The 72,089-nt window shown below is 36.8% G+C and overlaps 1 long non-coding RNA gene across 1 annotated transcript; it reads right to left on the bottom strand.

Annotated features, from left to right (window-relative positions):
* Window positions 1-6,672: 6,672 nt before the first annotated feature.
* On the bottom strand, window positions 6,673-53,873 carry LOC134739051 (uncharacterized). The gene is made up of 2 exons (XR_010125490.1): window positions 53,625-53,873; window positions 6,673-10,110 (listed from the first exon to the last, which is right to left on the bottom strand). It is a non-coding gene; the product is annotated as an uncharacterized LOC134739051 (long non-coding RNA).
* Between the last annotated feature and the right edge of the window lie 18,216 nt (window positions 53,874-72,089).

Genomic DNA, 72,089 nt, shown 5'->3' on the forward strand with positions numbered 1-72,089 from the left:
GACTCCGTCTCAAAAAAAAAAAAAAAAGATATATTCAACTACCCCCATTAAAGTGAAAGTAAACCTGCTTAGGATTTACCCAATATCAGACAATACCCATTATTCCTTGTATCAGCCCATATAATATTCTGACCCTTTCCATAGGAAGCTGAACAGGAAGGGCTGGCATTTTCTGTAAGATTTGAGAGCTATCTGCAACGCTGTGGTCCCAAGACATCCGATGGTACAAAACCCCCATATTCTTTTGGCAGCAGTCCCTCCTGAAAGTGAGAAATTTACTGTGGCTGATTTATGCAGTTTTTTTTTTTTTTAAAGCATTCCAGTAGAGCCAGAGAGTCAATATTTATTCGCCTTTACTTATGACAACTGCCAGTATTCCCAGACCATTATGCCCCAAGATTATACTGAAAGCCCTACCAACTTTTCTCAGTGATTGAAATCTGACATGGCTAATGTATATTTCTCAGAGGGATCTATGCTTGTCCAATATGTGGATAATATTTTCCTTTGTTCTCCAAATGTGCAAACTTCTAAGGATGATAGCATAAATTTCTTAAAATAATTGGCATCTAAGGGACATAAAGTTTCTAAAAAGCAACTCCAATTTTGCCAGACACAGGTAAAATACTTAGGATATTTTATTTCTAAGGAAGGATTGTTCATAAACCCAGATAGGATTAAAGGCGTCCTACTTTTCTCTAAGCCCTCAACAAAGATGCAACTTTGAGGATTTCTGGGATTGGCTAGATACTGTTAAAATTAAATACATATTTTTTCTTTAATAGCTCACTCTTTATATACCCTCCTGGAAATGGATCAACCTGATCTTTGTGTTTGGACTTCAGAGAGACTAAAAGCCACATAAGTCATCAATGAACATCTTATAACTAGCACCTGTCTTAGGTCATCCTATTGACAGCTTTTTCTTTTCCCTGTTCATTCATGAAGACAAGGCAGATGCTCTGGGAGTACTAACTCAGAAACATGGGGATTATAATGCAGCCGGTGGATATTACAGCTGGCAACTTGATGCAGTTGCTAGGATGCCACCTTGCTTAAGAGCAATCTCTGCTACTGCTACCCTCTTTAGATATGGGATCGTCTTTCACCATGTACTTAACTCATTCAGCGGAAACTCTTCTGAACTTCTTTCATGCCCAACATTACTCTGTTTATATAATAGAGCTGTTTCTTATGCAGGTCTTCTTCAGCCCTCACCTAAGGTTACCATTTCCTGTTGTTATAATATTAACCCAGCCACTCTTCTGCTTTTTCCTACTGACAAGACACCACACTACTCTATCACCCTGACCAACCAAATTCTTACACTTCAACAGGACCTACAAGAAACAGTTATAAATAAAGCTGATGTAATTTGGTTCACTGATAATTCTCATTTGAAAGATAAATCTGGAACTTACAGGAATGTTTATGCCATTGTGTCTCTAACTGGGATTATAGAGAATAATCATCTTCCAGATGGGGGAGAATAATCCTCTTCCAGATTATTAAATCAGCTCAGCAGGCAGAATTGACTGCCCCAACTCATGCTTGTCAATTGGTTAACATTTATACTGACCCCAGATATGCACTTGAAGTAGCCCGTGGTTGTGGAATGCTTTGGAAGCAACGTGGATATCTGATCTCATCAAGTCAACCCATCAAAAATGGTCAACAAGTCTCCGACCTCTTGGAAGCAATCCCCAAACCCAAATCATTGGCCATCATCAAAATCTCTGGTTATTCGACATTAGAAACTCCAGAGAGCAAGCACAACCATTTCACTAACACTTTAGGTAAGCATGCAGCCCTGAAGGTTATATCAGGCATGTCTTGAAATGACCTTACAAACTTACTACCCATTTACAATTTTACAAGCACAAATGGGAGCTCCTAAGGAGATAGAGCTCTGGAAAGATAAAGACGGCAAGTTGTCCCCAGAAATGGGCTTATGTTATCGACTTGATGATAGACTGATCTTTCCCTTAAGGCTTCAATTACATGTCTTACAGTATGTTCTTGAGCTCACTCATTGAAATCTAGACAAAATGATAGAACGAGGAAAAAAATATTAAAAACTATCTCCTACTATTGCACAAACAATGTATTCTCACTGTACTGTTTGTCCCAAACATAATCCTGAAAATCCCCTTCATGGGTCACAGGGGCATTTTCCTTCACCTTTGGATCCTTTGAGATATTGTAATTGGACTTTATCCAGCTGCCTCTATCTCAGGGTTACCAGTGTGTTCTGGTATTAATTTGCGTTTCTGTCATTGGGGGTTGAAACATTTCCATGCTGACAAGTCATGGCCAAAGTAATAGGGAAAGTGTTATTAGAAAAGGTTTTTTTTTGTTTGTTTGTTTTTGTTTGTTTTTCCATAGGGAGTTCAATCTGAGCTCCATGGCGACTGAGGAACACACTTCACTGGTCAGGTAATTTTATCCATTTGTAACATTTGGCCTATATTCCATCATTTCTGTTATGCCCATCACCCCCAATCCTCTGAACTGGTGAAATGAACACATGATATTAAAAAGCTCAATGCAAAGCTAACAGAAATTTTTAACTTTCTCTAGCCAACATTTCTCCCATTAGTTCTGCTCAACCTACAATCCACCCCACTCATAAAACATCAACTCTCTCTCTTTGAAATAATAACAAGAAGGCCTATGTGGCTAGATAAAAGAGCTTATGAACCTGTACTTCTTAAAGGTGATATCCTCCATTATTGCCAAGGTCTCACAAAACTTCTTACTATAAATTCCAAATTAATAAAGGATTCCTTTCACAATGAGCTCCAGTGAGATAAAGATAACAGAGACCATGGCCTACAACCTGGAGATTTTGTTAACTGAAAACAACATCAAATAAAAGATTCCCTGCAACCCCACTGGAAGGGATCATATCAGGTATTGACCAATTCTTGTGCTGCCAAAGTTAAGGGTGTTGACTCAAGGATTCATGTTTCTCATTTTATAAAAGTGGCTCTACCAAAGTGGACATTTTCTATCACCAGACATGCTCAATTAAAGCTGACCTGCTATCTTCCTGATCAGCACCGCAAGTAACTGACATTTGTTGTAGTCTGCTTCTGCTTAAGACACTGGTTCAGGCCTGTATAACCAGTTACTCATGATTCCAATGATTACCGTGCCTGAAATTTTCATTTCCTTTTTCTGTTGACTGGAATATTATGTTTTTAGGCTGCCTTCATATTGTAGGAATCCTCTCTTGGTGGTTTTGGTAAAATAATCATCAGATATATGTGTGTATATATATATATACACACACACATATACACACACACATATATACACATTTATACACACACACATATATACACATTTATACACACACACACATATATATATTATCTTAAGATATAGCATACTAGTCTTATTGTTAATATATGTACTTTAGCAACATGCCCATGATCAAGCTTCAGTTTTTACTGTCCCTAATTAATTGAATTACAGCATGGAGAAATAGTTCTCTGGTCCAAATCTCACAAACTGCTATTACATTTGGAAATCTAACAAGATGCTGGGTTTGCCACTCTAAACCATCAACAACTTTTGACTACAGTGACCCATTGCTACATTCTGTCCTAAATGCCACCAGTATTTCTAATTGTACTCATAACCCAACTCAGGGGTCACATAAAGCAAAACCAAATAGGTCTGCCTGATTCATTCTAACCTGCCATGTTTCAATTTAACCCATCAGAATCTCACAGTCAAAACAACCGCTGCCTCACTCTGAAATGACAGTGGTAAAAACCATGATGCTGCTAGAATGTTAAAAGAAACACAATCCCTGCTAATATCAGGATCCAGTCTTGTCTCTTGATCTAACATTTCTGACCCATGGTTTAAAAATGTCCCAAAACTGATATATTGAAATTATAGTACACTCACCTCTACTCCACTAGGATTTACTTTTGTCTGTGAAGGAGATCACAGACATTTACTTTTGTCTGTGAAGGAGATTTTATATCCATGGATATAAAAATGTCTAAGGGTATAGAATGAGGAATAGTAGTGTCTTTTAAAATATTTGGTTATATATATGTATATATATATATATATATATGGCTCAGAAGAAATCCAATATTGGACTAGTTCCTTCAAACTTTTCTCTAAGCATGACTAATGATCTATTTGAAATAAAGATTCTATTTGAGGGGAACCTGTTAATTATCTGATGGACCATCAAGAAGTTAGTTCCATGCATGCTTTTGGGAGAGTGTTTTTGCCTTGGCGGGTTGTTGCTTCCCATTAACACATGATTAGAAGTCTTTCTATAACCTTAGGAAAGATTGCTAATGAAACTGCTACTTCTTCAGCAAATCAAAAAAACCTACTAATTCACTAGCTAAGGCTGTACTAGAAAATCACATTGCTTTATATATTAGCTGAACAGGGATGTATATGTGTGGTGGCAAATATTCTTTGTTGTGTATACATAAACACTTCCTATGAAGTAGAAACTCATCTATGGAAAATTAGAAAAGAAGCCACTTAACTATAGCAAATCTCTAAAGAAGAACCACGATTTAATTTTCTTCCTGATGTTTTTAGTTTGCTCCATGAGGAAATAGTTTCCCTTTTTCTATTTGGCATATAAATTTTCTTGCTGATTATAATTCTTATGTACATTTTTATTATCCAAATTATTAATGTTAAGTATTTCTCATTTCTTTTCATTTTCTGAGAAAACTACATTCATGGTTCTCCAAAGAATAGAGATTATTCAGCAAGTGACACCACCTGTAGATCAGTGACTTGACAGGTCTCATTTTTTGCCACTCTGTGATACCATCCCAAATTGGCTTTTGGGTGCTTTTCAAAATTCCTTGCTGAGATGTCTCTTTTCCTTCCCTCTACCTAGCATGGAATGAGATTGCCAGGGAATGTGCTTTCCCAATGATGAGGGACATCTTCACACTGGGACTTTGAAAGAACTATCCAGGAATGAGCTTTTCCAGCAATGAAGGACATCTTGACACACAGATTTTGATCATTAATGTTTTCAGGAAGAAAGACTTTTTATCAAAAAAGGGAAACGAGTAAAGAAAAGAACTTCTATCTGAAGAATGTGAGCCCTTTCAAATTATCAGGCCCGGAAAGGCATTCAAATGAAATAACAATCACATGCTACTTCCCACCATTTGGAGCTATGTATTTATCTATAAAAACTGCAAACTCTTGCCACCAGTAGCTACAAATTAATCTAATAATGCTACACTGGACACAATATCCAATACCCTATACCATAAAAATATATAGCTAATCAATAATCAACATAATTTCTGTAAACCAGTGAAAATTCCTGACAAACAACTTTGTGACAGCCCACTGCCTGTCCTTTTTTGCCTTGAAAAAACCTGCTTGTAACAAAGGCCAAATGGAGCTCATATCCAAGGTTACTTGGGTCTGAGTCTTCCAGGCAGCTTTCCTTACTTTGGCTCAGGTTAACTCTTTCAATCATATTTTGTGCTTCAGCCTCTTCTTTTGGGATTGACACCAGGCAGATGTATCTGAGACACAGAAACAATGTCTCATAGAATCTCATATCTCTGAAGGTTTGTTCCATTTTTTACTTATTTCAGTAAAATTTTCAGAAAGCTTTTGGAGGAAATAATTGAGGAGTTTCACTGGAAAACAATGCTTTCCCCAGAGAGCACAAAATAACATCCAGCAACATCTGGCAGTTTTGGCTATATCTCAATGAGCTTTGCTTTGGCATGGCCTCAAGGAAAAACAAATAAAAAGCATTGCTGAGACAACTGCTTAAGGTCAGAGCATTCCAAATGGCAGAGGAAGCCATGATCTGGCCGCTGTGGAATGATGTATGACGGGAAGAGAGTGATGTGTGTGAGCTCAAGGTGGACTGTCAGTATAATGGCATAGATACACTATCAAGCAAAGTGTGCCAAAGATCCATTCCAATAAAAGCATTCACTATTGCCTCAATACACCTCAATGCAAACATCCATGCCTCTTTGTATCAGTAGCAGAGGCAGAATTTCCTTTCTATTTTTCACACTTTCATTTAAGACACAGTAATTCCATGTCTTTAGGCCTGAATTTGATTCCTTCCTCTTCTTCAACTCTCATATCCAATAAAGTATATTGGAAATCTCTGATTTAAAATACTTTGACTTGTGCTCCCTCTCTTGTGGCCAAAATTCCACTTAGATTGCCTAATAACTGTGCTGATGTTAACACTGAAGCCCAGATAACTCCTTACTCCATCAGTTGCAATCACTGACAAGCCTGTCTGCAACTACAGTGATTTAGCTAACTACTATAGAAATGGGAGAGCAAGAGATCAGGAAAGAAGACATTGTCTTGGAAACTGCCTCTATCCAAATATGTGTATATGTATAAAATTGCAAATAACAATTCAAGCAGAAATCCCTAGTTTTGAATTCAGTCCAAAGATTCTTGAACAATGAATTGCTCCCAGGCATTGTCATTCCCAATTTCACTGGATTCATATTTAAGTATCCTCAGTTGATATAGCTCATACAGAATATTTATCTGAAAGAAACATAAGCAGCTTTTTTACACTAATTTATTTTATGTATTTAATAATCATCTGTAAATGAATATAGATGTTTTATTTAATTTTCATTTCTTTTTATTATCAATTTTGATATTTCATTGTATTAAGTGGGTTTCTAGGAATTTTATGTCAAAATATTACTTCGTCCTTCGGGAAATAAGCATCTGAGTTAAGGACTGACTTGAAATCATTGTCAAAGAAATAACTGAGGCTTAAATTAGGAGACGTCTCTAGTGTAAAGAAGCCTGGAATGAGCCAGGAGATCTGGATTCCAGTTCCTTTTGTGAAGCTAAAAAACTGTGTGATCCTGGCCATGTCCCTTAACAGTTTTGGGCCTCAATTTTTCTAAGCATAAAATGAGCATTTTGACAGTATTATTTTTAGAGTTCAGGTGGAGTTTTTCTCTTTTCTACATTCCTCAGTACTTATTTATTACATGCATTAGCATTCAATTTATCGCTGTCTCTAAGTGCTTAAACTTCCTAACTAGAATATAAATTCCTTGAGGCAGAAGATCTGTACTTCCAGAACACCCTCAGTGTTTAGCAGTATTGGACATATAGTATGTATGGCATACAATCACCCAAGATAAGTGAAATTTAACTGGGTTGGCTTAACTACACAACTACTGCTTCTCTAGTTTTGTCCTCAGCTTTCCACTGTAAAAAAAAAAAAAAAAAAACTTTTTGTGTTTTAGTTCAAGCTATTGTGATCAAACTCCAAATGTATTCATGTATACCCTATCCACAAAGCTAATTTACCAACTAGAATCTCAGTTTATTCTTTTAACATGACCATTGTAAGTTCCAAGGGAAAATTTTTTGCTAATTACAGCATACAAAGGAATGCTTCCTAAAAACGGTTGGCACAACAGAATACCTGAATATCAGAGAGCAGCACTAAGCAACAGGGGCTGCTAGAGCAACAGGAAAGAACTTAACAAAAATTATTTTGCTGAGAGAAGGTAGTTATCAGAGAACATATAAAAATTATTTTTCCTCTATGGAAATCAAAGAAATGTAAGATGAAAGAAGAATAGTATATCCTGTTTTAGCTGGTTTTGCTAAGTATAGATCAAGACATACACAGCAGAATTCAGTAGAACTTAGACTCTTTGACAGTTGAGAACAACAATGAATTTGACAATGTTTTCTAGACCAAGCATATATTTTTGTACTGATGAAGAAATTTTCTAAATCATATTATGCAATAATTTAAAAACAACTGCCCTGATTATTTGCAAACATGGTCATATTCACCTTGGCACATGCCCATTTGAGGGATATTCCCTAATTTAAAAAGAGAAAAAAGCCAAACAAATGTAATTTGAATTGACTATAAAAATATCTAGCGAGAAACAGCAGCTACATTAATATTAATTCTAAATTTAAAACAAACTAAACATTCAATCCAGATTTCATTAGTGGTGAGTGGCTTTTAATCTGAGTATTACTTTTGGGTATCTATATCATAAATGTCTTCAGGAACATTTAATCAATGCCTCAATTCCAAAAAGATCAAGCTTCTTTCTATTTTTTTATGAAAAAAAGGCATTACAAAACAGTTTATTATATTAGCAGTTAATAGAAAATTTGGTATAGTTGCCAATAGCTTGAAAGACTTTAAAGATAAAACTAAGGGGACAAGGAGGCTTTTAAAAACAGCATCAACCATTCTGGAGAGTCAAGAAAAAAAGGTAGTATTTTTTATGTATGCAAGACAAAGGTAAGAAAAGAACCTTTTCAAAACAGCAGGACCTTACGTGGGAGCAAAGGAAAGCATATAATATTAGATAGGAACTTTTGCTCATGCTAACACTTTTCAGTCGGTATCTGTGGGGGCACAGAAGCTTTCTTCTTCCATTTGCCTGTCTCTACAGTCTCTTTCCAATACAACTCATTTTCTAGCAAATTTCAGCTGAATTTTCTTCCATACCTGAAATAATTAAAGACACTGATATTGTAACTTAATATATGGTAACTAAAGACATGGATATTGACATTGGCAAATCCTGCAATGATTCTGCTCTAAGTTGATTTAAGCAATAAATCGTGGCTCCCATAATGACCTTCATTACTCCATCATGTTATTCCATAAGATCCATGTAACTCAGAATGATGGAATGAAGAGAAGAAAGGATAGGAAAAAATACATTGCAATACTAGGTATTTTTGCTTTGTTTGCCATTAGCCTTAGTGCTGTCACTAGGCTTTAATTAAGAGTAATAAGGGAAACGTTCTTAAGTCTGCATTACTCTCACTTAGTAAGAGTGCTTACAATAATAACCTAAAAAGTTTACTCTGTAAAAGATGTTATGCTACTACATTGGTCTCTTCTCAACAATATTTTATTTCTGCCTCATGAAATACTACCAAGGATGTATGGTCAAATTTCATCTTGTTTAATGGGAATCTTCCTCATATCATCTGATTCCTTTATAAAGCCTCTTTAAGGTGCATATGCTTCCATTACATATCAGGAAAAAGCTGCCAATTCTAGCTCAAAGGAATCCATTTAGAGTTATGTGAAAACAAACTGTATGAAGATTAACTTTCCTCTGTATTAAATCTTGAGTGAACAAAAGCAAATACACTCTAATTTGCTAACACTCGCCATCCCTAAGTTCCAGACTCCCAAAAAAGAGATAGAGAATTTCAGAAGGAAACACACCAACACACACTTTTAATCCTAAATGTTGGCACAGTAGGTAGAGAACAAGGAGAATGTGTATCCAGAACCTCTAGCCCCTGGGTCATCTTTTTCCCTGCATGAGAGGGCAAGGGCCCCCACAGCTGGAGTACAGCAGTCACACACCACTGCAATCAGGACACAAGGCTCTGTTAAAGTGACTGCCCCAATTTTAACTGAAGCACAGTGGCAGCTTACATTTTATCATTTAGGAAGAGACGTGGATCCAGAGAAGCAGGGAGCCAACCACTTTTACATATTTTCAGTGCTCATGCTAACAGTAAATCCAAGTACTTTAAAACATCCCTATTTTACCTACAGGCAAGCATGCCTAACATCTGCTGTTACTGGGTAATCTGAAAAAAAGCTTCTTAGCAAAAATTGGCACTCTATATGTATATTTAACTCTTACCAATACACAATTACATATAAATTTTAAACATTTCATTAACAATTATAATGATCAGGCCTTCTAAAATGACCTCAAGAAATTAGTCACAGGGGAAAACAAAACAACAGTTTTAGACAGGGGCAAACTATCCTTTTTAAGAGATGATGTTTCCTAGTGCCCAGAGAGACAGTAAACAATGTTTTCTATAAAATATCAATCTCTTCCAATTTCAACTGCAAGTATTTTCTGATAACTCAGGGATATATTGCTTATTCCTACAAGTCAACCAATGAAATATTTTTATTCAATTTACTGAGCCTGAGATATGATATATGGAGACTGTGCCAATACAATCTCAAAGGGACAGTTGGAGCCTCAGACAGAAAGTGAACAAACCACAGGAGGATCCAGTTGGCTTATTGAAAGCAGGATGTCTTCAACATCTCCTTCAGCTGCCCTGGAAAGACAAATTAGAGCAGGGAGAAAATGTAGGGAGCCCAAGTTTAAAACATTTTATGTCTTATAACTTCAGTCAGTGATATTTGCATATGATATTTGCATAAGGTAAGAAAACATAGTCAAATTTTCTATGCTTCTAAACAATAAAACCTCATTAATTCAGAGTCTAGTAGGAAATCAGCTTAGGAATAATTAATTAGAGTTTACCTTTTCTATTCTGAAAGTGTACACAGAGTATTATATAAAATTGAGTTCCTTGGGCTCTAGGCTTTATTTTACTGTGTTATATTGAGAAAGTCTTAGGAAAAGAGGAAGTCAAATTGTCCCTGTTTGCAGATGACATGATTGTATATCTAGAGAACCCCATCGTCTCAGCCCAAAATCTCCTTAAGCTGATAAGCAACTTCAGCAAAGTCTCAGGATACAAAATCAATGTGCAAAAATCACAAGCATTCTTATACATCAATAACAGACAAACAGAGAGCCAAATCATGAGTGAACTCACATTTACAATTGCTTCAAAGAGAATAAAATACCTAGGAATACAACTTACAAGAGATGTGAAGGACTTCTTCAAGGAGAACTACAAACCACTGCTCAATGAAATCAAAGAGGATATAAAGAAATGGAAGACATTCCATGCTCATGGGTAGGAAGCAATATCGTGAAAATGGCCATACTGCCCAAGGTAATTTATACATTCAATGCCATCCCCATCAAGCTACCAATGACTTTCTTCACAGAATTGGAAAAAACTACTTTAAAGTTCGTATGGAACCAAAAAAGAGCCCACATTGCCAAGTCAATCCTAAGCCAAAAGAACAAAGCTGGAGGCATCACGCTAACTGACTTCAAACTATACTACAAGGCTACAGTAACCAAAACAGCATGGTACTGGTACCAAAACAGAGATATAGATCAATGGAACAGAACAGAGCCCTCAGAAATAATGCCACATATCTACAACTATCTGATCTTTGACAAACCTGACAAAAACAAGAAATGGGGAAAGGATTCCCTATTTAATAAACGGTGCGGGGAAAACAGGCTAGCCATATGTAGAAAGCTGAAACTGGATCCCTTCCTTACACCTTATACAAAAATTCATTCAAGATGGATTAAAGACTTACATGTTAGACCTAAAACCATAAAAACCCTAGAAGAAAACCTAGGCAATACCATTCAGGACGTAGGCATGGGCAAGGACTTCATGTCTAAAACACCAAAAGCAATGGCAACAAAAGCCAAAATTGACAAATGGGATCTAATTAAACTCAAGAGCTTCTGCACAGCAAAAGAAACTACCATCAGAGTGAACAGGAAACCTACAAAATGGAAGAAAAGTTTTGCAATCTACTCATCTGACAAAGGGCTAATATCCAGAATCTACAATGAACTCAAACAAATTTACAAGAAAAAAACAACCCCATCAACAAGTGGGCAAAGGATATGAACAGATACTTCTCAAAAGAAGACATTTATGCAGCCAAAAGACATGAAAAAATGCTCACCATCACTGGCCATCAGAGAAATGCCAATCAAAACCACAATGAGATACCATCCCACACCAGTTAGAATGGCGATCATTAAAAAGTCAGGAAACAACAGATGCTGGAGTGGATGTGGATAGGAACATTTTTACACTGTTGGTGGGACTGTAAACTAGTTCAACCATTGTGGAAGTCAGTGTGGCGATTCTTCAGGGATCTAGAACTAGAAATCCCATTTGACCCAGCCATCCCATTACTGGGTATATACCCAAAGGATTATAAATCATGCTACTATAAAAACACATGCACAAGTATGTTTATTGCGGCACTATTCCCAATAGCAAAGACTTGGAATCAACCGAAATGTCCAACAATGATAGACTGGATTAGGAAAATGTGGCACATATACACCATGGAATACCATGCAGCCATAAAAAAGGATGAGTTCATGTCCTTTGTAGGGACATGGATGAAGCTGGAAACCATCATTCTCAGCAAACTATCGCGAGGACGAAAAACCAAATACCGCATGTTCTCACTCATAGGTGGGAATTGAATAATGAGAACACATGGACACAGGAAGGGGAACATCATACACTGGGGCCTGTTGTGGGGTGGGGGTAGGGGGAAGGGATAGCATTAGGAGATATACCTAATGTTAAATGACGAGTTAATGGGTGCAGCACACCAACATGGCACGTATATATATGTAACACACCTGCATGTTGTGCACATGTACCCTAAAACTTAAAGTATAATTTAAAAAAATAATAACTACTGTTAAAAAAAAAAAGAGAAAGTCACTTAGCTTCTCTGGTCATATTTTTTCACATCCGCAAAATTAGTAGAGTAAAATTAGATAGTAATTTTATGGGACTTCGAAGTTTTAATAATCTGTGACGCTCAGACCAGTTTTTCCTAGACCAAATCACAAGAATGCTCATAAAAGCCTTTGGTTGCCTGGAGTTTTGTTGGTAGGCCAGGCTATAATTTAAAAGTTTAATCTACTTAATAATTTAAGCAATTAAAGTGCATGAACATGTAGTGCTTGGAGCAGGAACACCTGCACTCTCTAACACTCACAACTCTGCGACCATAGCTGAGAAACGGAAATTAAATGACAAAGAAAACCTCTGTGAAACCAAATAGCTCCAGCGTTAAGACCCACAAAGTGTACTCAAAAGAGAGTTCTTAGACTAGTCATAAAAACTGGAGTTAATCACGCTTAACAACTTCTACTAATTAGGTAATAGCTGCCTGAAACACAGAGCTGTGTTAAGAAGAAATTTTGAGATCTTAAGTCGACTCTATGAGAATAGAAACTATGATCAATTGTCATTGTTTGCCATGGACAAGAGCAGACCTATGGTAGCAAATGTGCTCTATATCTTTACATGGAACTTAGTCTTAATTCACACATTATTCTAGCAAGTTTAATGATTTAATCTGTTAGCATGTAGCAGAATAGAAAACATAATTTAGAAAGTTGGGAGAGGGGTTGCTAAAGTGGGCTCACTAAAAGCTGTGAAAGGCTGCAGCACAAAGCAAGGACACAAACATGATAATTTGTTTTTTCCTTTAAGTTCTAGGATACATGTGCAGAATGTGCAGGTTTGTTACATAGGTTATGTGTGTCATGGTGGTTTGCTGCACTTATCAACCCATCATCTAGGCTTTAAGCCCTGCATGCATTAGCTATTTGTCCTAATGGTCTCCCTCCCCTCAGCCACCACCCTCCTTACAGGCCCCAGTGTGTGTTGTTCCCCTCCTTGTGTCCATGTGTTCTCATTGTTCAACTTTCACTTATGAGTGAGAACATGAGGTGTTTGTTTTTTTGTTCCTGTGTTAGTTTGCTGAGGGTGATGGCTTTCAGCTTCATCCATGTTCCTGCAAAGGACATGATCTCATTCCTTTTTATGGCTGCATAGTATTCAATGGTGTATATGTACCACATTTTCTTTATCCAGTCTGTCATTGATGAGCATTTGGATTGGTTCCATGTATTTGCTATTGTAAATAGTGCTGCAATAAACATACATGTGCAAAACATAGTAATTATTATAGTCATAGATCAAAGTCACAGAATTGTAACAAATTAGGGAGCATCATGTAAGATATGTTGGTCCTACAAACCACAGTAAGCTAGGCCTAAAAATGTCAGTCTATTACAATTCAGTTTGATAAGTGATACATATACTGGCGACCCAATGCATATATCAGGACAAAGGTACAGCTATTTTCACTATGTCCTGATAAATAAAATCCAAACTCCTGAACCTGATATATTAGGCCTAATTCATCCTCTTCTCCAGATGCCTGTAATCTAAAATCCAGCTATATAAATGCCTTGTTGTTTACAAAATATGGCATTCTTTCTCTCAACTAAGGGCTTTTCAAATATTATTTCTTCTGCCTGTGACATCCTCATTTTAGTTACTAAATCTTAGCTATCCTTCATAACCCAGCTCCAATGGTTGACACCTCTAAGATACATTTCCTGGCACTATTCTGTCGCTTCACCACACCCCAGGATACCACACTTCGTCCAAGTGTAAGATTATACCTCTTGCCCTCTGCTTCTCTGGCAACCTGTTCAAACCTCAATTGTAGCACCTATAACCTGGTACTGGATGTCTGCTCTTTCTTTCTACATTATTAGCTTATTCAGATTACTCATATTTCTCTTCAGTGCCTAGCCAGCCCAAGATGCTGTATTTTTTAGATGAATTAAAATTTAAAATATCCACAAGGCTTAGAGATTTTCAAGATTTTCTAATATTTAGAAATTTGCCAATATATAAATGACTTGCTACTCAGAGCTTAGCCTGCTGGCCTGTTCAGCATGGCTCAATGAAACTTCCACTAGGTAGTATTTTGCTAAATTTTTTTTCCAATCACTCAAGACTGTTAAAACTTTCTGTACTAAAAAGCATTATAAGATGCACTTGTACTAATCTGAGCATTTCACAATTGTTCTAAATTGCTGAATTATAATTTAAAGGCAAAATGCATAAATACTTTTTCATTTGTTCAGTCCAAAAATACTTACTGAGTATCTGTCATGAGTCAGATACTATGCTTGGCCCTAAAGATAGAGTGATCAGAAAGATGGTCATCCATCCTGTCTTCATAAAGATTACCAAGTATTTGCTTTCTCTGTGTATTGAAAAGAATTAACAAAATAATTCTTTCAATATAAAATAGCAAAAAAAAAAAAAAACCCCTCCAAATACAGTAATGGCACTATTCTGAATTTAAATAGATCATTGCCTTCGATAGAATACTACAAATACCAAAAGAACAATACTATCAGGTGAGTATTACTGGTCCAATTCTGTAGACAATGAAATTGAGGTTATGAAATGTTAAATAACCTGGCAAACATCATAAAGCTGGAAGATGGTGGAGAGTGGACTCAAACCCAGAATTATGTGGGTTCAAGGCCTATTCACATTCCCAATCCTCATGGCCCATTAATAGTTACGTAGAAAAAACACTGGGCCATGTATATGTATAACGTAACATAATATTTGTAAAGGTGTTTTAAACTTTTTAATTTCCTATTGATACATAATATTTGTACATATTTATGAGGTACATGTGATTTTTTTTATATGTATATAATGTGTAATGATCAAGTCAAGGTGTTTGAGGTATCCATCACCTCAAGTATTTATTATCTATATGTATTGGGAAAATTTCCAGTCCTGTCTCCTAGCTATTTTGAAATATACATTGTTGTTAACTATAGTCACAGTATTTTACTAAATTGATCTCAAGGAGGTAGAGATTAGAATGATAGATACCAAAGGCTAGGAAGTATGTATGGGTGAGGGGACAGTGAAGAGATGTAGAAATATACAGTTAGATCTTTGTAAAGATTTTTATGTAGTTGATAATTTCCTTAGCACTTGGTTTAATCTTTACTAATTTACAGGTAAAAGATTATAAATAATTAATTTGGTAGAGATACATATTTGCTAAGGCATACAGCTGTTCATACAATTTTTATAAATACATATCTAACAACAGAAAAGGCGGCGGCACAAAATGGCAAAATAAAAGGCTCCACTGATCATCCCTGCTGCAAGGACACCAACTTAACAACAATCTACACACACACACACACACACAAACACCTTCATAGAAAACAAAATTCAGGTGAGTACTCAGAGTACCTGGTGTTAACTTCATATTGCTGAAGGATGCACTGAAGAGATAGAAAAAACAGCCCTGAATCACCGATGCCCACCCTCCCCTACCCCCCAGCAGCAGCTGCATGGTGCAGAGAGCTTCTTGGGGTCGGGGAGAAAGAACACAGCAATTTTGAGGCATTGAACTCAGTGCTGTCCTTTAGAGCAGAAAGGAAAATTGGAACAAACTCAGCTGATGCCCGCACATGCAGGGAGCATTTAAACCAGCCCCAGCCAAAGGGAAATCACCAATCCTAGTGATCAGAACTTGAGTTCCCACAAACCTCGCCACCAAGGCCTACAGCGCTCTGTGTCTCCAAGTAAACTTGAAGGGCATTCTAGGCCATAAGGACTGAAACTCTTAGGAGAGAGCTATTGCTGAACTTGGCCCAAAGACAGTGGATTGGAGTAGCTCATGAAATACTGAGACACCAGCTGGGGCAGCCAATGGAGTGCTGGCATCACTCCTTCCCTACCCCAGGCTGCACAGCTCATGGCTCCAAAAAAGACCCTTTCCTCCTGCTTGAGGAGAGGAGAGGGATGAGTAGGAAGGGCTTTGTTTTGCATCTTGGGCACCAGCTCAGCCACAGCAGGGTAGGGTACCAATAAGAGTAGGGAGTCCCCCGTTCCAGGCTGTAGCTCCCAGATGACATTTCTAGACATTTCTGGGCCAGAAGGGATCCTGCTGTCTTGAAGGAAAACACTCAGTTCTGGCACCGTTCATCACCTGCCAACTGAAGGGCCCTTGGGCCCTAAATAATCAGCAGTGATACCTAGGTACTATGTTGAGGACCTCGGTGAGCCTCTGAGACTTGCTGGCTTTGGGAGGGACTCAGCACATAACCAGCTGTGGTGGCTATGGGGCAAAATCCCTTCTGCTAGAGAAAAGCAGAGAGAAAAAGGGACTTATTCTTGCACCTAGCTACCAGCATAGCCACAGGGGTTTAGAGCACCAAGTGAGTTCCTGGGGTCCCTGATTTGAGAACATTGCCCCTGGACAGCATTTATGGATCTGCCCTGGGCCAGAGGGGAGCCCACTGCTCTGAATGGTGAGTCCCAGGCCAGGTAGCAATCACAACAAGCTAACTTAAGAGATCTTGAGCCTTAAGGGAAGATCAGAGGTATTCTGGCAGTACTCCTTGTGGCCTAAGAATGATAGCTACCAAGTGAGGCTCCTCTGCCTTTGGAAAGAGAAAGAGAGTGGGAAGTACTGCATCTTGTGGTTTGAGTCCCAGCTCAGCCTCAGTACTACAGAGCATCAGGTAGACTTTGAAGGTTTTTGGCTCTGGTCACTGACTCCCAGATGGCACCTCTGGACCTACCCGAGGCCTGGGAGACCCTGCTTCCCTGAAGGAAAGGAAACATAAAGTTGGAAGATGGCGGAGACTGGACTCAAACCCAGAATTATGTCTGCCTGGCTGGCTTTGCCACCCACTGACTATAGAACCCCAGGGCCTTGAAAGAACATAGCCAGTAGCCAGGGAGTGGTTATAGCAGGCTTTGGGTGACATCCAGTGCTGTGCTGGCTTGAGGTCTGAGTCAGCACAGTCATGGTGGTGGTGGCAACAGGGGTGCTTGTGTCACATCAGCCCCAGCTTTAGGTGGCTAAGAATGAAGAGATTATCTGTATGTTTGGGAGAAAGTAGAAGAAGGGGACAAGAATCTCTGCCTGGTAATCCAGAGAATTCTCCCAAGTCTTGTCCAAAACCATCAAGGCAGTATCTCTACAAGTCTGCAAGAACTACAGAAGACTGGGCTTTGGATGCCTACTATAGCAGAAACAGCTTACATCACAGTACCCAAGTTTTTTTCAAATATCTGGAAAGCCTTCCCAAGAAGGATGGCTACAGATAAATCCAGACAGTGAAGACTACAACAAATACCTGACTCTTCAACACCTAGACAATGAAGAACATCTAGTAGTATTAACAACATCTAGGAAAACATGACTTCACCAAGTAAACTAAATAAAGCACCAGGTATGTTCTTTATTTATATTTATATTCTTTATTTATATTATTTTTTTATTTATTTATATTCTCCAATGCTGGAGAAACAGAGATATGTGACCTTTTAGACAAAGAAATCAAAATAGCTGTGTTGAAGAAACTCAAAGAAATTCAAGACAACACAAAGAAGAAATTCAGAATTCTATCATATATACTTAACAAAGAGAATGAAATAATTAAAAAGAATCAAGCAAAAATTCTGGAGCTGAAAAATGCAATTGGCATACTGAAGACTGCATCAGAGTCCTTTAATAGCAGAATGGATCAAGGAGAAGAAAGAATTAGGGAGGTTGAAGACAGGCTATTTGAAAATACACAGAGGAGAAACAAGAAAAAGAATAAAAAACAATAAAGCACGCATACAGAATCCAGAATACAGCCTCAAAAGGGCACACGTAAGAGTTATTGGCCTTAAAGAGAAGGTAGAGAAAGCGCGGAGGGTATAAATAGTATTCAAAGGGATAACAAGAAGAAACTTCAAAAACCTAGGGAAAGATAGCAATATTCAAGTGCAAGAAAGTTATAGAACATAAAGCAGATTTAACCCAAAATAGACTACCTCAAGGTATTTAATAATCCAACTCCCAAATGCCAAGGATGAAGAAAGGATCCTAAAAGCAGCAAGGGAAAAGAGAAAAAAAAAAACATACAATGAAGCTCCAATACATCAGGCAACAGACCTTTCAGTGGAAAATTTATAGGCCAGAAGACAGTGGAATGACATATTTAAAATGCTGAAGAAAAAATCTTTTACCCCAGAACAGTATATCTGGCAAAAATATCCTTCAAACATAAAGAAGAAATAAAGACTTTCCCAGACAAACAAAAGTTGAGGGATTTCATCAACACCAGTCCTTTCCTACAATAAATGCTAAAGGGAGTACTTCAATCAGAAGGAAAAAAACATTAAATGAGCAAACAGAAATCACCTGATGGTGTAAAACTCACTGGTAATAGTAAGTACACAGAAAAATACAGAATACTATAACACTGTAACTGGTATGTAAGCTACTCATCCTAAGTAGAAAGACTAAACAATGAACCAATCAAAAATAGTTAAGTACAATAACTTTTCCAAACATAGTGAGTACAATAAGAAATAAATAGAAACAATAAAAAGTTTAAAAAGCAAGGGAATGGGATTAAAGTGTAGAGTTTTTATTAGCTCCTTTTCTGTTTGCTTGTTTGCTTATTTATGCAAATACTGTTAAGTAGTTATCAGGTTAAAATAACGGGTTATAAGATAGTATTTGCAAGCTTCATGGTAACGTCAAACCAAAAATTCTACAGTGGAGACACAAAAAATAAACAGCAAGAAAACTAAATCATATCACCAGAGAAAATCACCTTCACTAAAGAAAGACAGGAAGGAAAGAAAGAGGGAAGAAGACCACAAAACAACAAGAAATAACAACAAAATGACATGAGTAGGTCCTTATTTATCAATAATAACATTGTACAGGAATGGTCTAAACCCGCCAATCAAAAGACGTAAATTGGCTGAATGGGTAAAAAAAAAGACCCATTATTCTGTTGCCCATAAAAAACAAACTTCACATATAAATACACAAATAAACTGAAAATAAAAAGATAGAAATAGATATTCCATGCCGATGGAAACCAAAACAGAGCAGGAGTCACTATACTTATATCAGACAAAAGAGATTTCAAGACAAACCTACAGGAAGAGACAAAGAAGGTCACTATATAATGATAAAGGGGTCAATTCAGCAAGAGGAAATTACAATTTTAAATATATATGCACCCAACACTGGAGTACCCAAATATATAAAGCAAATGTTATTAGAGCTAAAGAGATAGGCCCCAATACAAAAACAGCTGGAGACATCAACACCCTACTTTCAGCATTGTACAGATATTCCAGACATAAAAATCAACAAAGAAACATTGGACTTAATCTGTACTATAGACCAAATGGATCTAACACATATTTATAGAACATTTCATCTAAGAGCTGCAGAATATACATAGATCATTCAAAAACACAAACCATATGATAGGTCAAAAAACAAGTTCTAAAACATTAAAAAAAGATTGATATAATATCAAGCATCTTTTCTGAAAACAATGGAATAAAACTACAAATTAATAACAAGGGATTTTGGAAATGATACAAATACATGGAAGCTAAACAATATGTTCCTGAATGACCAGTGAATCAATGAAGAAATTAAAAGGAAATTGAAAAATTTCTTCAAACAAAAGACAATGGAAACACAACATATCAAAACCTCTGGGATACAGCAGCAAAAACAGTACTCAGAGTGAATTTTATAGCTATTAAGTGCCTATATCAAAAAAGAGGAAAAATTTCAAGTAAACAATCTAACAATGCATCTTAAAAAACCAGAAAAGCAAGAGGAAACAAGCCCAAAATTAGTAGAATAAAAGAACTAATAAAGACTAGAGCAAAAAATAAATAAATAAAATTGAAATAAAAAAAATCAATGTGGCTGGGTGTGGTGGCTCACACCTGTAATGCCAGCACTTTGGGAGGCTGAGGTGGGCGGATCACCTGAGGTCAGGAGTTCAAGACCAAGCTGACCAACATGGAGAAACCCCGTCTCTACTAAAAATATGAAATTAGCTGGGCGTGGTGGTGCATGCTTGTAATCCTAGCAACTCAGGAGGCTGAGACAGAAGAATTGCTTGAACCCAGGAGGCAGAGGTTGCAGTAAGCCGAGATCGCACCATTCCACTCCAGCCTGGGCAACAAGAGTAAAACTCTGTCTCAAAAAAAAAGAAAGAAAGAAAGAAAGAAAATCAATGAAAAAAAAAGAAACCCTGGTTTCTTGAAAAGTTAAAAAAAAATAAAAAAACTTTATCTAGACTAATAAAAAGAGAAATATTCATATAAATAAAATCAAAAATGACAAAGGAGACACTGCATCTGATACTGCAGGAACTCAAAGGATCATTAGTGGCCACTATGAGCAACTATTGGAAAATCTAGAATAAATAAAAAAATTCCTAGACTCATACAACCTACCAAGATTGAACCAAGAAATCTAATACCTGAACAAACCAGTAACAGTTAACGAGATCAAAGCCATAATAAAAATTCTTCCAGTAAACAAAAGCCCAGGACCTGACGGCTTCACTGCTGAATCCAATCAAACTTTTAAAGAAGAACTAATACCAATCCTACTCAAACTATTATGAAAGATAGAGGAGGAGGGAATACTTGCAAACTCATTGTATGAAGCTAGTATTATTCTGATACCAAGACCATACAAAGACACATAAAGAAAAAACCAACACAGGCCAATATCTTTGATGAATATTGAGGTGAAAATCCTTAACAAAATACTAGCAAACCGAATTCAACAATATATTAAAAAGATCATTTATCATGACCAAGTGAGATTTATCCCTTGGATGCAAGGATAGTTCAACATACACAAATGAATCAATGTAATATAAACAGAATGAAGGATAAAAACCATGTGATCATTTCAATTGATGCTGAAAAGTCATTTGATAAGATTCAACATCCCTTCGTGATAGAAACCCTCAAAAAACTGGGAATAGAAACATACCTCAACATAATAAAACTGCATGATCTCACTCATAGGTGAGAATTGAACAATGAGAACACTTGGACACAGGAAGGGGAACATCACACACCGGGGTGTCATGGGGTGGGGGGAATGGGGAGGGATAGCATTAGGAGATATACGTAATGTAAATGACGAGTTAATGGGTGCAGCACACCAACATGGCACACATGTATACATATGTAACAAACCTGCACGTTGTGCACATGCACCCTAGAACTTAAAGTGTAATTTAAAAAAAAGGAAAAAAAAAGTCATATACAAGAGACCCACAGCTAGTGTCATTACTGAATAAGGAAAAAACTGAAAGCCATTCCTCTGAGATCTGCAATGCAATAAGGATGCTCACTGTCACAATTCAACACAATACTGAAAGTCCTAAGTAAGGCAATGAGACCAGATAAATATATAAAGACATCCAAGTTGGCAATGAAGAAATACAATTATCCTTGTTTGCAGATATGATCTTATATTTGGAAAAACCTAAAGACACCAGAAAAAAAAAAACTATTAGAACTGATAAATTCAAGAAGGTTGCTGGACACAAGATCACCATACAAGAATCAGATGCATTTGTATATGCCAACGGTGAACAACGTAAAACAGAAATTTAAAAAGTAATCCCACTTACAACAGACACATAAAATTAAAATAACCAAATGAGTGAGAGATATCTATGATAAAAATTATATAAAACACTGATGAAAGAAATTGAAGAGGGCACTAAAAAATGAGAAAATATTCCAACTTTACAGACTGGGAGAATCAATATTGTTAAAATGTTCATACTACCCAAAGCAATCTCACATTCAATGCAATCCCTATCAAAATACCAATGACATTATTCACAGAAATAGAAAAAGCAATACTAAAATTTAAACGGAACCACAAAAAACCTAGAATACCCAAAGCTTTCCTAAGCAAAAAGAACAAAACTGGAGGAATCACATTACAGTACCTGACATCAAATTATACTCCAGAGCCATAGTAACAAAAACAACATGGTACTGGCATAAAAACAAACACATAGACCAATGGGACAGAATAGATAACCCAGTTACAAATCCACATACCTACAGTGAACACATTTTTGACAAAGGTACCAAGAACATACACTGGGGAAAAGACAGTCTCTTCAATAAATGGTGCTGGGAAAACTGGATATCCTTATGCAGAAGAATGAAACTAGACCCCTATATCTCACCAAATAAAAAGTCAAATCAAAATGTGTTAAAGACTTAAATCTAAGACCTCAATCCATGAAACTGCTGCAAGAAAACATTGGAGAAAAACACCAGGACATTGGTCTGGGCAAAAAAAATTTATTGAGCACTACTCACAAGCACAGGCAAACAAACAAAAAACGGACAAATGAGATCACAATGAGTTTAAAAGCTTCTCCATAACAAAGGATACAATAAACAAAATGAAGAGATAACCTACAAAATAGGAGAAAATAACTGCAAACTACTATCTGACAAAGGATTAATAACCAGAGCAAGGAGCTCAAACAATTCTATAGGAAAAAAATCTAATAAAATCTGATTAAAAAATGGGCAAAAGATTCAAACAGACATTTCTCAAAAGAAGACCTACAAATGGCAAACAGCGATATGAAAACATTCTCAACATCATTGATCATCAGAGAAATGCAAATAAAAATTTAATGAAATATTATTTCACCCCAGTTAAAATGACTTATAGTCAAACAAAAGGCAAGAACAAATGCTAGTGAGGATGTGCAGAAAAGGGAAGCCTCGACACTGTTGGTGGGAATGAAAATTAGTAAAACCACTGTGGAGAACAGTTGAGAGTTTCCTCAAAAAACTAAAAATACAGCTACCATATGATCCAGCAAGCCCACTGCTGGGTATATACCCCAAAGAAAGGAAATCAATACATCAAAGAAATATTTGCATTTTTATGTTTGTTGAAGCACTGTTTACAACAGCTAAGATTTGGAAGCAAACTAAGTGTCCATCAAGAGATGAATGGATAAAGAAAATGTGGTAGATATACACAATGGAGTATTACTCAGCCATAAAAAGACTGAGATCCTGTCATTTGCAAGAATATGGGTAAAACTTGAGATCACTATATTAAGTGAAGTAAGCCAGGCACAGAAAGATACACATTGCATTTTCTCACTTGTTTGTGGGATATAAAAATCAAAACAGTTGAACTCATGGGCACAGAAAGTAGAAGGACGGTTACCAGAGGCTAGGAAGGATAATGGGAGGATTTGGGGGAGGTGGGGATGGTTAATGAGTACAAAAGTTACTTAGAATGCATAAAACCTACTGTTTGATAGCACAACAGGACGAGTATAGTCAATAATAACTTAATTATACATTTTAAAATAAAGAGTATGATTTATTTGTAACTCAAAGGATAAATGCTTGAGGGGATGAATACCCCTTTCTCCTTGTTGTTCTTATATCACATTGTATGCTTGTATCAAAACATCTCACATACTCCATAAATATATACACTTACTATGTACCCACAAATATTAAAAATAAAAATAAAAACTTAAGGGGAGGGGCCAAGATATCCAAATAGAAACAGCTCTGGTCTGCACCTCCCAGCAAGACGAACGCAAAAGGAGAATGATTTCTGCATTTCCAACTGAGGTACCCAGTTCACCTCATTGGGACTGACTAGGTGGTTGGTGCAACCCACAGAGACCAAGGAAAAGCAGGATGGGGTGTTGCTTCACCTAGGAGCTACACGGGGCAAAGGGACCTCCCTTCCCCCAGCCAAGAAAAGTGGTGAGGGACTGTGCTACCTGCCAGGGTACCATGATTTTCCCACAGATTTTTGCAATTCATGGGTCAGGAGATTTCCTCGTGGGCCTAGATCACATGGGCCTTGGGTCTCAAGCACAAAACTGGGCAGACAAATGACAGCCACTCCCACTGGCGGCTGTTAGGCACTGAGCTGCAGCAGTTTTTAAATACTCCAGTGGTACCTGGAACTCAAGTGAGGCAAGAGAACCATCCACTCCCGTGGAAAGGGGGCTGAGACAAATGGCTCTGCTCAGCAGGTCCCACTCCCATGGAACCCTGCAAGCTAAGACCCACCGGCTTGAAATCCCCACTGCCTTCACAGCAGTCTGGAGTCTGCTTAAGAAGACCAAGTTCCTGGGGGGAGGAGCGACCACCATTACTGTGGCTCTAGTTGGTGGTTTCCCCCTGCCAGTGTTAAAGAGACTGGGAGGTTTGGACAGTGTTCCCCAAAGTGCAGCACTGCAGCTGTGACAGATCATGGCCAGACTGCTTCTTTGAGACCTGGATCCACCCCTCCTCATTAGGCAAGGCCTCCCTGCAGGAATTCCAGCAGCTCCAGTCAGGGGCTTCGAGACAGATCCTCATCTCCCTGAGACAGAGCACATGGGAGGAGGGATGGCCACGGTCTCAGGTTCAGCGGACCAAATCTTTCCTGACTGCTGGCTCTGAAGATACCAGCTGATCCTGATGAGGGGGATTCCCACAGCACAGCACACCAGCTTTGCTAAAGGACAGTAAGATTGCCTCCTTAAGCGGGTCTCTGATCTCATGCCTCCTGACTGGGTGAAACCTCCCAACAGGGGTTGCCAAACACCTCAGACAGGAGAGTTCTGGCTGGCATCAGGTCAGTGCCCCTCTGGAATGAAGCTTCCAGAGGAAAAAGGAGGCAGCAATCTTTGCTGTTCTGCAGCCTCCACTGGTGATACCCAGGCAAACAGGCTCTGGAGTGGACCCCCAGCAAACTGCAGCAGACGTGCAGAAGAGGGGCCTGACTGTTAGAATCAAAACAAACAGAAAGCAACAACAACAACAAAGATCCACAAAAACCCCAATTCAAAGGTCAACAGCCTCAAAGATCAAAGGTAGATAAACTCACGGAGATGAGAAAAAAACGTAAAAACCCAAAAAATTTCAAAAGCCAGAATGCCTCTTCTGCTCCAAATGACTGCAATACTTCTCCAGCAAGGGCACAGAAAAAGGCTGAAGCTGAGATGGATGAACTGACAGAAGCAGGCTTCAGAAAGCGGGTAATAATGAATTTTTATGAGCTAAAGAAGTATGTTCTAGCCCAATGAAAAGAAGCTAAGAACCATAATAAAAGATTACAGGAGCTGTAACCAGTTTAGAGAGGAACATAAATGACCTGATGGAGCTGAAGAACACAGCTTGAGAACTTCATGATGCAAACACAAGTATCAATAGCTGAATTGACCAAGTGGAAGAGAGAAGACGAGAGCTTGAAGACTGTCTTGCTGAAATAAGGCAGGCAGACAAGATGAGAGAAAAAAGAAATGAAAAGGAACAACCAACACCTCCAAGAACTATGGAAATATGTGAAAAGACTGAAACTATGACTGATTGGAATACCTGAAAGAGACGGGGAGAATGGAACCAACTTGGAAAATACTCTTTAGGAGATCATCCAGGAGAGCTTCCCCAACCTGTCAAGAAAGGCCAATATTCAAATTCAGGAAATCCAGAGAACCCCAGTAAGATACTCCATGAAAAGATCTACTACAAGCCATAATCATGAGATACTCTAAGGTTGAAATAAAGAAAAAAATGTTAAGGGCAGCCAGAGAGAAAGGCCAGGTCACCTACAAAGGGAAGCCCATCAGACAAACAGTGGACCTCTCAGTGGAAACCAGAAAAGCCAAAAGAGATTGAAGGCCAATATTCAATATGCTTAAAAAAAGAAATTCCAACCAAGAATTTCATATCCAGCCAAACTAAGCTTCATAAGCAAAGGAGAAATAAAATCTTTTTCAAACAAGCAAATGCTGAGGTATTTTGTCACTGCCAGGCCCACCTTGCAAGAGCTGCAGAAGAAAGCACTAAAAATGGATAGGAAAAACTGTTACCATCCACTATAAAAACAAACTGAAGTAAACAGACCAAGAACACTATGAAGAAACTACATTAACTAGTCTGCAAAATTAGCCAGCCAGCAGCATCATGACAGGATTACATTCATACATAACGATATTACCCTTAAGTGAAAATGGGCTACATGTCCCAGCTAAAAGACACAGAATGGCAAGCTGGATACAAAAACAAGATCCATTTGTGTACTGTATTCAAGAGACACATCTCACGTGCAAAGACACACATACACTCAAAAATAAAGTGATGGAGGAAAATTTACCAAGCAATTGGAAAACAGAAAAAAGTAGGGGTTACAATCCTAATTTATGACAAAAATAGACATTAAATGAGCAAAGATCAAAAAAGTCAAAGAAGGGCATTACATAATGGTAAAGGGTTAAGAAAAACTATGCCAAATATATATGCACCCAATACAGGAGCACCCAGGTTCATAAAACTAGTTCTTAAAGACCTACAAAGAGACTTAGACCCACACACAATAAAAGTGGGAGACTTTAATACCCCACTGTCAGTATTAGATCATCAAGATGGAAAATTAACAAAGATATTCAGGAATTAAACTGAGCTCTAGACCAAGTGCATCTGATATATGTCTACAGAACTCCCCACCCCAAAACAACAGAAGATACATATATATATTTTTTTTTTTGGTGCCACATAGCACTTACTCTAAACCTGATCACAGAATTGGAAGTAAAATACTCCTCAGAAAATGCAAAAGAACTGAAATAATAAGTCTCTCAGAACACAGTGCAATCAAATTAGAACTCAAGATTAAGAATGCCACTCAAAACCGCACAATTGCATGGAAATCAAACAACTTGCTCCAGAATGGCATCAGAGTAAATAATGAAATTAAAGCAGAAATAAAGACATTCTTTGAAACCAATGAGAACAAAGAGACAATGTACCAGAATCTCTGGGATGCAGCTAAAGCAGTGTTAAGAGGGAAATTTATAGCACCCAATGCCCACATCAAAAAGCCAGAAAGATCTCCAATCGACAAGCTAACATCACAGCTAAAAGAACTAGAGAACCAAGAGCAAACAAACTCCAGAGGTAGCAGAAGACAAGAAATAAAAAAGTTCAGAGAGGAACTGAAGGCGATAGAGACACAAAAAAATCAACAAATCCAAGAGCTGGTTCTTTGAAAAAAAAATCAATAAAATAGAACACTAGTGAGATTAACGAAGACAAAAAGAGAGAAGATTAAAATAAACACAATAAAAAAGATAAGGGAGATACCACCACTGACCCCACAGAATACAAACAATGATCAGAAAATACTATAAACACTTCTATGGAAATAAACTGGAAAATCTAGAAGAAATGGATAAATTCCTGGACACAGACATCCTCCCAAGACTGAACCAGAAAGAAGCTGAATCCCTGAATGAACCAATAACAAGTTCTGAAATTGAGGCAGTAATAAATAGCCTACCAACAAAAGAAAGCCCAGGTCCAGATGGATTTACAGCTGAATTGTACCAGAGGCACAAAGAGGAGCTAGTACCATTTCTTCTGAAACTATTCCAAACAATTGAAAAGGAGGGACACCTCCCTAACTCGTTTTATAAGGCCAACATCATCCTGACACCAAAATCTGGCAGAGATAGAACAAAAAAAGGAAAACTTCAGGCCAATATCCCTGATTAACACTGATGCAAAAATCCTCAATAAAATACTGGTAAACTAAGACAAGCTGCACATCAAAAAGCTTATCCACCATGATCAAGTTGGCTTCATCCCCAGGATGCAAGGCTGGTTCAACATACGCAAATCAATAAAGGTAATTAATCGCATAAACAGAACTAAAGAAAAAAAACCACAGGATTATCTCAATAGATGCAGAAAACATCCTTGATAAAGTTCAACATCCCTTCAAGTTAAAAACTCTCAATAAACTAGGTATTTATGCAACATACCTCAAAATAATAAGAGCCATTTACGACAAACCCACACTCAATATCGTACTGAATGGGAAAAAGCTGGAACCATTCCCCTTGAAAACGGGCACAAAACAAGGATGCCCTCTGTAACCACTCTTATTCAGAATAGTGTCGGATGTTCTGGCCAGGGCAATAAGGCAAGAGAAAGAAATAAAGGATATTCAAATAGGAAGAGAGGAAGTCAAAATGTCTTTTTTTTTTTTTTTTGCAGATGACATGATCCTATATCTAGAAAATCCCATCGACTCAGCCCAAAGCTTCTTAAGCTGATAAGCAACTTCAGCAGTCTCAGGATACAAAAACCAATGTGCAGAAATCACAAGCATTTCTATACACCAATTACAGACAAGCAGAGAGCCAAATCATGAATGAACTCCCATTCACAATTGCCACAAAGAGAATAAAACACCTAAAAATACAGCTAGCAAGGGAAGTGAAGGACCTCTTCAAGGAGAACTACAAGCCACTGCTCAAGGAAATCAGAGAGAAAACAAGCAGATGGAAAATATTCCATACTCATGGATAAAAAGAATATTGTGAACATGGCCATACTGTCCAAAGTGATTTATACATGCAATGCTATTCTCATTAAATTACCATTGACATCCTTCAAAGAATTAGAAAAATCTATTTAAAATTCATATGGGACCAAAAAATAGCTTGTATAAGCAGGACTATCCTAAGCAAAAAGAGCAGCGTTAAAAGGGAAATTTATAGCACTAAATGCCCACATCAAAAAACTAGAAAGATCTCCAATTGACAGTCTAACATCACAACTAAAGGAACTAGAAAACCAAGAGCAAACAAACCCCAAAGCTGGCAGAAGACAAGAAATAAGCAAGATCAGAGTGGAACTAAAGGAGATAGAGACATGAAAAACGCTTCAAAAAAATCAACAAATCCAGGAGCTGTCTTTTGGAAAAAAAATGCAAATAAACTAGAAAATCGAGAAAAAATGGACAAATTCCTGGACACATACACCCTCCCAAGACTGAACCAGGAAGAAGCTGAATCCTTGAATAGATCAATAACAAGTTCTGAAATTGAGGCAGTAGTAAATAGCCTGCTAACCAAAAAAAGATCAGGAACAGATGGATTTACAGCTGAATTATATCAGAGTTACAAAGAGAAGCTGGTACCATTTCTTCTGAAACGATTCCAAACAATTAAAAAGGAGGGACTCCTCCCTAACTCATTTTACCAGGCCAGCATCATCCTGATACTAAAACCTGGCAGGGACACAACAGAAAACTTCAGGCCAATATCCCTGCTGAACATTGATGCAAAAATTCTCAATAAAATACTGACGAACCAAATCCAGCAGCACATCAAAAAGCTTATTCACCATGATCAAGTTGGCTTCATCCCCGGGATACAAGGATGGATCAACAAACACAAATCAATAAAGGTTATTCATCACATAACCAGAACTAAAGACAAAAACCACATGATTATCTCAATAGACACAAAAAAGCCCTTTGATGAAATTCAACATCCCTTCATGTTAAAAACACTCAATAAACTAGATATGTATGCAACATACCTCAAAATAATAAGAGCCATTTATGACAAACCCACAGCCAATATCATACTGAATGGGCAAAAGCTGGAAGCATTTCTCTTGAAAACAGGCACAAGACAAGGATGCCCTCTGTCACCACCATTTTTCAACATAGTGTCGGAAGTTCTGGCTAGGCCAATCAGGCAAGAGAAAGAAATAAAGGGAATTCAAATGGGAAGAGAGAAAGTCAAATTATCTTTTCAGATGACATGATTCTATATCTAGAAAACCCCATCATATTCACCCAAAAGCTTCTTAAGCTGATAAGAAACTTCAGAAAAGTCGCAGGATACAAAATCAATGTGCAAAACTAATAGGCATTCCCATACACCAACAACAGACAAGCTGAAAGCCAAATCATGAATGAACTCCCATTCATAATTTCTACAAAGAGAATAAAATACCTAGGAGTACCACTATCAAGGGAAGTGAAGGAACTCTTCAAGGAGAACTACAAATCACTGCTCAAGAAAGTCAGAGAACACTAACAAATGAAAAATCATTCCATGCTCATGGATAGGAACAATCAACATTGTGAAAATGGCCATACTGCCCAAAGTAATTTACAGATGCAATGTTATTCCCATTAAACTATCATTGTCATTCTTCCCAGAATTAGAAGAAATTACTTTAAAATACATATGGAACCAAAAAAGAGCCTATGTAGCCAAGACAATCATTAGCAAAAAGAACAAAGCTGGAGGCATCTTGCTACCTGACTTAAAGCTATACTACAAGGCTACACAGTAACCAAAACAGTATGGTACTAGTACAAAAACACATAGACCAATGGAACAGAATGGAGAACTCAGAAATAAGACTGCACATCTACAACCACCTGATCTTGGCCAACCTGACAAAAACAAGCAATTGGGAAAGAATTCCCTATTTAAAAAATGGTGCTGGGAGAACTGGCTAGCCATAGGCAGAATAGAGAAACTGGATCCCTTCCTTACACCTCATACAAAAATTAACTCAAGATGGGTTAAAGACTTAAATGTAAAACTCCGAAGTATAAAAACTCTAGAAGAAAATCTAGGCAATATCATTCAGAACACAGGCAAGGGCAAAGATTTCATGATGAAAATGCCAAAAACAATTGCCACAAAAGCCAAAATTGACAAATGGGATCCAATTAGACTAAAGAGCTACTGCACAGCAAAAGAAAGTATCATCAGGGTGAAAAGGCAACCTACAGAGTGGAAGTAAATTTTTGCAATCTATCCATTCGACAAAAGTCTAATATCCAGAATCTACAAGGAGCTTAAACAAATTTACAAGAAAAAAACAAACAACCCCATTAAAAACTGGGCAAAGGATATGAACAGACACTTCTCAAAACAAGACATTCATGTGACCAACAAATATATATTTAAAAAATCTCAACATCAGAGATCATTAGAGAAATGCAAATCAAAACCACAATGAAGTACCATCTCACCTCAGTGAGAATGGTGTTTATTAAAAAGCCAAGAAACAACAATTGCTGTCGAGGTTGCAGAGAAATAGGAATGCTTTTCATTGTTGGTGGGGATGTAAATTAATTCAATCATTGTGGAAGATGGTGTGGCAATTCCTCAAAGATCTAGAACTGGAAATACCATTTGACCCAGCAATCCCATTACTGGGTACATACCTAAAGGAATATAAATCATTCTATTGCAAAGAGATATGCACATGTATGTTCATTGCAGCACTATTCACAATATCAAAGACATGGAATCAACTCAAATGCCCATTAATGATAGACTGGATAAAGAAAATGTGGTACATACACATCATGGAATGCTATGTTATGCAGCCATAAAAAGGAACGAGAACATGTCCTTTGCAGGGACATGGATGGAGCTGGAAGCCATTATCCTCTGCATACTAATGCTGGAACAGAATACCAAATACCACATGTTCTTACTTATAAGTGGGAGCTGAACAATGAGAACACATGGACAAAGGGAGGGGAACAACATACACTGAGGCCTGCCAGAGGGTGGGGTGGGGGAGGAAGAGCATTCGGAAAAATAGCTAATGCATGCTGGACTTAATACCTAGGTGATGGATTGATACGTGCAGCAAACCATCATGGCACATGTTTTACCTGTGTACCAAACCTGCACATCCTGTATCCTGTACATGTACTCCAGAATTAAAAATTAAAATATAACGTTAATCCACCAGAATTAAGTAGGCTTTATCCCTGGAATGCATGATTGGATGAACATATGTAAATCAATAAATGTGGTTCACTGCATAAACAGAACTAAAAACAAAAACAACATGATTATCTCAATAGATGCAGAAAAAGCTTTCAATAAAATCCAACATCCCTTTGTGTTAAAAACCCTCAATAAAAAACAAAAAAAAGGCATTGAAGAAAAATGTTTCAAAATAATAAGAGCCATCTATGAAAAACTCACAGTCAAAGTCATAATGAATGGGCAAAAGCTGAAAACATTCCCTTTGAGAACTAGAAAAAGGCAAGGATGCCCTCTCTCAACACTCATATTTAACACAGTACTGGAAGTCCTAGGCAGAGCAATCAGTCAAGAGAAAGAAATAGAGGGCATCCAAATAGGAATAGAGGGAGTCAAACTAACCCTGTTAGCAAACATTATGATTCTATTCCTAGAAATCTTTATATTCTGTGTCCCAAAGCTCCTTGATCTGATACAGAAGGTTAGCAAAGTTTCACAGTACAAAAAAAAGTGCATAAAACAGTGGAATTCCTATACATTGACAACATCTAAGCAGACAGCCAAATCAAGAATGTAATCCCATTCACAATAGCCACACACACAAAAAAAATCTAGAAATTCCACTATCCAAGGTGGCAAAAGACTTCTACAGTGAGAATTACAAAACACTACTCAAAGAAATAAGAGATTTAAAAAAAAATGGAAAAACATTCCATGCTCATGGAAAGGAATAATCAATATTGTCAAAATGGCCATACTGTCCAAACCAATTTACAGAGTCAATGTTATCACTGTCAAAGTACCAATGACATTGTTCACAGAATTAAATCAAAGTATTTAAAAATACATATGGAACAACAACAACAACAAAGAGCTTGAATAGCCAAGGCAATCCTAAGCAAAAAGAACAAGGCTGGCGGCATCACATTACCTGACTTCAAACTATACTACAAGGCTACAGTAATGAAAACAGCATGGCACTGGTACAAAAAAAGACACATAGATCAATGGAACAGAACAGAGAGCCCAAAAATATTGACATGCACCTACAATTATCTGATCTTTAAGGAAAATACACAAGCATAAGAAATGTGGAAAGGACTCTCTATTCAATAAATGTTGCTGGGAAAACTGTGTAGCCATATGCAGAAGATTTAAACTGGACCCCTTAACTCAAGATGAATTAAAAACCCAAATGTATAACCGAATACTAGAAAAACTCTGAAAGATAACCTGGGAAGTACCATTCTGGACATTCTTGACATAGGACCTAGCAAAGCCTTCATGACAAAGGCACCAAAAGCAACTGCAACAATAACAAAAAAAATTGTAAGACACCTAATTAAGTTAAAGAGTTTCTGCACAGCAAAATAAACTATCAACACAGTAAATAACCTACAGAACAGGAGAAAATATTTGCAAAGTATACTATCCAGCATCTATATCCAGCATCTATAACAACATACAGCATCTATAAGAAACTTAAACAAATTTACAAAAACAAAACCAAACAACTTTATTAAGAAAGTGGGCAAAGCACATGAACAGACACTTTACAAAAGAAGACATTCATGTGGCTAACAAGCTATGGAAAAAATGCTCAATATCACTAATCATTAGGAAAATGCAAATCAAAACCACAAAGAGATACCATCTCACACCAGTCAGAATGGCTATCATTAAATGTCAAAAAATAGAAGATGCTGGTAAGGTTGTGGAGAAAAGAGAACACTTATCCAATGCTGCTGGGAATGTAAACTAGTTGAGCCAGTGTGGAAAGCAGTTTGGCAGTTTCTCAAAGAACTTAAAACAGAATTAACATTTGACCCAGCAATCACCACCATTGGGTATATTTCCCCCAAAAGTATAATTCACTCTACCAGAAAGACACATGCATGCACATGTTCACTGCAGCACTATTCACAATGGCAAAGACATGGAATCAACCTAAATGCCCATTAGTAGTAGACTGGATAAAGAAAATGTGGTATATGTACACCACAGAATACTATGCAGCCATAAAAAAAGAATGAGATAATATCCTTTGCAGGAACGTGGATGCATCTGAAGGCTGTTTTCCTAAGCAAGGTAACACAGGAAAAAGAAACCAAATATCACATGTTCTCACTTATAAGTGGGAGCTAATCACTGAGTAGATATGGACACAAAGAAGGGAACAATAGACACTGGGGCCTACTTGTGGGTGGAGGGTGAGAGGAGGGTAAGGACTGAAAAACTACCTATTGGGTACTATGTTTATTACCTGGGTGACAAAATAATTTGTACACCAAACCCCTGTGACATGCAATTTACCTATATAGCAAACCTGCACATGTGCTCTCAAACCTAAAGTAAAATTTAAAAATATGTTCTTCTTTCTGATAAATGCATGATGAGGAATTTTCAGATGAAGAAAATTCTACATTTTCCCAAAAGGGAAGGCCATATATTTGTTCAGAAAATCTTTGGGTGGATTAGCCAAGATTAACCAGATAAACAATGTGAATCTGGTGAGTAGTATCCCATAATAAGCATATTCATTGGTGAGTGGGATAACCTGTTGAGAATATTTTGTATTAGTCCTTTTGTCTTTTCTGTAAATTTGAAATACTTCAAAACAAAACAAATTTAAAAAACAAGGTCCCTGCTCTTAACATTGTGTTTCTTGAGTAATTATTCTTTTCCTCAAACCCCATTAAATAGATATTAATACACAGGAATGGTTGCAGGTCAGAGATAAATAGGAGATAAAAACATCTGAAATATATTTTGAAAAATGTCTGCATTATCATATCCATTTAATTGATCTGAATAATGATTATTACTAATAACTCAATAATAATTACAATATCATGCTAAGCCAGTCTATGAAATTTATAGTCAAAATTTATTTGATTCGTGTTTTTCTAACATACAGTTCCTTTTGAAATATTACATTGTAAAGTTATCTGGAATAATTTTTATTATTAATATAGATTCATATATATTAAGGCATACATACTTACAAGATTTGGTATGTTTCAAAATTATTATAGTGTGGCAAAATCATTGCAGTATATTGTGTTAACGTTCCCAATTATTTGTTACCTCTCCCCATGAAAGGGGAGCTTCTTGCCCTGTGGATGTCAAGCTTGATATTGACATATGTCATGTTTATGTTTTAAGAGGCATTGCATGAGTCCATCATTCTTTTCATTCTACAAATAGCTTGTCTCAGATAGGGGGGCTCCTCCAAACTAGATCCTGGAACAAAAAGGAGACAGGGAACACCTCCAGAGCTAACAAGTAACGTGTATAAGAAGCAAATCTTTGTTGTTGTAAGTCACTGAGCTTTTAGGGCTGTTTGTTCTCAAAGCACAAAACAACAAAAACTAATAATAACATAATACTAATCATGGTAACACCCATTTTAGAATATATTTAGAAATTATGTATTACATTCATATTGAGAACTGAAAGAAATCCCAGACTCTTCAAGTTTAGATTTAAAATACATAAAAATTCTTTGCTATATGTGTGGGGCATGAGGGGGATTGTAAAGTCACATTTAAGGTTCAGATCACTAGGTAAAGACTTTTTACCAAACTACACTTTTTTTAAAATTATACTTTAAGTTCTGGGATACATGTGCAGAACGTGCAGGTTTGTTACATAGGTATGCATGTGCTATGGTGGTTTGCTGCAGCCATAAACCCGTCATCTACATTAGGTATTTTTCTTAATGCTATATCTTCTCTAGCCCCCAAACCCCGACAGGCCCTGGTGTGTGATGTTCCCCTCCCTGTGTCCATGTGTGTGTTCTCATTGTTAAACTCCCACTTATGAGTGAGAACATGCAATGATTGGCCTTCTGTTCCTGTATTAGCTTGCTGAGAATGATGGTTTCCAGCTTCATCAATGTCCCTGCAAAGGACATGAACTCATCCTTTTTTATGGCTGTACCATATCCCACCGTGTATATGTGCCACATTTCCTTTATCCAGTCTATCATTGATAGGCATTTGGGTTGATTCCAAGTCTTTGCTATTGTGAGTAGTACTGCAATAAATGTACGTGTCCATGTGTCTTTATAGGAGAATGATTTACAAACCTTTGGTTATATACCCAATAAGGGGTTGCTTGGTCAAACGGTATTTCTGGTTCTAGATCCTTGAGGAATCGCCACACTGTCTTCCACAGTGGTTGAACTAATTTACACTCCCATCAACAGTGTAAAAGTGTTCCTATTTCTCCACATGCTCTCCAGCATCTGTTTTTTCCTGATTTTTTTTAATTATTATTATTATACTTTAGGTTTTATGCTACATGTGCGCAATGTGCAGGTAAGTTACATATGTATACAGGTGCCATGCTGGTGCGCTGCATCCACCAACTCATCATCTAGCATTAGGTATATCTCCCAATGCTATCCCTCCCCCCTCCCCCCACCCCGCAACAGTTCCTCAAGTGTGATGTTCCCCTTCTTGTGTCCATGTGTTCTCATTGTTCAATTCCCACCTATGAGTGAGAATATGCGGTGTTTGGTTTTTTGTTCTTGCGATAGTTTACTGAGAATGATGATTTCCATTTTCATCCATGTCCCTACAAAGGACATGAACTCATCATTTTTATGGCTGCATAGTATTCCATGGTGTATATGTGCCACATTTTCTTAATCCAGTCTATCATTGTTGGACATTTGGGTTGGTTCCAAGTCTTTGCTATTGTGAATAATGCCGCAAGAAACATACGTGTGCATGTGTCTTTATAGCAGCGTGATTTATAGTCCTTTGGGTATATACCCAGTAATGGGATGGCTGGGTCAAATGCAATTTCTAGTTCTAGATCCCTGAGGAATGGCCACACTGACTTCCACAAGGGTTGAACTAGTTTACAGTCCCACCAACAGTGTAAAAGTGTTCCTATTTCTCCACATCCTCTCCAGTACCTGCTGTTTCCTTTTTAATGATTGCCATTCTAACTGGTGTGAGATGGTATCTCATTGTGGTTTTGACTTGCATTTCTCTGATGGCCAGTGATGGTGAGCATTTTTTCATGTATTCTTTGGCTGCATAAATGTCTTCTTATCAGAAGTGTCTGTTCATGTCCTTCGCCCAATTTTGATGAGGCTGTTTGTTTTTTTCTTCTAAATTTATTGGAGTCCATTGTAGATTCTGGATATTAGCCCTTTGTCAGATGAGTAGGTTGTGAAAATTTTCTCCCATTTTGTAGGTTGCCTGTTCACTCTGATGGTAGTTTCTTTTGCTGTGCAGAAGCTCTTTAGTTTAATTAGATCCCATTTGTCTATTTTGGCTTTTGTTGCCATTGCTTTTGGTGTTTTAGACATGAAGTCCTTGCCCATGCCTATGTCCTGAATGGTAATACCTAGGTTTTCTTCTAGGGTTTTTATGGGTTTAGGTCTAACGTTTAAGTCTTTAATCCATCTTGAATTGATTTTTGTATAAGGTGTAAGGAAGGGATCCAGTTTCGGCTTTCTACATATGGCTAGCCAGTTTTCCCAGCACCATTTATTAAATAGGGAATCCTTTCCCCATTTCTTGTTTTTCTCAGGTTTGTCAAAGATCAGATAGCGGTAGATATGTGGCATTATTTCTGATGGCTCTGTTCTGTTCCATTGATCGATATCTCTGTTTTGGTACCAGTACCATGCTGTTTTGGTTACTGTAGACTTGTAGTATAGTTTGAAGTGAGGTAGTGTGATGCCTCCAGCTTTGTTCTTTTGGCTTAGGATTGACTTGGCGATGCGGGCTCTTTTTTGGTTCCATATGAACTTTAAAGTAGTTTTTTACAATTCTATGAAGAAAGTCATTGGTAGCTTGATGGGGATGGCATTGAATCTGTAAATTACCTTGGGAAGGATGGCCATTTTCACGATATTGCTTCTTCCTACCCATGAGCTTGGAATGTTCTTCCACTTGTTTGTATCCTCTTTTATTTCCTTGAGCAGTGGTTTGTAGTTCTCCTTGAAGAGGTCCTTCACATCCCTTGTAAGTTGGATTCCTAGGTATTTTATTCTCTTTGAAGCAATTGTGAATGGGAGTTCACTCATGATTTGGCTCTCTGTTTGTCTGTTATTGGTGTATAAGAATGCTTGTGATTTTTGTACATTGATTTTGTATCCTGAGACTGCTGAAGTTGCTTATCAGCTTAAGGAGATTTTGGGCCAAGACAATGGGGTTTTCTAGATATACAATCATGTCGTCTGCAAACAGGGACAATTTGAGTTCCTCTTTTCCTAATTGAATACCCTTTATTTCCTTCTCTTGCCTAATTGCCCTGGCCAGAACTTCCAACACTATGTTGAATAGAAGTGGTGAGAGAGGGCATCCCTGTCTTCTGCCAGTTTTCAAAGGGAATGCTTCCAGTTTTTGCCCATTCAGTATGATATTGACTGTGGGTTTGTCATAGATAGCTCTTATTGTTTTGAGATACGTCCCATCAATGCCTAATTTATTGAGAGCTTTTAGCATGAAGCGTTGTTGAATTTTGTCAAAGGCCTTTTCTGCATCTATTGAGATAATCATGTGGTTGTCTTTGGTTCTCTTTATATGCTGGATTACATTTATTGATTTGCATATATTGAACCAGCCTTGCATCCCAGGGATGAAGCCCACTTGATCATGGTGGATAAGCTTTTTGATGTGCTGCTGGATTCGGTTTGCCAGTATTGTATTGAGGATTTTTGCATCAATGTTCATCAAGCATATTGGTCTAAAATTCTCTTTTTTGGTTGTGTCTCTGCCCGGCTTTGGTGTCAGGATGATGCTGGCCTCATAAAATGAGTTAGGGAGGATTCCCTCTTTTTCTATTGATTGGAATAGTTTTAGAAGGAATGGTATGAGCTCCTCCTTGTACCTCTGGTAGAATTCGGCTGTGAACCCATCTGGTCCTGGACTTTTTTTGGTTGGTAAGCTATTGATTATTGCCACAATTTCAGCTCCTGTTATTGGTCTATTCAGAGATTCAACTTCTTCCTGGTTTAGTCTTGGGAGGGTGTATGTGTTGAGGAATTTATCCATTTCTTCTAGATTTTCTAGTTTATTTGCGTAGAGGTGTTTGTAATATTCACTGATGGTAGTTTGTATTTCTGTGGGATCGGTGGTGATATCCCCTTTGTCATTTTTTATTGCATCTATTTGATTCTCTCTTTTTTTCTTTATTAATCTTGCTAGCGGTCTATCAGTTTTGTTGATCCTTTCAAAAAACCAGCTCCTGGATTCATTTATTTTTTGAAGGGTTTTTTGTGTCTCTATTTCCTTCAGTTCTGCTCTGATTTTAGTTATTTCTTTCCTTCTGCTAGCTTTTGAATGTGTTTGCTCTTGCTTTTCTAGTTCTTTTAATTGTGATGTTAGGGTGTCAATTTTGGATCTTTCCTGCTTTCTCTTGTGGGCATTCAGTGCTATAAATTTCCCTCTACACACTGCTTTGAATGCATCCCAGAGATTCTGGTATGTTGTGTCTTGGTTCTTGTTGGTTTCAAAGAACATCTTTATTTCTGCCTTCATTTCGTTATGTACCCAGTAGTCATTCAGGAGCAGGTTGTTCAGTTTCCACGTAGTTGAGCAGTTTTGAGTGAGATTCTTAATCCTGAGTTCTAGCTTGATTGCACTGTGATCTGAGATAGTTTGTTATAATTTCTGTTCTTTTACATTTATTGAGGAGAGCTTTACTTCCAAGTATGTGGTCAATTTTGGAATAAGTGTGGTGTGGTGCTGAAAAAAATGTATATTCTGTTGATTTGGGGTGGAGAGTTCTGTAGATGTCTATTAGGTCGGCTTGGTGCAGAGCTGAGTTCAATTCCCGGGTATCCTTGTTGACTTTCTGTCTCGTTGATCTCTCTAATGTTGACAGTGGGGTGTTAAAGTCTCCCATTATTAATGTGTGGGAGTCTAAGTCTCTTTGTAGGTCACTCAGGACTTGCTTTATGAATCTGGGTGCTCCTGTATTGGGTGCATATATATTTAGGATAGTTAGCTCTTCTTGTTGAATTGATCCCTTTACCATTATGTAATGGCCTTCTTTGTCTCTTTTGATCTTTGTTGGTTTAAAGTCTGTTTTATCAGATACTAGGATTGCAACCCCTCCCTTTTTTTGTTTTCCATTTGCTTGGTAGATCTTCCTCCATCCTTTTATTTTGAGCCTATGTGTGTCTCTGCATGTGAGATGGGTTTCCTGAATACAGCACACTGATGGGTCTTGAGTCTTTATCCAATTTGCCAGTCTGTGTCTTTTAATTGGAGCATTTAGTCCATTTACGTTTAAAGTTAATATTGTTATGTGTGAATTTGATCCTGTCATTATGATGTTAGCTGGTTGTTTTGCTCCTTAGTTGATGCAGTCTCTTCCTAGTCTCGATGGTCTTTACATTTTGGCATGATTTTGCAGTGGCTGGTACCGGTTGTGCCTTTCCATGTTTAGCACTTCCTTCAGGAGCTCTTTTAGGGCAGGCCTGGTGGTGATAAAATCTCTCAGCATTTGCTTGTCTGAAAAGTATTTTATTTCTCCTTCACTTATGAAGCTTAGTTTGGCTGGATATGAAATTCTGGGTTGAAAATTCTTTTCTTTAAGAATGTTGAATATTGGCCCCCACTCTCTTCTGGCTTGTAGGGTTTCTGCCGAGAGATCCACTGTTAGTCTGATGGGCTTCCCTTTGATGGTAACCTGACCTTTCTCTCTGGCTGCCCTTAACATTTTTTCCTTCATTTCAACTTTGGTGAATCTGACAATTATGTGTCTTGGAGTTGCTCTTCTCAAGGAGTATCTTTGTGGCGTTCTCTGTATTTCCTGAATCTGAATGTTGGCCTGCCTTGCCAGATTGGGGAAGTTCTCCTGGATAATATCCTGCAGAGTGTTTTCCAACTTGTTTCCATTCTCCCCGTCACTTTCAGGTACACCACTCAGACGTAGATTTGGTCTTTTCACATAGTCCCACATTTCTTGGAGGCTTTGCTCGTTTCTTTTTATTCTTTTTTCTCTAAACTTCCCTTCTCACTTCATTTCATTCATTTCATCTTCCAGGGCTGATACCCTTTCTTCCATTTGATCGCATCGGCTCCTGAGGCTTCTGCATTCTTCACGTAGTTCTCGAGCCTTGGTTTTCAGCTCCATCAGCTCCTTTAAGTACGTCCCTGTATTGGTTATTCTAGTTATACATTCTTCTAAATTTTTTTCAAAGTTTTCAACTTCTTTGCCTTTGGTTTGAATATCCTCCCATAGCTCAGAGTAATTTGATCGTCTGAAGCCTTCTTCTCTCAGCTCGTCAAAGTCATTCTCCGTCCAGCTTTGTTTCGTTGCTGGTGAGGAACTGCATTCCTTTGGAGGAGGAGAGGTACTCTGCTTTTTAAAGTTTCCAGTTTTTCTGCTCTGTTTTTTCCCCATCTTTGTGGTTTTATCTACTTTTGGTCTTTGATGATGGTGATGTACAGATGGGTTTTTGGTGTGGATGTCCTTTCTGTTAGTTTTCCTTCTAACAGACAGGACCCTCAGCTGCAGGTCTGTTGGAGTACCCGGCCGGCCGTGTGAGGTGTCAGTCTGCCCCTGCTGGGGGGTGCCTCCCAGTTAGGCTGCTCGGGGGGCAGGGCTCAGGGACCCACTTGAGGAGGCAGTCTGCCCGTTCTCAGATCTCCAGCTGCGTGCTGGGAGAACCACTGCTCTCCTCAAAGCTGTCAGACAGGGACATTTAAGTCTGCAGAGGTTACTGCTGTCTTTTGGTTTGTCTGTGCCCTGCCCCCAGAGGTGGAGCCTACAGAGGCAGGCAGGCCTCCTTGAGCTGTGGTGGCCTCTACCCAGTTCAAGCTTCCAGGCTGCTTTGTTTACCTAAGCGAGCCTGGGCAATGGCAGGTGCCCCTCCCCCAGCCTCGCCGCCAACTTGCTGTTTGATCTCAGACTGCTGTGCTAGCAATCAGCGAGACTCCGTGGGCATAGGACCCTCTGAGTCAGGTGCGGGCTGTAATCTCCTGGTGCACCGTTTCCTAAGCCCGTCGGAAAAGCACAGTATTCGGGTGGGAGTGGCCCGATTTTCCAGGTGCCGTCTGTCACCCCTGGAAAGGGAACTCCCTGACCCCTTGCGCTTCCCGAGTGAGGCAATGCCTTGCCCCTGCTTCTGCTGGCGCACGGTGCACTCACCCACTGACCTGCGCCCACTGTCTGGCACTCCCTAGTGAGATGAACACGGTATCTCAGATGGAAATGCAGAAATCACCCGTCTTCTGCATCGCTCACGCTGGGAGCTGTAGACCGGAGCTGTTCCTATTCGGCCATCTTGGCTCCTCCCCCTTTTCCTGACTTTTTAATGATCGCCATTCTAACTGGTGTGAGATAGTATCTCACTGTGGCTTTGATTTGCATTTCTCTGATGACCAGTGATGATGAGCTTTTTTTCATATGTTTATTGGCTGCATAAATGTCTTCTTTTGAGAAGTGTCTGTTCATATCCTTTGCCCACTTTTTGATGGGGTTGCTTTTTATTTGTAAATTTGTTTAAGTTCCTTGTAGATTCTGTATATTACCCCTTGGTCAGATGGATAGATTGCAAAACTTTTCTCCCACTCTGTTGGTTGCCTGTTCACTCTGATGATCGTTTCTTTTCCTGTGCAGAAGCTTTTTAGTTTAATTAGATCCCATTTGTCAATTCTGGGTTTTGATGCCATTGCTTTTGGTGTTTTAGTCATGAAGTATTTGCCCATGCTATGTCCTGAATTGTATTGCCTAGGTTTTCTTCTGGGGTTTTCACGGTTTTAGGTCTTACGTTTAGGTCTTTAATCCTTCTTGAGTTTATTTTTGTATAAGGTGTAAGGAAGGTGTCCAGTTTCAGTTTTCTGCATATGGCTAGCCAGTTTTCCCAACACCATTCATTAAACTGAGAATCCTTTCTCCATTGTTTTTGTCAGGTTTGTCAAAGATCAGATAGTTGTAGATGAGTGGCATTATTTCTGAGGCCTCTGTTCTTTTCCATTTGTCTATGTATCTGTTTTGGTACCAGCACCATGCTATTTTGATTACTGTAGCCTTGTAGTATAGTTTGAAGTCAAGTAGTGTGATGCCTCCAGCTTTGTTCTTTTTGCTTGGGATTGTCTTGGCTATATGGGCTCCTTTTTTGGTTTCCTATGAAATTTAAAGTAGGTTTTTCTAAATCTGTAAAGAAAGTCAATGGTAGTTTGATGGGGATAGCATTGAATCTATAAATTACTTTGGGCAATGTGGCCATTTTCACGATATTGATTTTTCCTATCCATGAGCATGGAATGTTTTTCCATTTGTTTGTGTCCTCTCTTATTTCCTTGAGCAGTGGTTTGTAGTTCTCCTTTAAGAGGTCCTTCACATCCCTTCTAAGTTGTATTCCTAGGTATTTTATTCTCTTTGTAACAATGGTGAATGGGAGTTCACTCATATTTTGTGGGAATGCTTGTGATTTTTGCATATTTATTTTGTATCCTGAGAATTTGCTGAAGCTGCTTATCAGCTTCAGGAGATTTTGGGCTGAGACGATGGGGTTTTCTAAATATACAATCATGTCACCTGCAAACAGGGACAATTTGACTTCCTGTCTTCCTACTTGAATACCCTTTATTTCTTTCTCTTGCCTGATTGCCCTGGCCAGAACTTCCAATACTATGTTGAGTAGGTGAGAGAGGGCATGGTGAATATGGTGAGAGAGGGCATCCTTGTCTTGCACCAGTTTTCAAAGGGAATGCTTCCAGCTTTTGCCCATTCAGTATGATATTGGCTGTGGGTTTGACATAAATAGCTCTTATTATTTTGAGATACGTTGCATCAATACTTAATTTATTGAGAGTTTTTAGCATGAAGGGTGTTAATATTTATTGAAGGCCTTTTCTGCATCTGTTGAGATAATCATGTGGTTATTGTCATTGGTTCTGTTTATGTGATTAAGTTTATTGATTTGTATATGTTGAACCAGCCTTGCATCCCAGGAGTGAAGCCAACTTGATCATGGTGTATAAGCTTTTGATGTGCTGCTGGACTCGGTTTGCCAGTATTTCATTGAGAATTTTCGCATCGATGTTCATCAGGGATATTGGCCTGAAATTTTCTGTTTTTGTTGTGTCTCTGCCAGGTTTTGGTCCCAGGATGATGCTGGCCCCATAAAATGAGTTAGGGAGGAGTCCCTCTTTTTATATTTCCTGGAATAGTTTCAGAAGGAATGGTACCAGCTCCTCTTTGTACCTCTGCTAGAATTCACCTGTAATTCCATCTGGTCATGGGTTGTTTTTTGGTTTGTAGGCTATTAATTACTGCCTGAATTTCAGAACTTGATATTGGTCTATTCAGGGAGTCAACTTCTTCCTGGTTTAGTGTTGGGAAGGTGTATGTATGCAGGAATTTATCAATTTCTTCTAGATTTTCTAGTTTATTTGCTTAGAGGTATTTATAGTATTCTCTGATAGTACAAACTACACTCTTGAGGTAGTTTGTGAGGTATATGGGAGTCATCAACTTGTGGGAATCAGAGTACAGGGAGCTCAAATTTCACAATGAATTATTTGAAAAGACTTTTAAAAATCTATTCTGTGGGACGTATGTAACTTATAAATTGTCCTAATTCCCTATAACTGGAAATGAATTTTGTTTTTCCACTTTAATGTGAAAGACCCTAATTTTTATGACATCCTTTATAAAATCTTACTTTGAGACAAATGGAATTAAAAGGTTATTATGATAGCAATATGTTGCTACGTTAATAGTATGCTTGGACCATTATGAACAGGCCTAACAGCTATGAAGACTGAAAACAATGTGCTGGCTACAAGGACTTCACAATTTGTAAAGGTAGCCTGGACAAAAATACAGTTTTAAACTTTATCCTTTCACTCTTAAGTTTCATGGTACATGCCTATAATAAGATGCTAAAAGAACAAATCTTACTTAGAAGGAAATTTAGTGAGTACATTTACATGCTCTTAAAAAATGTCTTGCCCAACTTTTAAAAAATGTATTTTAAATACAAACTAATACATAGCATAAAAATCAAATCATACCTAGATATACAAGGGGAAAATGTGAAAGCCTCATTTCAACTCCCTCTGATCTGAATCCTATCCCTCAGAGGCAACCACTTTTAAACGTTTGGAACATATTTATCTATCCACTTTTAAACGTTTGGAACATATTTATCTATCTGCCTGCAAATACACACAAATAAATAAGCTTTTTTCCTTCTTGAGTGCTATCAGACTATACATTTGGTTCTATGATTTGTTTTCTTTACCAGTTGATATAACAGACATCTTTCCATGTCACTACACTACTACTACTACTCCTCCCTCATTCTCTTGCAACATTTTTTTTTTTTTTTTTTTTTGAGTTGGAGTCTGGCTCTGTCGCCCAGGCTGGAGTGCAGTGGCTCAATCTCAGCTCACTGCAAGCTCTGCCTCCTGGGTTCATGCCATTCTCCTGCCTCAGCCTCCCGAGTAGCTGGGACTACAGGTGCCCGCCACTACGCCCGGCTAATTTTTGTATTTTTAGTAGAGATGGGGTTTCACAGTGTTAGCCAGGATGGTCTCGATCTCTTGACCTCGTGATCCGCCCGCCTCGGCTCCCAAAGTGCTGGGATTACAGGCTTGAGCCACCGCGCCAGGCCATTCTCTTGCAACACTGTGTATTATTGCAGTGGGAATATCTCCACAATGTATTTGACCATTTCCTGTTGATGGGAACTTAGGCTACGTCAAATATTTTTGCTTCTACCAACCATGCTGCAATGAACATTCTTATACATTATCAATGTAGAGTATTATAAAAATATCTATCTCCCAGAAGTAATGGCTATTAAATCCTCAACAAGGTCCAGATAATTTGGTTTCCTTGCTTGAAAGGGAAAAATATGCAGAGATGCCTCCATGAGCACTCTTAAGCAGCATATTTATGATTATGATGATGGTAATGAGGATGATAATGGTAACTAATAATATTTTCTGAATACCCAAATATCTGGCACTTTGCATTTATAAACTTATTTACTTGTCACAAAGAAGCCTGTGAGGTTAGCATTGCCGTATTTCCTCAATTCTAAGATTCACATCTTTTGAGATTTTTGGATTAGGGGTGCTGAATTGGTAAGTATAATGCAAATATTCCAAAATTTGAAAAAAAAAAAATCCAAAACCCAAACACTTCTTGTCCCAAGCATTTCAGATAAGGCATACTCAACCTCTATTTACTGGTTGTTACAGCATACAGTATTGCTCTCATTTCATAAATGAGGAAACTGAGATTCAGAGAAGTTAAGTACTCTATTCAACATCAGACATTTAGTAAATGACAATAATGGGACACTCACCCAGGCAATCTGACTTGAGTTTGTACTTTTAACTCCTTTTCCTGAAGTGCATGAAGTTATAGTAAGAAGGTAGAACAAATGTTGAGCACCAATCCCCCATGCATACACCACACACATCAAAATGTAGCACTGATTATAAATATCTAGAGGATTTATAGATGGTTTTTATTTACTTATATTCTTTTGCAATTTTCCAGTTTTCTACATTGAATTAGTTTTTTAACATATTGTAGGAAGTCTTAAACTCATACAAAACTAGAGAGAATAATAATCATGAACTCCCCCATATATCCATTACTGAGCTTCAACAATTATTAATTCATCTATTCCTGGACCCATTAGCCAACACTTATTATTTCCAAGCAAATTCCATGCTTCATATTATACCATATGTAAATATTTCTGAATTAATCTCTAAAGACAATGATTTTTAAAAACCATGATCCTATTATCTCAGGTAAAAATTAATAATAATTATTTAATATCATCACATATTCAGTGTTCAGATATCCCAAATCATCTCATTTTTTAATCTTTCAATATTGGGATAATTTGTCTTAGGTGAAAATTGCAAAAATTTTGTAAAAAATAGTGCAGAACTTTCTTGAATACTCTTTTCTGCTTCTTCTAATGTTATCTGTAGGATCATAATTTAAAATACTACTTAAATCAGGAAATTAACATTGTAACAGTACTATCAACTAATCTACAGATCTTATTAGAATTTCAGCAGTTTTCCCACTGATTTCCTTTCTATGGTTCAATTGCAATCTGGGATCCCATATTGCTTTTAGTTGTCATACCTCCTTAGCCTCCTCCAGTCAATGACAGCCCCTCAGTCTTTCTATATCTTTCATGACCTTGACACTCTGAAGTAGTATGGTATGCCAAGCAGTTATTTTCACAATGTCTTTGTAAAAATAAATAAACAGTGGTGTTGCCTCATGAGTGCATTTTGGCAAGAACACCATGGAGGTGATGTTATTTCCTTCTCGGTGCATAGTATCAGAAGGCGCACAAGGTTCACATGTCTTTTATTGGTGACTGGTGATGATTTTAATGATTTGGTTTAAAGTGGTTTCCGCCAGGTTTCTCCATTGTAAAGTTACTATATTTTCCTTGCAATTAATACGTATCTTATGGGGAGACAGTCTGAGACTACACAGATACCCTATGTCTCATCTATCCACCCACTAATTTTAGCATCCATTGACGATTCTTGTCTGTAATAAATGTTACTGTGGTTTGTGCTTAATGGTGGCTATTTCTATCACTTTTGCACATTTTTAATTGAAATTCATCTGCAAGAAGAGCTGTTTCCCAAATCTTAACTTTATTATTCATTTATTTATTTTTTATATGACTATAGATTTATGGGTATCTATTGTATTATATTATAATCCAAGACTATTACTATTTACTTTTTTGTTCAAATTATCACAGATTTGTTGACTGGGAGCTCCTTCAAGCTTTGTCCGCGTCTTTTCAACATGCCCCCATCATTTATTTATCCTTCCTTACATCTTGGCAACATAAGATGTTTCTGGCTACTCTTGTTTTGTTCCCTGCCCCAGGCTTGAAATCAACCATGACTCCAAAAAGCCCTAATTATTTTTACTGTAAAAAAAATTTAGAAACCACAATCCAGGCATTAAGTATTATCACACCTAATGTTTTGTCATTGTTTTTAGGTCCTCTCAGTGAACAAAGCTAGGAAATATATGTATGTGTACACCCACACAAATATCCACATCTACATTTATTTCTATATCTATCCTTATGTGTGCACATGTGTATATATTGATATATACATATTTACATATTGATAATGTTCTTACATTTATATTTATATATACATATATACACACATTTATACTGATATCTCTGATTCTAATTCACATAGTTCATTTTAGCCTTCTCCCTTTCCCTTGTTTGTAACTCCTTTTATGAAACCTCTTATTACTCACAACATTTGTTCAGTCCTAATATACCCATTAAGTAATTATAAAATTGTTAACACACACCATTGTAAAAAACAACTTTCTTCACTAGAGTACAACTGCTGTGTACATTTAATTTTGTCTTTAGACTTACAGTATGCATTTTTAATAGTACTTTCCATAGTTACTTAGGTTAGCTTACTTTTTTTCTTCCCCACTCACTTCAGTGTGGTTATATTACTCATTTGTAATATAGCTAGGTTCACTTGTAATGAATTGCATTGGACTTTTGTTTCTTGCAAAATCATGGTTGATTTTAATTATTTGTTTATTTTTGGAGGGTGTGTGAAACTTTCTCATGGCTCTAAGTGTTACAGCTACACAAAAAAGTATATTCACAGAACAGTTGCTCCCCCTTATTTCTACCACCCCCTTCTCATTCTCTCATTCTTTGCACCCCATACACACTAACTACCAGAAGCCTCTCATTAAGTCTCTGGCTTCCTGTATTTCTTTTGCACAATTAAGCAGATATATGTGCATATTTTTACACCTCCTTCATCACATGAAGGGTAACATATTACAGATATTCTTTTGCCTTTAACACTTTTAATTTAATGATATGTTCCAGAAATCACTCCATATTAGCTCATAATGATCTTCCATTTTCTTTTCTACAGCTTCATGCCACTACACTGTATGAATGTGTCACAGTGTATATGGGTATTTATGTTGTTTTCAATATTTTGCAAATATAAATAATGTTGCATATTAACTGAATAACTGTGCATATTCACTTTTGTATTGTTGAAAGTGTATCTACAGGGAAAATTTCTAGAAATGGGATTGGTAAGCCAAAAGATAAAGCTGTATTATTTGTTAGGTATAGATAGGATAGATATAAAAATAAATGTAGATGTGGATATCTGTGTGGGTGTGTACATGCATATATTTCCTAGCTTTGTTCACTGAGAGGACCTAGAAGCAATGCTTTCAAAAGCACTATACTAGCTTGCATTGGCACCAGCAATGTCTTACCTGTCTTTAACAATATGCTTGCTTAAATCAGGATCCAGATAAGCTCTATACATTGCAAGCGGTTGATACGTTTCTTAATTCTCTTTTAATCTGTAGGTGTTCTGGACTACTCCAATCCCTGTCTGTCTTTTTTTATTTAAGTGTATTTGTCTAAAAACCCATATCTGCATTGCAGAGTTTCCCACAGGTTGGATTTTTATGACTGCATTCAATGATGTCATTTGTCATGTAATTCTGTGCTTTGCATTTCCCATAAATTATTAAATGTAGAGGTTTGATCAGATTTGAGTGAACTTTTCTGGCAAAAATATTTCATAGAAGGTATTGTGTACCTTACTAAAAGGCACCTTGTGACTGGCAACCTAAAAATTTTTTAAACAGTTTATTATGTACCTTAAAGATGTATTTTTAAGATGAGGAAAAAAGTAAAGAAAAACATTTTCTATGTGTGCCACCACATACAAGCTACTTCAAAAATAATTTATTATTATATTTCATCTGGTAATAAAATTGACATATATTCATCTCAAAAAAAATGGTGAGTAGAACAGTAGATGCTGCTAGACAACAATTAGGATGGCTTCCTGGCTCATAAGGATTACCTAATGGTTACGTCTATGTTATTTAACCTGCCTTCACAGCCACCTGTGACTCAAGCTGGGCAATCAGAATCTCTTCACTGGAAATTTAAAACTTGGAGACACAGAGAGAGAAATCATGTTAATAGCAGCACTTTAGAAAGAAAATATAGAAAATTATTGTTGCTAACATCCTTGGACAGAGAAGTGCCCTATTCCGGCTTGGGTATTCACTCCTTTGATTCTGAGAGCTAATTGGAACTTCATCTACCTGACACCAAATCTGCCACTACCTTGATCTTGGACTTCCCAACCTCCAGAACTGTGAAAAATAAATTTCTGTTCCTTATAAGTTATTCAGTTTGTGGTACTTAATTATAGCAGCCCAAACAAACTAAGACATCAACAAAAAAGAACCTTAACAACTACAATGATACCAATCATTGATCAGAGGTGAAATAATTTACCCAAGATGCTATGGGATAGTAATGGGAATCAGATCACCTAACACCCACTAAAAGATTGTACACAACAGGTCCTTCATTAGCTTAGTTCTATAGTATCTTGTCATTTTGGAAATATATCTTCTCTGATGCTAACATGGAAGGTAAAATAAGGGGTCAGAAAACTAAACAAGATATGTAGTAAACCAGATAAGCTTCTTCTAATACCACAACTCACTGCACAAAACAATAAAGCTCATAAATAACATCATTGGGTACAGGCTATTTCTTGCCCTTACTTTTTGCACTCCCAGGTTTATTGCAGCACTATTTATGATACCAAAGATATGCAATCAACCTAGGTGTTCATCAGTGGATGAATGGATATAGAAAATATGGCATATATACACAATGAATTATTGAGCCACAAAAAATAATAGAATCCTGCCATTTACCATAGCATAGCTGGAACTGGAGGACATTATGCTAAGTGAAATAAGCCAGGCAAACAGAGACAAATGTCACATGTTCTCATATATGGAAACTAAAAAAATCACCTTATGGAGGTAATGAATAGAATGGTGGTTACCAGAGGCTAGGAATTGCAGTTGGGTGGGGGGAGATAAAGGCAGGTGGTTAATGGGAACAAAAATACAGTTAGATAGAAGGAAGATCTAGTCTAGTGTTCAGTAGTACAATAGGGCCACTAATAGTTAACAACGATTTATTGTACATTTCAAAATAAGCAGAAGAATAGATTGGAATGCTCCCAACACAAAGAAATAATAGTTGATTGAGGTGATGGGTATCCCAGTTACCCAGATTTGATCATTATTCATTGCATGCTTGTATCAAAATATCACATTTACCTCATAAACACATACAACTATTATGTATATATAAAATTTAAAAATTAAAAATAATGTATGCTAGTTATGCTTTCCAGTTTAGGCCAAAGTCATCTCTTTTATGACAGGAAGATGGGAAAGGAGTGCAATCGTTGAAAGTTAATTTATTTCAAACCCTTTACACAGCTTCCTCATTCATGCCTCATAATATCCTGAGAATTAGGTAGCCATTATTCCCATTTTACAACTGATAAAATAGAAGTATTGCTAGGCCTGGCATGGTGGCTCACACCTGTAATCACAGCACTTTGGGAGGCCGAGGCAGGTGGATCACTTGAGCTCAGAATTTTGAGACCAGCCTTGGCAACATGGTGAAACCCTGTCTCTACAAAAACAAACAAAAATTAGTTGGGCATGGTGGTGGGTGCCTGTAGTCCCAGCTACTCAGGAGGCTGAGGTGGGAGGACTGCTTGAGCCCGGGAGGCAGAGGTTGAAGTGAGCAGAGATTGTGCCACTGCACTTCAGCCTGGGCGACAGAGTGAGACTTTGTCTCAAAAAAAAAGTGAAATAACTTTTCCAAAGTAATCCATCAAATAATTCATAGAGCATGAAAATGCATTACAATGTCCATTAACATAAATACATGTACTAAAAACTGAAACAATCAAAGTGGTCATTCATAAAATGGAAAAATAAATTGTGGTTGAGTTACACATTAGAGACAGTACAGTAGGGAAAATAAATTAACTGTTAATAAAAGTTATCAACATAAAGCTCCCAACCATATTTTGACTAAAAACAAGTTGAGAAGAATATATACAGTATACCATTTATATTAGATTTTAAAGGAAGTAAAATATTATATATTTCTGAGATATAAATGTACATGTAAAAAATTAAAAAAACTATTCATAAAAAAAAAAACACCAAATTCATGATTGGAGTAATGGAATTAAGGAAGGTTACACAGAAGATCTCAGCTGTATTGATCAAATTTTTACTTGTTAAACTGAGCTAAGGCTACAATGGTATCAGTTGAATTTTTCTTTACAACCTTGTGTATTGCTTAATATGTAATACTTTAAAAAAGAAAGTAAATGGTATCTGGAGTATAAAAATTAATGCTGAAATAAATGTACATGGATCTTTAAGAAAAAAAAGAAAGAAAGTTGGGGAAGGACATTGAGAAGGAAAGCAGAAGAGGGGAGGAAAAACAAATGCTACCACTACCCAGAGATTTTCATTGCTAGTTGTTTTTTCATAATTTCCTACAGTATTTTTTCTGTTCATATAGAAGTATGTATTCACATATATTGTAAAGAAATATTTGATAATATTATGACTACTACTAGAAAGCCTATTTTGTAACTTATTTCACAGGCACCAAATCAGTGCCATTTAAAAGGGCTGTATTCTATCCAATCATATTGTTATACCACAATTTATTTTACCAATTTACTATTGATGGGCATTTAGATTATTTCCAAAGTGTGCTATTACAAATAATGCTGCAATTAACACATTATATGTGTATGTGCATGCCTGTGTGTATTTTCAGTAGTAACTGTGTTGAAAAAAAATTCCTAAGGGTAGAATTTCTAGGTCAAAGACTAAGAGGTTTTCAAGTTTGTTACATATGCCAAATAGCCCCACAATAAATGATTATACTAATTTACACACTTAACAATACTGTAATTGAGTGCCAGTGTCCCCAAACTCTGCACAACACTGGGCATAAACAATCTTTTTATCCCCTTGTCAATCATAATCTGCTATTCCGTTTTTCCATGTGCATTTATTAGTACAGCTGAGTCACTTTTTAAACGTTTGCTCACCATACTTGAATAACTTCTTCTGATTTTTTGCCATTTTGTTAACATTTTTGAAGTTTTAATTATTATGGATACATAATAGTTGTACATATTTATGGGGTACATGTGATATTTTGATTAGAACATACAATGTGTAATAATCAAATCAGAGTAGTTGGTATAACCATCACCTCAAGCATTTATCATTTCTTTATGTTAGAATCATCTCAATTCCGCTTTTTAGTTATTTTGAAATACATAATAAATTATTGTTAACTATAGTCGTCCTATTATGCTACCAAACACGAAATCACAAATACCAGGAAAGTTAAGGGAGAACTGGATCAGGAGCCAAAATGTTTACATTCGAATTAAGGCTCTGGATTAATGAAAATGCGTAACCAGGAAAAGAAGGAACAAGAATAATGGGGACATAGAGGGTGAGACAGAAGGAGAAAAACGAGAAGAAAAAGCCATGTAAGGAAAAAGAATTTGCGCCTCAGGGTCCCCCTCCCCCTCTGCCCTGTTCCAGACACCTATTCTCATTCCCGCACTCCTACCCCTGGCGTCCTGCTAGCTGGTCTGGCTTCCTTCCCTCTGGAAAAAAGCAAATTATTCAATAAAGGGAGGATGAGTCCTAGCTCATCCCCACTTCTTGTCTCCTGCCGGGTGTTCAAATACAACTTACCACGCAGTCACCGCCATCCAACTGCATGTCACTCTCCACTTCGCCACGGTCTGAACCCTTGGCCACAAGATCTAAGCCTTCCGGATGCCCCAGCCAGTTCAGGCTGCCAGTCTCTTGTCCCTAAGCCTTTGCCGAGGTAGTCCGCTTACTTGATGCCAGCACACCAGGCCCCCCACCACCCGCTGGAAGCACAGGCCCCAGCTCAGGTCAGGTTCCGGAACCTAGCGTCCCCAGGTTCTCACGTGACTTAGTTTCCCAGGCAATAGAGCTTTTCTCCCGGATGTAGCAGTCAGCTGAAAAGGAGAGAGTGCTTCTTAAAGTTAACCCTCAAACCACCATGGCCAGTGAATACAGAATAAGCCCTCTGAGAGTTTCGTCTATTTCTATGGCATTATGCTGGAAATTATAAAGAAAGGGGATGAAAAAAACTGGAGACTTTTCACCAACAACACACAGATCTGTATTATTAGGATTCTTAAAATGAGTATGTGTTGTTTTTATAATTAAACTAACAAAAGGAAAATAAATAATGATGAATAATTAAAGCGGGATTATGTATACAACAAAACCGTATGATTACAACAGCACCTTATGTAGCTTTGAAAATAGGTAATGCTTCATGAGAGAGGTTATAGCAGTGTGCAAATATCAATTCAGACGTTAAACAAGAAGAATATACACACCAAAAGAGTTTTTTTAAACAAAATCTATGCTGTATGTGCTCTATGATTGTCACAGGGCTTAGAACCTGATATTCTGCTATGCATTCCTGTCAGAAAGAGCATGTTGCAGCCATGTCAGAACCAACCAAGGTCAAGAATTTCTACTGACCAGTCGTGAAGTCCCTGAAGCAAGAAACAGAGAAACCCATGCTGATAAGAAATAAAGAGACTCAGACCCTGCAGAAAGATTAAGAATAGCGATCGAAGACGTTAACTTGGTTGGAATCTGACTCTGCTCTTTAAAAAGTTATGCGACATTTTTCATCTGTTAATTGCTTGTTGTAAATATTAAATTAAGCAAGTCAATGTGTATAAGGCATTTAAAACAATGTCTGGCAATGAGAAGACCTATTTGATAAATAAATAAAATATGGACACAGACATTGCAGCATAGGAATCCCTCAATCAGGAATCCTAGGTCTCCAAGAACACTGGTGATACTAATTTAGCTGTACAAGAAGGAGGTGTCCTGTGTGGCTGACATAAATATTTCAGGGTTTGGACAGAAACATTCCTACATTTCTTATTTAAGAAAACAACACACCAAGGTTGTTTAGAAAGGCAGAGTGGACTCTGGATCCACACAGCCTAGATTTGGATCCTAGCTCTGCTATTATCTGCGTTATTAGCTCAAGTTATTTAAGCCTTCTGTGCCTCAGTTTCCCCATAGGTAAAATAGAGATAATAGTACTAATTTCATAGGTTTGTTGTGAGAAAGTAACATATTAAATAAACTTACAACAATGACCGCCACATAAGTACTATATAAATATTGATTAAAACTAGTAATAAGAGACAAAAAATATTGGAGAATTAAAAAGTAAACCCACAAGGAACTACTGTCTCAGCCTAAAGTAAATCAAATACATGACCACTGCCAGAGACCTCGTCAAGGTATTTCAGATAGAAAATCTTGTCCAATGATGTTATTGTGAAGCTGATAAGATTGTAATGTCCTTGGAAAACAAGGGTAAGCCCCTCAGAAATCTAGAACAAGTGTGCTTACAACATAAAGTGTAATCCAACCTGACTAAGATGGGGAAATGATAACCTGAGCTACTAGAGTTGGAGCTGGGGCCAGTGAACTACAGCTCAAGGGCCAAAGCTTGTCTACTATCTGTTTTTGTTTGATCAGAGGGCAAATAATTATTTTTACATATATAAGTGGTTGAAAAAAATTAAGAAACAAATATTTCATGACATGTACAAATTATATAAAATTTAAATTTAAATTTTCAAAAATAAAATTTTATTGGAACACAAACACATTCATTTATATATTGTCTATGGCTACATTTACACTATAATGACAGTGTTCAGTACTTAAATTAGACATTAGAGCAACAACATAAAAGGATTTTAGGTCTCTGTTACCGTGGAGTCATCACACCAACCATGGATGAATTATCCTCAGACTGTCACGTATTATTTTGAGTATTTTTATAGCAGTCGAATTAATCTGTATTCTGACCTGTACAGAGTACAGGCAAGTTTATACAATTGATTTGGCTTTCTAGATGAATGGGTTTAGATGATATTTATTTAAAGCTTTGCAAGATTCTGCTCAAACCAATTCAGCCCAAATTCATCAACTACAAATTAGTCATTTTAAAAATCATTTTCGTGAGTTTTGTTCCAAAAGCAATAAAAATGACTAATCACCTAAAATACTAGTATTACTAAATTATTTTCTACCTCATGTTGTTTTATATACAAGATTAATTTGCAAAACCTTAGCCATCAAAATTTTCAGTGAGAAACACATCTAATATTAACATAATGGAATAATTACCATTGTTATATTTAACAATTTGTAAAACAATCCCAAGTTTGTTTAAACCTATAATGTTTTCTGCAAAGGCCCCAAGACAGTCACTAAGGCGTGTAGTAGGTGTTAACTAAAGACTTGACTGGCCTAATTTCCTGGGGGTGTAATCATTTCTACAATAAGTAGGTACTATGTAGGGTGAGGTGGTCCTAAAGCGGAATGTTTGCCTATTATACCTAGATAGCTATCCATGTGTGACTGATAACCAGATAGTCAAGGGAAGATAATTATCCCCCTTCTGAAAGAAGTATGAAAGATTCACTAAGCAAGTAATCAGATAAAAATTAAAACCAGAAAAAAATAATGTATCCACATACTACGTTTTTTAGCTAGATCTAACGAAAGAATTGGGGTTGTGATAATTTTGTAGACTTAATTTTTTTTAAATTTTACTTTAAGTTCTGGGATACATGTGCAGAACGTGCAGTTTTGTTACATAGGTATACATGTGCCATGGTGCTCTGCTGAACCTATCAACCCATCATCTAGGTTTTAAGCCCCACATGCATAAGGTATTTGTCCTAATGCTCTCCCTCCCATTTGCCCCCACCCCCTGGCAGGCCCTGGTGTGTGATGTTCCCCTCCCTGTGTCCATGTGTTCTAATTGTTCAACTGCCACTTATGAATAAGAACATGCATGTTTGGTTTTCTGTTCCTGTGTTAGTTTGCTGGGAATGATGGCTTCCAGCTTCATCAATGTCCCTGCAAAGGACATGAACTTATCCTTTTCTATGGCTGCATGATATTCTATGGTGTATATGTGCCACATTTTCTTTATCCAGTCTATCATTGATGAGCATTTGGGTTGGTTCCAAGTCTTTGCTATGGTAAATTGAGCTGCAATAAATATATGTGTGCATGTGTCTTTATAGTAGAATGATTTATAATCCTTTGGTTATATACCCAGTAATGGGATTGCTGGGTCAAATGGTGTTTCTGGTTCTAGATCCTTGAGGAATCACCACACTGTCTTCACAATGGTTGAACTAATTTACACTGCCACTAACACTGTAAAAGTGTTCCCATTTCTCCATATGCTCTCCAGCATCTGTTGTTTCCTGACTTTTTAATGATCATTCTAACTGGCGTGAGATGCTATCTCATTGTGGTTTTGATTTGCATTTCTCTAATGACCAGTGATGATGAGCTTTTTTTTCGTATGTTTGTTGGCTGCATAAATGTCGTCTTTTGAGAAGTGCCTGTTCATATCCTTTGCCTACTTTTTGATGGGGTTGTTTTTTTCTTGTAAATTTGTTTAAGTTCTTTGTCAATTCTGGATATTAGCCCTTTGTTAGATGGATAGATTGCAAAAATTTTCTCTCATTCTATAGGTTGCCTGTTCACTCTGATGATAGTTTCTGTTCCCCTGCAGAAGCTCTTTAATTTAATTATATCCCATTTGTCAGTTTTGGCTTTTGTTGCCATTACTTTTGGTGTTTTGGTTATGAAGTATTTGCCCATGCCTATGTTCTGAATGGTATTGCCTAGGTTTTCTTCTAGGGTTTTTATGGTTTTAGGTTTTATGTTTAAGTCTTTAATCCATCTTGAGTTCATTTTCATATACGTTGTAAGGAAGGTGCCCAGTTTCAGTTTCCTGCATATGGCTAGTCAGTTTTCCCAGCACCGTTTATTAAATAGGGAATCCTTTCCCCATTGCTTGCTTTTGTCAGGTTTGTTAAAGATCAGATGGTTGTAGATCCACATACTACATATTTTTTAAGGCAAAAGTTATTAAAAACCTCTACTGTAGAAAAATCACATCAGCAAAATGGTAGAGTAGGTAGCTTTAAGTTTGTATCTGCCCACAAAATCTCTGAAAAATAATTAGGAACTGTCAGAACCAACTTTGTAAAAACTCTGGGAAATATTTAAAGGTTTACAGCCAAGTAAATGCTGAAATAAAAATGATAAAAATCCAAATGACAGGAAGATTTGTGGCATTTTTACTTGCTCTTTCCACCTTCTTCCATGGCACAGTAGCAGTCTTGAAGAGGGAAGCCCACATGCCCAGACTAGGACCCTTATCCCTGGTTCCAGAAGGAGCAGAAAATACTTTGTTTGCAAATTATTTTATTCTAATTTGTCTGGGGGCCAACTTAAGGATTAAAACAAGGTGTTCATCTTTGCCTTTACTAACCTGGAACTCAGGCCAGAAAAGCAGTGGGCAATGCTTAAAACACCACCAACTGAACCCAAAGGCTCCTGAAACAAAGATTATAGTTGAGACATGCACTATATTATCCACAGCCTGAAAGCAAAACCTAGGAAGAGTTTCTCTGTAAAATATTTGAAAACAATAACATTTATGAGTAATTTAAAAGACTATGCACATGCCCCAGTAAAGAGACATATGCAGAAAACACCAGGGAAGTTTTCACATTGGGCTGATCCCTGGGCTAAGTGAAAACCTGGCTAAGTGTTAAAGAAGTGCCCAGGCACAGAGCTAATCTACAAAGATTGGGGGGTTGGGGTTTGTTTGTTTTTTTAGCTCTTCACGTTCAAGGAGAGCTCTATCAATACACTAGCTGAACCCAAGCAAAGAAACAGAGACTTAAGTGACCGCACAAATCAAGGAATATAGTCCTTACAAAAAAAAAAATTCTCAGAAAATCACTAATCAAATGACTTTCACAATCCTCAACAATCAGAAAAATAACAAACCCTAGGAAAGGGGGAGAATCTGATTTGCAGAGATACAACATTATAATATTCAAGTGACTAGTTTTCAACAAGAAAAGACAAGGCATACAAAGGAACAGCAAAGTTTGGCCCATTCAAGGGAACACCATAAATTGAGAGAATTTATCTTTGAGGCAGCCAACGTAGATCTACTAGAAAAAGACTTTAAAATAACTCTCTTAAATATGCATAAAAAGCTAAATAAAAACATGGAAAAATGACTACATTAAATTAGAGAAATAATGTATGACCCAAATGAGAATATCAATGATGTGATAGACACTATAAAAACAAATAAAAATTGTGACATGAAAAACTACCATAACTGAAAGAAAAGTTATTAAAAGTAGATTTAAACAAGCAGAATCAGTGAACCTAAAATAGGACAATTGAAATTGAGTTTGAGGAGCAGACAGAAAAAAATGAAGAAAAGTGAATAAAGCCTAAGAGGCTTGCAGGATGCCATCAAGCAGACAAACATATGCATCAGGAGAATAATAAGAGAAGAGGGAGATAGGGTAAAAGAATATTTGAAGAAATAGCCAAAAACTTGCCAAATCTGATGAAAGACATGAATCTATGAATTCACGAACCTCAAAAAATCCAAATAAGAAAAGTCAATAACAGAATCTTGAAAGGAACAAAATAGAAGAGACTCATCATGTAAATGGATCTTAAATAAGATAATCAGCTGATTTCTCTGCAGAAGTCTTGAAGCTGAGAAGACAGTGGAATGATATATTTAATGTCCTGAAAGAAAAGCAAATGGTTGACTAAGTATTCTATGTTCAGCAAAACTATCCTTCAATAAATTAGAGAAATTAAGACATTCCCAGAAAAACAAAAGCTGGACTAGTTCATTACCATTGCATTTGCCCTACATAAAATGCTGACAAGAGTCCTTCAGATTGAAATGAAAGAACTCTAGATAATAAATCAAATTCATATGAAAACATAAAATTTTCTAGTAAAGAGAAATATATGAGCAAATATAAGAGCCAATATTGTATTTTTGCTTTGTAACTTCAGTTTAAAATTTTTTTTCTACAGAATTTTAGGGACAATTAAATATAAATGTATATTATTGGGTCATAATGTATAAAGATATAATTTATAAAAATCACAACATAAAAAAGGGGTAGAATGGAAATTTTAGGAGCATAGTTTGTATATGCTTTGGAAGTTCAGTGAGTAACAATTTGAACTAGATTGTTATAAATTTAGGATGTTAAATGTCATTTATATGCCAAACAAAATTGTTAGATTTAAAAATTATATGCAACAGAATGAGAAGAAAATCAAAATGGTTTACTACAAAAAAAACAAGTAAACACAACAGATGTCAATAATGGAAAAATAAAGGCCAAAAAATGTATAAGACAAACTTAGAACCAGAATCAATGCAGATATAAGTTCTTTCCTATTAGTAACTACTTTAAATGAAAATTAATTAAAATTTTCAATCAAAAGTCAGACAAAGGCAAAATGGGTTTACATTTAAAAATGATCAAACTATATCCTCTCTACAAGAAACTCAATTTAGATCCAAGGACACATTTACATTGAAAGTAAAAAGACAGAAAAATACACTCCATTCAAACAGTAATGAAAACAGATCTGTGGTCACTATATTAATGTTAGACAAAACAGAATTCAAGTGAAAAATTGTTATGAGAGGAAAAGAAGGACAATATACATACATAAAGTGGCCAATTCATGAAGGTATAACAATTATAATCATACAAGCACTAAATAACAGACTCCCAAAGTATATGACACCCTCACATTGACAGAATTGCAGGTACAAATAGACAGCTGTACAGTAAGAAATTAATAGTGAAAGAAGACTTAAACAACAGTTTAAATCAACTAGCCCTAAAAGACATACTCAGACTACTAAACTTGAAAACAGCAGAACACACATTCCTCTCAAGTGCACAAGAAGAATTCTCCAGGAAGAACCATATGTTAGGCCAAAAAATAAGTACCATTAAGTTTTGAAATGTCGAAGTCACACAAAGTATCTTTATCAACAACAGTGAGATAAGACTAGAAATCAGTAACAGAAGGAAAGCTGGAAAATTTACAAATATGTGGAGATTAAACAATACACCCTTAAATCATCAAAGTATTAAAAGAGAAATAACCAGAATAATTTACATATACATAGAAAAGAATTAAAATGAAAACATAACATACAAAAACTTTAGGGATGCAACCAAAGCAGTGCTCAGAGGAAAATCTGTACTTTAAATTACTACATTGAGAAAGAAGAAAAATGTCATGTTAATAATCTAACTTTATACCTTGAGGCACTAAAAGTAGGGAGGCTGAGGCAGTGAGACAACTTGAGATCAGGAGATCGAGACCAGCCTGGCCAACATGGTGAAACCCCCGTCTCTACCAAAAATACAAAAATTAGTCAGGCATGGTGGTGGGCACCTGTAATCCCAGGTACTCAGAAGGCTGAGGCAGGAGAATTGCTTGAACCTGGGAGGTGGAGGTTGCAGTGAGCCATTGCACTCCAGCCTGGGTGACAAGGTGAGACTACATCTCAACAAAAAAAAAAAAAAAAAAAAAAAAAGATCAGAGTCAATTGTTGGTTCTTTAAAAAGATCAAAATTGACAACACATTATAGACCATAGAAAGATAAAATTGATTATGTGGGAAAACTAAAAACAATTGTATGCCAACAAATTAGATAATGTAGATAAAATTGACAAACTCCTGGAAAAACACAAGTTGCTGAATCTGACTCAAGAAGTATGGAATTTGAATATACCTATCAGTATTCAAAAACTTTTCCATAAAGAAAAACCCAGTTTATGATTGCATCTCTGGTGAATTCTACCAAACACTTAAACAGTTAATAGAAAATCTTCACAAAATTGGCCAAAATTTAGAAGAGAAGGGAAGATTTCTGAATTCATCCTGAGCCCAATATTACACATATACCAAAACAATCAGACATTACATGAAATGTTCAAATGTATAGCTCACCTAAATACAGATGCACAAATAATCAACTTAATGCTAACAAACTAAGTCCAGCAGCATATTAAATGCCAAATGAAATTCTTCTTAGGAAAGCAAGGTTGGCTTAACATCTGATAATCAATTAATATAATGCATTATATCAGCAGATTAACAAAAAACCCAAATGTGCCTCAATGGATGTAGGCAAAACTTTTAATAACATCCAAAATCTTTCATTATAAAATTAGTCAACATAGTAGAAATAAAAAGGACCATTGTCATCCTGCTAAATGACACATACAAAGAACCCATGGCTAACATCATAACTAATGATAAAAAAACTGAATGTTTTTGTCTGAATTCAGGAACAGGACAAGGAGGTCTGCTTTCATTATTTCTATTTTACATTGTACTAGCATCTCTAATGAGATAAATTTGTAGAAATATGAAATAAGAGGCATGTAAAATGGAAAGGAGGAAATAAAACTATATCTTCCCTAATTTATAATGACATGATCTGTTATGCAGAAAATCATAAAAAATCAAATAAAGACCTCTTAGATATAATAAATGAGCTTTTCAAGGTTGCAGGATGTAAGTTCAATACAAAATATTCTATTGTGTGTCTATACAGTTGCAAGGAACAATCCAGAAATGGAATTAAGGAAAGCAATTCCATTTATAATACAACAAAAATAAATAAAATACTTAGGAATAAATTTAACAAAAGAACTGAAAAACCAATCATCTGGAAACCACAAAATAATGTTTACAGGAATAAAAATACCTAAACAAATGAAAAGACATTTTATATTCATTTATTAGAAGAATTAATATTTTCAAGATGGTGATTCACCCCAAAAGGATATACAGACTTGACACAATCCCTAACAAAATTTCACATTGCTTCTTTGCAGATATTGGCAAGCTGATTCTAAAATTTATGTGGAATTTTAAGGGTCCCGAAATAACAAAAATAAGCTTGATAAAGAACAAAGTTTGAGTACCCACCTGATATACTGATTTCAAAACTACTTCAAAGTTACAGTAACAAAGACAAGATGTAATTTAAATCAGTGGAATAGAATTGAGTGTCCAAATATAAGCCTTCACATTTCAGTCAATTTATATCTAAATGCTCTGAAAACAATTTAGTGGGGGGAAAAGAGTTTTTAAAAAATGGTGCTAGAGAAACTAGGTATCTATATGCAAATGAATGAAGTTGAGCTCTTACCTCATACCATATATATGCTTTTAGTAAAAATGGAACACGGACATGTATATAAGGGTTAAAACTATAAAACTCTTTTAAATTATCAAAGTTGTAAACTTGGGGTCTTTTGATTAAGGAATGGGTTTATAGACAAGGTGCTAAAAGCCAATAAAAGAGAAACTCTAAAGACAGATACATTTGATTTCACAAAAATTAATAACTTGTGTCCATCAAAGGGAATTATCACAAAAGTAAAATGGCACACCACAGAATGAAAAAAAACATTGGCAAATTATATATGTATACGTGTGTGTATATGTATATTTATTTGTGTTTGTATATATAATATGTTATATGTGGACTTGTGTCAGGAATATATAAAAATGGTTAGAACTCAATAATTAAAATATAAACTACCAAATACTTAAATGTGCAGAAATCCAAATAGACATATCTCCAAAGAAGATATAAAAATGTTCAAAAACAAAAGAAAAAATCTCAAAATCATTACATAACAAAGAAATACAAACAAAAATCACAATGTGATACCACTTTACACTCATTAGGATGGCTATAATCAAAAAGAAATATAATACTCAGTGATGAGATGGATGGGAAGAAAGTAGAACCCACTTGCACTGCTGGTAGCAATGTAAAATGTTGCAGCCCGTTTAGACAACGGTTGGGCAGTTCTTTAAAAATTTAAACATATCGTTTCAGTATCACCTTAAATTTCACCCTTGGGTATATACCCAATAGGTATGAAATCATATGTTCCCACAAAAACTTGTACACAGATATTAATACCAGCATTATTTCTGGTGGCCAAAAAGTGTCCATCAACTGATGAATGCATAAATAAAATGTAGTAAAACAATACTATTCAGTAATCAGTAAAGATGAATTTATTACTGATACAACTTGGTTGAACCTTAAAAACCTTATGTTAAATAAAGGAAGGAAATAAAAAATACACATGGTGTATGACTCTACCTGTATAAAATATCTAGAAAAGCCAAATAGGTAGAGAAATGATATTAGTTGTTGCCTAGGGCTTGATTGGTGGTAAGTGTGCGAGTGTTGAAGGAGAAATAGAGTGTGACTCTGAGTGGTTATAAGGTTTCTTTTATGGGGAACCAAAATATTATAAAATCAGGCTACAGTATTGATTGTGCAATCCTGTGGTTGTATTTAATACAAAACAGTATTGTACACTTTAAATAGATTAATTTACAGTATATGACATATCTCAATGAAGCTGTCATCAAAAAAAATTATTGCAAAATATTTTCAAAATGTTGAGGGAATTTTATGATATGTGGGCATCCTGCCCTTTAGAAAGAATGTTCTCTGTAGGAAGTAACCACCTGTTACAAACACTGCATGCAATAATATTTTCAAGCATAAGGAATATTTATTTTAAGACCCATAAAAAATTTTTAGAAGCATATCTGTAAAACATGTTTATAACATCTGTATAGCTTGAAATTAATAATAAAATAATCATGAACATTTTTAAGGTAGAAAATTTTACCAAACTATATTCCACAAGATATACAAATGATAATATCTGCTTGAGTTTATTCCAGAAATGCAAGTCTGTTTCAACATTTGAAATTCAAACATTGTGATTTACCACATTAACAGGCTAAAAAAGAAAAAGCACATGACCACTTCAATATGCAAAAAATTTACATGACAAAATTTACTACATATTCATGGAAAAATTTTCACCAAAGAAAGAATAGAAAAAATACTACAAATATTGATGAGCATCTACCAAAATCCTACAGAAAACATGATAATTAATGTGAAAGACTGAGTGTTTTTCACTAAGGTTAGGACCAAGCCGGGAAGCCTTTTCTCATTACTTCTATTAAATATTTTACTTGACTTTCTAGGCAGTTCAATCAAACAAGAAAATAAAGAAAAAAATAAGAGAAAGATGTGAGAGAGGAAAAGACAAGAAAGATGGGCACATATGTAAGAAAGAGAAGTATAACTGTTCCATTTGCAGATATTATTATTATTACCAAGAAAATTTCCATGAACCTCTGAAATGAATACTATAACTTATAGAATGTAACAATGTTGCATATTATAAATTCAATATACATAAATTAATTATATTCTTAGGTACTACCAGCAAACAACTGGAAAACAAAATGACAAAATAATTCTACTTGCAGTAGCACTCATCTGTGGGAAGACTTGCTTGATGAAGAATGGCCACAAACTTTCAATTTATAAAAAGTGTAATATCTGCAAAGTGCAATAAAATTAGATACGCTGGCACGTGTATCTCAAATCATTACTTGTGAATCTCAAATGCACACAAATTTATTTTGTAGAAGGAGAATAGTATGAGAAATTTACACCAATAAATTATGTATCCTAGATAACATAGACAAATTCCTAGAAATGCAAACTACCACAATTGATTCAGGAAGATCTTTTTAAAAATCTGAACACATCTATAAACAGTTAAAAAAAATTGGAAAAACAATTAAAAACCTTCCAATGGAAAATAATGCAGAAACTGATGGGAATATGCTATTAAATATCCTAAAAAAGACTTATAACAGGTTGAGTCTAGCAACCTATGAAAGAATTACACATTATAACCAAGTAGAAATTATCTAGGGGTAAAGATAGTTCAACATACAAAATTCAATGAATATAATGCACCACATTAATAATAGAAAAGAAAAAAAGATAATTTCAATTGATGCAGAAAATGTATATGACAAAGTCCAATAATCTTTCATGAAAAAACACCCAACAGTTAAAAATAGAAGGAAATTTCTTGAAACTGATTTTGAGCGTTCACAAAACATCAAGAGCTAATTATGCTTAATTGTAAAAATGGACAATGTGTACAATCAAGAACAGAATAGAGATGACAGCCTTTACCACTGCTACTCACCATTGTGATGGAAGTTCTAGCCAGAACAATTAAGGAAGAAAAAAGAAATAAAAGGCATTAAAATTGGAAAAAAAAATGCAGCTAAACTATTTTCAGATAACATGACCTTATATGTAGAAAATACGAAGGAATTCATAGACTATTAAAGCTAAAGACAAATTCTGCAAAGGTGCAGGATACAAGATCATCATATAAAAGTCAGGAGGTATTTCTATAAACTAGCAATTACCAGTCTGAAAAGGAAATTAAGAACACTATTTCACTTAAATATCATCAATAAAATGCTTACGATTAAACTTAACCAAAGAGGCAAAGACTTTTACAATGAAAACTACAAAACATTGCTAGAGAAGTTAAAGGAAACATAAGTAGATTAAAAGATATCCCATGTTCATAGATTGGAAGCAATATTATTAAAATGTCAATACTATTTACAGTATACAGATATCTGCAAATTCAATGTAATTTCTATCAAAATCTCAATGATGTTTTATTCCAGAAATAGAAAAATTCATCCTAAAATTAATATCAAAACTTAAGGAACCCAGATAGCCAAAACAATATTGAAAAAGAAAACCCAATTTGGAGGACTTAAACTTCTTGACTTCAAAACTTACTATAAAACTTCAGTAATCAAAACATATAGACATACACATATAAAGACAGACATATAGACCAATGAAATATAATGAAAAGCCCAGATATAAACCCTTGAATATATTGTGAAGTGATTTTCAACATGGATGCCAAGACAATTTAATGGGCAAAGCACAGCCTTTTCAACTGTCATTTTGGTATTGGAACAACTGGATATACACATGTGAAAGAATAAATGTGAGTGCCTAAACTACACCTGCTAGGACTTGAATATTTGTCCCCTATGAAACTCACAGTTGAATCTTATTCCTAAATGTAATAGTGTTGGGGAGTGGTGTCATTGAAAAGTGATTGGGTCATGAGGCCTCTGCCTTCATGAATGGATTAATCCATTCACGGATTAATCAATTAATGGGTTATTGCAGAAGTGGGTTAGTTATCACAAGATTGAGTCTAATATAAAATCCAGTTTGCTTCTCAGTGCACCTCTCTTGTCCTATAATGGCTTCCACCATGTTATCACACAGCATGAGGTCTTCACCAGTGGTCCAGTAGATGCAGCCATTCAATCTTGGACTCCTCAGCCTCCAGAACTGTGAGTCAAAATAAACCTTTTTAAACATAAATTCCCTTGTCTTAGGTATTCTGTTATAGCTACAGAAAATTGATTAGAACAGAAAATTGGTACCAGGATGTGGGGCTGTTGCTAATAAAAAATATGGCATAAAGAAAATGTGGTACATATACACCACTGAATACCATACAGCCATTAAAAGGAATAAGATCATGTCCATTGCAGGGACATAGATGAAGCTGAAAGCCATTATCACCAGGAAACTAATGCGTGAACAGAAAACCAAACACCACATGATCTCGCTTATTAGTGGGAGCTGAACAACGAAACACCTGAACACAGGGAGGGGAACAACACACACTGGGACCTGTCAGGGGGTGGGTTGAGGGGAAGGAGAGCATTAGGAAAAATAGCTAATGCATTCTGGGCTCAAAAGCTAGGTGATGGGTTGACAGGTGCAGCAAATCACCATGGAACACATTTACCTATGTAACAAACCTGCACATCCTGCACCAGAACTGAAAATAAAAGTAAATACCTGAAGATGTGAAAAGAGCTTTCGAACTAGGTAATGGGTAGAAACTGAAAGAGTTTGAAGGAACAGGTTAGAAAAAGCCTGGGTTGCCATAAATAGAACATTAAGGATAATTTTGGTACAAGTTCAGGATATGAGAGACTGGAGAAAGTCTGAATCTTCATAGAAATTACTTACACTGTTGGTGGGACTGTAAACTAGTTCAACCATTGTGGAAGACAGTGTGGTGATTCCTCGAGGATCTAGAACTAGAAATACCATTTGACCCAGCCATCCCATTACTGGGTATATACCCAAAAGATCATAAATCATGCTGCTATAAAGACACATGCACACGTATGTTTATTGCGGCACTATTCACAATAGCAAAGACTTGGAACCAACCCAAACGTCCATCAATGATAGACTGGATTAAGAAAATGTGGCACATATATATCATGGAATACTATGCAGCCATAAAAAAGGATGAGTTCATGTCCTTTGTAGGGACATGGATGAAGCTGGAAATCATCATTCTCAGCAAACTATTGCAAGGACAGAAAACCCAACACCACATATTCTCACTCATAGGTGGGAATTGAACAATGAGAACACTTGGACACAGGGTAGGGAACATCACACACCAGGGCCTGTTGTGGAGTGGGGGGACGGGGGAGGGATAGCATTAGGAGATATACCTAATGTAAATGACGGGTTAACGGGTGCAGCACACCAACATGGCTCAGGTATACATATGTAACAAACCTTCATGTTGTGCACATGTATCATAGAACTTAAAGTATAATAAAAAAGAAATACTTTTAAGGCAAGTATTCCAGGAGATAAACAAAAACTGAAAAATAAAAAAAGAAATTACTTAAATGGTCATAACCAGAATGCTGATAGAAATGTGGACAGTAGAGTCCATTCTGAGGAGGTCTCAGATGGAAGTGAGGCACAGGTACTGGAAACTGGAGTAAAGGCTATCCTTGTTATGTAGTGACAAACAACTTGAAAGAATTTTGTCTCTGTTTACGGACTTTGTGGAAGGCTGATATTAAGGATGAACTAGAATATCTGACAGAAGAAACGTCTAAGCAGTAAAGTATTCAGCCTGCTGCATACTGACTGTTGGCCACTTACAATGAGATGTTGGAGCAAAAGAATAGTTTACAGACAGAATTAATGATTGAAATGGATGCAGAACAGAAAGATTTGAAAAATTCATAGCCTGGCCACATAAAGAGCAAAACAGTATGTATATGAGAACAAAACAAGGGTGTGGCTGAGTGACTGGTTACTGAAGAGGTTAGCATGAATAGAAGGGAGCTAGGTGCTAATCATCAAGACAACAAGAAAACGGCCCTGAAGGCATTCTAGAGATCTTTGAGGCTGCCCATTTTATCCTAGGCCCAGAGTTCTATGAGGGAAGAATGCTTTTCTGAGATGGTCCCAGGGCACTCTCCAATCTCCATCCCTGTTGCCCAGGGAAGACTCAGGTCTCTACTTCATGCATCCTGGCATAGCACTTTTCAGCAACTCTTGCTGTGGTTCAAGTGTCCTCAGGTGTAGCTCAACTTGCTGCCCTGAAAGATATAAGCCATAAGCCTTTGTGGCACTATGGTATGGCACAAGTGGACCCAAATGTATCTCGAGAGGGTGCAAGCAGTAACCTTAGGCTATGTCCACATGGTGCTAACATTTCAGATGTGCAGAATGCAAGAGCTGTGGGGCCATGATAGCCTATACCTAGATTCCAGAGGATGTACTTAAAAGCCAGGGGGCCCAGGGAGAGACTTGTCTCAAAGCAGAGCCACCACTCAGGCCTCCCACAAGGGCAAGGCTGAACAAAAAAGTGGGGTCAGAGCCAGAGCCACCCTCAATATCCCAGAACTGTGGAGCCACTAGAAGCATGCAAAGCCATTCTGGGAGATCTAAAGTGTGGGATGAGCTCAGAAAAGCCATAGAGGTAAGGTTGCTCAGTGTCTTGATTTTCAACTTTCTCATATGTGTGGGCTGTGAACATGCACACAGAACCCAGTGATCCTGTCTCCCTCTGTCCCCCTCCCCCTCAATTCCCTCCTCCCTATGCTGTCACCACTGTTGTAGCCAGTGCCCGCAGGGAGGCTGGCAGCCCCAGACACACTAGTGCCCCACCCCAACTGACAAGTGTGCACCTCAGCATGCTGTTGATGGTGCTTGCACATGCAAATGAGAACAGATTTTGCTTCCACCACCCAAAGAAACACTTTGGCTGGCACCACCATTCAGAGTGTTGTGACCAGCAGCCCAGGAACATCTTGACCCATCAAGTACATCAGATTTTTATACATGAGGCGACAGATACCAAAGCTGGGGACCTGATATTTTCCCCTCAGAGTTAGAGCATGCAGGTCAGGAGTGCTGACCTGAATCTTGGACCCCTCCAAATCTACCACAAATGAAGGCAGTCAGCTGAATCTAACTTATACCACAATCAAACCTGCAACGACATCAAAGAAGATAAAACTATGAAAGAAAACCCATCCAAAGAACAGCAACTTCAAGGACTAAAGGAACATCATCCGACAAAGATTAGAAAGAGCCAGTGCAAGGTCTCTGGCTACTTAAAAATCCAGAACGTCTTATAACCTCCAGACAATCACACTAGTTCCCCAGCAATGGTTCTTAACCAGGCTGAGATGCCTGAAATGACAGAAATGGAATTCAGAATATGAATAGGAATAAAGATCATTGATATTCACAAGAAATTCAAAACCCAATCAAATAATTCTAAGAAATACAATAAAACAATACAGGAAATAAAAGATGAATTTGTCATTTTAAGAAAGAACCAAACTGAGCTAATAGAGCTTAAAACCCCATTTTAAGAATTTCAGAACACAACCACAACTATTAACAGCAGAACTGACCAAGGTAAGGAAAGAATCTCAGAGCTTGAAGACCTGCTTTTCAAAGTAACTCAGACAAAAATACAGAAAAACAATAAAAAGAATGAACAAAATCTCTGAGAAACATGGGCTTATGTAAAGAGACTAAACTATGACTCATTGTCATCCTTCAAAGAAAAGGAGAAAAAGTAAGCAACTTGAAAAACATATTTCAGAACACTATCCATTAACATTTCCCCAACCTCATGAGAGATGCCAACATTCAAATTCAGAAACCCCTATGAAATACTACACAAGAAGATCATCCCCAAGACACACAATCATCAAATTGTTCAAGGTTGAAATGAAAGAAAAAATGTTAAAGACAACTAGAGAGAAGGCGGCAGGTGACATACAAACGGAATCCCATCAGGTTAACAGCATACATTTCAGTAAAAAAAAAAAAAAAAAAAAAAAAAACTACAAGACAGGAGAGAATGAGGACCTATATTCAACATTCCTAAATTCCTAAAGAAAAGAATTTTTAACCAAGAACTTCATATTCAACCAAACTAAGCTTCATGAGCAAAGGAAAAATAGGATCATTTTCAGACAACCACATGCTAAGGGAAGTTGTTACCACAAGACCTGTCTTATAAGAGGTCCTTAAGGGAGTGCTAAACATAAAAAGAAAAAATCATTACCAGCCACCACACAAACACACTTAAGTGCACAGACCAGTGAGACTATAAAGCAAACACACAGACAAGTCTAGATGATAAACAGCTAACAACACAAGGACAGTGAGAAATCATATCTATACTAAATTTGTTTTTTGTTTTTCATCAACTTTTATTTTAAGTTCCAGGATACATGTGCAGGATGTGTATGTTTATTACATGGTTTGCTGCACAGATCAACCCATCACCTAGATATTAAGCCTAGCATCCATCAGTTTTTCTTATTGATGCTCTCCATCCTCCTGCCCCCACCAAGAGTCCCCAGTGTGTGTTGTTCCCCCCATGTGTCCATGTGTTCCATAATTCAGCTCCCACTTATAAGTGAGAACATGTTTTGTTTGGTTTTCTGTTCCTGAGTTAGTTTGCTGAAAATAATGACTTCCAGCTCCATACATATCCCTGCAAAGGACATGATCTCATTCCTTTTTGTGGCTGAATAGTATTTCATGGTAAATATGTGGCACATTTTCTTTATCCAGTCTATCATTGATGGGCATTTGGGTTGATTCCATGTCTTTGCTACTGTGAGTAGCACTGCAGTGAACATACATGTGCATGTATCTTTAAAATAGAATAATTTATATTCCTTTGGGTATATACCCAGTAATGGGATTGCTGGGTCAAATGGTATTTCTGTACTAACTTTGGATGCAAATGGGCCAAATGCCCCAATTAAAAGGCATAGGGTGGCAAGATGACATAGATTACTTTTTCCACTGAATTAGTAAGAGTTATTTAAAATAAAATATACTCATAAAATGTATATTTGCATGTTCTAACTTATAAGTGGAAGTTAAACATCAGGAACATATGGACACAAAAAAG

Source organism: Pongo pygmaeus, chromosome X (assembly GCF_028885625.2).
Source record: "Pongo pygmaeus isolate AG05252 chromosome X, NHGRI_mPonPyg2-v2.0_pri, whole genome shotgun sequence".
NCBI classification, from domain to species: domain Eukaryota; kingdom Metazoa; phylum Chordata; class Mammalia; order Primates; family Hominidae; genus Pongo; species Pongo pygmaeus.